The sequence below is a fragment of the Leptosomus discolor genome, chromosome 24 (genome assembly GCF_034619465.1).
Source record: "Leptosomus discolor isolate bLepDis1 chromosome 24, bLepDis1.hap2, whole genome shotgun sequence".
NCBI lineage: Eukaryota > Metazoa > Chordata > Aves > Leptosomiformes > Leptosomidae > Leptosomus > Leptosomus discolor.
In genome coordinates, this window is record NC_141414.1 from 6,702,285 (window position 1) to 6,754,086 (window position 51,802).

At 47.4% G+C, this 51,802-nt stretch overlaps 1 protein-coding gene across 1 annotated transcript; it reads left to right on the forward strand.

Annotated features, from left to right (window-relative positions):
- Positions 1–719: 719 nt before the first annotated feature.
- Positions 720–46,825, forward strand: ARHGEF18 (Rho/Rac guanine nucleotide exchange factor 18). Its single transcript, XM_086477390.1, has 31 exons — positions 720–795; positions 5,908–6,044; positions 6,527–7,026; positions 8,634–8,844; positions 9,711–9,825; positions 10,767–10,824; positions 11,039–11,083; positions 11,372–11,452; positions 11,852–11,957; positions 12,452–12,626; positions 23,865–23,932; positions 25,459–25,522; positions 28,628–28,772; positions 29,599–29,711; positions 29,873–30,013; positions 30,479–30,729; positions 31,547–31,672; positions 32,919–33,036; positions 33,454–33,702; positions 34,525–34,601; positions 36,868–37,046; positions 37,444–37,535; positions 37,841–38,029; positions 38,696–38,833; positions 39,837–39,958; positions 40,397–40,453; positions 41,111–41,158; positions 41,745–42,212; positions 42,956–43,283; positions 44,993–45,115; positions 45,219–46,825. The coding sequence occupies exons 1-31, from the start codon at positions 720–722 to the stop codon at positions 45,377–45,379; spliced, it is 4,761 nt and encodes a 1,586-aa protein (XP_086333516.1). The 3' UTR covers positions 45,380–46,825.
- Positions 46,826–51,802: the final 4,977 nt, after the last annotated feature.

A 51,802-nucleotide genomic window follows, 5' to 3' on the forward strand; every position in this document is an offset into this window, starting at 1 on the left:
GTGGGCAGTTTGGTCTCCTGGGGCGGTTTGGAGATCGCTGAGATAGCTCCCACCTGCCTCCCTGTGCGGGAGAGCTGGGAAGGGCTTGGAGAAAGGTCTTTGCTTGGGGACAGGGACCTGCTGTGAGCTGCGAGATGACACTGATGTTGCAGACGGACGGGGTCTCGCACCTTCGCTTGCAGCGGCTCTGCCATGGCACGTGAAAACGGTGCCAAAGGTGCAAACATCAAGCCTGTGGTCTTAACTCTTACCCTGCCTTGAAGGCGAAGGAGACTCTTACTCTGCCCCTGCAGAACTGCCTCGAAGGTGATGCTTTGCCAGGCTGACGGCTGATAGTCGTGAATGGAGCAGGAAGGTTTTGGCAAGGAGGGGAAGGGGGTTACGGTGTGTTAACAGCTTGTTTTCTGGTTCTGTCTGCAAGCCTGGGGGCAGCACTCGGGGGCTGGGTGTGCTCCGGGGCCACTAATCCCCGGGCCCAGCTGTAGGAAGTCACTGACCCATCACACAGGTGGGAACGCCAGAGACCAGGAATTTCTCTCTGGCTACAGCTTCCATCAGCTGATACTTCTGACAAAACACTTGGCTTCTCCACTCCCCCCTTGGCAGCCCCCGGGCTGCAGCCTGCAGTGCTGCCTTAGACCGCGCTGAGCTCTGCCGTGCTCTGTGCTGTGGTCTCCTGCTCGGGGTTGTACCTTGCAGAGGGCTCGGAGGGCTCCCAAATGTCAGACTCGCTGCTCAACCACTCCTGGCCATCGTTTTCAAAGTGCTGGAAGAAGAGATGGTCCTTTAAGCGAGGTAACGGCCTTGCGTGCGGGGAGAGCGGTCTGAGCTGTGTGTCGGGAGCTGGGCTGCTGCAGGGCGGTCGGGAGAGCCCGTCCCGGACGAGCAGGTAGCAAAGAGCACTGGGGTCCCCGGGCAGAGCTCGGTGTTGGGCACACCCTGCCCCTTTCTGCAAGGGACGCCGCGTAAGTGTTGGTTAACACTTTTCCTTCCGTTTCGTCTTTTTTTCAAGGCACATAGATGCTTTGAGGAGCTGGATAACGGGTTAAATATCAGCCTTCTGGTTTTGTAATAAATTTCTTTCACTGCTGCCAGTGAGCTGGAGGTCCTGGTGTTTGCAGACAGCTGTCTCCGCACGGCTGCCTGGCGAGGGCTGAGCCTTAGGTCGAGAGTTTGGTGTTTGAGCCGGGGAAAAGATTCCTGCAGTCTTTCAGAGTGGGCTGACAAGCAGAGACCCCGTGTTCGGAGCGCAGCCTGAGCTGTGGCGGTTTGTGTGGCACCGTCAGGGCTTCATGGTGTCCGACAGCAGGGATGGGAAATGCCAGCGACGGTGTGAACTGGCCTCGTTCCTGCGCGCAGTGCCGTGACTTGGAAAGAGGGAAGAGAGAGCCCCGGGAAGCGGGACGTTTGCAGTCCCGGAGGAGCTGGACCCTGCTGGCCTCGCCTGCAAACATGGCCTTCAGGCGGATGCTTTCGGGTACCTCTATCTGTGGCATTCGAGCTCTTGGTACTCTTTCTGCCCCATTATTGCCCCCCCTGCCACAGTTCTCTTCCGATGCGGATGTGCAGGAGACCAAGATCCAAACTGAACAGTCAAAGGCTGAGAGCGGGAGGCAGGGTCAGGCAGGCTCCGATCCGGGGTGAGCCCCGAGCAGCTCCTTCCGACCCCGGTTAGGACACCCCACGCCAGCATCCCCAGTGCCGCTTGCTGGGAAGGCTGCGGTGGGCCAGTTTCTATAACAAATAAATCAGCCTCACAGCACTCGCAAGCGCTGACTGCTTTGGGGAGTGTCTCGGTAGAGCCCTCTCCCCCCCACCAGCACGTGCCTGCGGAGCGGTTTGTCCTGCTGGGCTTGTGCCGTGGCCACGAAACACTCGGGGTCTCGCTCAGCTCCTCTCCTGGCGCCGGCTTTCTGCACTGTGGCACTCGCTGGTCCATGTGGGACCTTCCCTCGGTGCCCGGCGGAGTCACGGGAGGAAGGTGCACGGTGACTCTCAGCTCGTGACTTGGAGACTATCAGAGGGGCTGCAAATCCCTCGCGGCCCCGCCGAGCCCCTTCAGCTGAGAGCGAGCCGAGGGCTGCGCTGGCTCCCCGCTCCCCTGGCGCTTTGTGCCCAAACCCCAGGCCCCAAGCACAGCGATAAGACAGCAGCTCGCTGTACAGCGTGTTACAGTGTTGGACAGCTTATCTTCTCCCCTCCTCCAGCCCGGCCCGCATGAGCCAATCCCCACCGCTGCCAACGGCCGAGGATGTGGGGCCCAGACCAGGCGAAGGACTGCGCTTCATCCGATTTTGGCACGGCGAGTTTAGCACTCGCTTGACAGAGCTTTTCCCCTATAGCTCTGGCCATCCCGCAGGGTTGGAGCCGGGAGGAGACGGAATCATTTTTGTTTCTTGTCCGTGATGCTCGCCGTGGTTTCCCAACAGTCTCTACCCCGGACTGCTGGGAAACGCCAGGACGCTCTGGCCTTTCCTTCCTCCTGGGATTGTTTCACTTCCCCGGTGGAAATGCAGAGAGCGTTTGATGCTTGGAGGATGCGACTTGCCATGGTGAGAGCTCGCATCCGTGTTTCCTCGGGTGCTTCCCCACACCAGCACCAGCCTGGCTCCAGGGTCACTCGGGGACCTGCAGCATCCTGCGCCGAGCAGCGGGGCAGGCAGGTGAGGCTGGGCCAGGGCTGGCAGAGCTTGTTCCAGCGCTGCTCTGGTGCTGTCCCCTGCTGTGACACTTGCAGGCGCGTCTCCAGTGACCGGCCCATCCCAGGGAAATCGGCAGAGGCAGCTGCAGGAGGGAGGTTTTGACTGTAGCGCTAAAATCTTTGTTGGGCTCCCAGTGGCCTTGCACGCAGCTACAGCAGCATGGAGTTTTCTTCCTTGAGACAAACCAGTTCAGCTGGCTGAGCCCGCGGTCCCCACGGCATCAAAGCCCCCGAGACTGTCCCAGACTGTCCCATGCAGTGGATGCCTGTCGTTTCCTTCCTCCCCACGCAGAAGCCCAGAGTTTGCCTGCCAGGAACCTCTGGCAAAGCGCAGCAGAGCCCCCGCTCGTGTCCAGGGACCTGCCAGGCGCTTCCTCCCCGGCTCTGCCCTGGGAATTCCTCCTCCGAGGCTGCTCCCTGCAGCAATAACCTTTTATGGTTCCCAGCCAGAGGGGAATTAACGGCAATACCTAATCTGCTTCATGTTCTCCTGAAGCAAACAGCGTACGCTCTTGAAACTGTCACTTTGTCATCCCATCTCCAGCTGCGGCTGAGTACAGGTGAGCGCTGCCGTCTGCCAGTGTCTGGACAGCGAGGGTGCCCCGTCCCTTTGCCACCGCGCCGCAGCTAGACGGAGCATGGGTCCTTCCAAACGGGCTCAAGCGCAGAGTCCAGGAGACTCGAAGGGCTCCCGAGTTTGCCGCGCTTGCTGACACGTGGGTGACCACCTCGACTGTGGCCGTAGGGAAGTTTCACCACCCCCCAGACCTGTCTCACTCCTCCGCTTGCTCCACGCTGGCCTTTCCTTGCTCATCATCCCAGAACCTAATGCCCGAAAGGGTATTTTTTTCCCCCCGTGAGCCCCTCCAGCAGCCCCCCCCCGGCCCAAGAGGTCCGCACAGCTCAGCTCGACACGCGGTGCCAGCCCAGCATCAGCCGCCTGAGGCGTTAAGAGGTGGGGAGTCCCGAATCGCCGCGCCTGGCGCTCGCACATTGCCTAAAATGGTCTCCCCACCGCTGTCGCCCCGTGCAGGCTGCGTGCTGCTCCGAGTTCCCCGGAGGCTGGCTGCAAACCTGATTTATCACGCGTCCAACAGGAGCGTCTGAAGTCTCCGAGGAGGCTTTCCGTCGTTTGGTGGGCCTGGAGGGGGTCTGTTGACTGAAGCCTACGTCTTGGCCAAATCCTGAGCCCTGCAGGGCACAGGCAGAGCACAGGGGATATTTTCCAGGCCTCCGAGGAGCTGACTCTGTTCCAGGGATTCCCTTCAGAGCTGCAGGCTGGAGCCCGGTGCAGGCCCGGAGTAGCCTTGGCAGGACGGCCAGACCGTGTTTGGGAGGAAAAAAAAAAACCTCTTTGTCTTAGCGAAACCTGCGGGCCCGGGCTCTGCGCTCTGTCAGGCCGCAGCGCTTGTCAGCTCCTGCGGCTGCAGCCCCGCCGCCTCTCGGGGCTTTGCTGCTTTCTCTGCAGGTAGTTCACTGCTGCAAGGGATGGCGAGAGCAGGGAATCGCCTTTTTCTTCCTTCCTTGGACTTGTATGAGGGGAAGCACCATCTGTCCTGGTCCCCCCTGGGACCCTCCACACCACCTGGTTGCTCTCCTGGGGTCTGTTCTACCTTAGCCTTCATCCCAGAGTGTTTTGGGGGTTCAGCGGCTTTTACTGCCCACTGAGCTTCAGCTGGTGGTTCCTACAAGCTCACGCCAAAACCTGCCCTGGTTCAAATGTGTAGTCACCTCAAAATGCTCCGTTTTGATGGCAAAATGGAGAGAGGCAACCCAGGCGCATCTGAGGGAAGCAAAAGGTGATGCTCAATAGCTCACTAAACCTCTGCCGGTTTTACAGATAGAGCATTACAGATGTGGCTCAAGGACACCCTGTGCAGGAATTTGTCTGTTAATTAAAAATCTCTTCTGAAGCAAATTCTGCAACCTTGCTAGAAAGCCTGTTTCAAATGTTCCCTGCTCTTACAGTTAGAAAACCCTTAATTGAAACGGTGCCTTCACAGAGCGCTTTCTTTCCCTATTATTTATAGACCCTCACTTGAAATTACCACACGCATTTAAACACACCAAACACTCCTTAAAACAGAAAATCTGGCATCTGCCGTGTGCAGCGGGATCCCAGGAACAAACCTCCAAGCGCTCCCTCACGTTTGCTGCCTTTTTCTATTTGGCACCACGCAATTTCTGGCTGCGTTGCGTAGCCTGAAAACCCACAGCGGGATGCAAGGTTTCCAAGAGTGTGGGTTTTAGCAATATCTTCCTCATATTAATGTTTTTATACTTGGCTTTCCTGGAGTATGATGGGTTTCTAGCAGTTTCTTGCCATTTTTTCCCATTGGATAGATATGGCTGCTTACAGCCCGTTGCTATTGTCCTCTGCATCTTCAGAGATCCACCACAGCGCTTCAGCCAACCTCCTGGCTTTTTCCCATTGGCCTCAGCTGTACGTATCTCGAAGGAATAAAAGGCCTCCGTGAGTCATGCGACGGTTCAGAGATCGTGGCTAACGTTTACAGTGTGTCTCGTTGCATAGGAATGCGCTTCAGTCAGCTGGACGATCCATGGTACGATGAAGCAGGTCCAGACCTTGTTTTTGTTTCTCAATGAGTTATGGGATGGTGTACGCACGCTCAGGTTCACACTCGCTCAGCACTCCTGCGTGGAGAAAATCCACATGACAGAGACAGCCCCGGGAGAACTACACGCTTCTGTTGCTGCTCTGCACATCCAGTGTTGTCTGGAGTCGCTGATGTGCCTCCAATTTGGCCTCCCCGTGGCATCCTTTGTTCCTTACGGATGAAAATAAAATCGCTGTCGGTATTTTTATTTGCAGATTTCTGCTTTAAAGGTCCATAATGTCAATAACAGCTCTCAAAACGTGCTTAACTCTTCTGGTTTTCCGTGGAAACAGCCTGTGCAGCACAGGGCATCCTACGAGGGTCTGGCTGGCATGGCGCAAGCCTAGTCCCTGCCCTGCACGTGCCATGGCTCGAGAGATGAACTTTCTGCTGTCAGGGGATCCCTGCCCCAGGTTCCCACAGGATCCAGGCTGCCGAGGTCCAGAGATTGCCCGGCAGTGCCCGGCTGTGAGGGGCGAGGGGGCAGAGGGCTACGGGGAGCACTTCGGTGCTGCCCAATGTCATTTGTCCGTGCGTGGCTGGTTTTCCACCCCTCCTGGCTGCCCGGTCACCTTCTCTGTCTTGCAGGGTCCGACTGCAAGCCATGCTTACGGGAATTCACTGACCACAGCACTCCTGCTTTGGAGTTTCCCAACCCCAAAAGCCTCCTCCCATCCCTGACCGCTGAGGATGACACCTTCTGCACCAGTATGGCTGAAGAAAAGGCAAGTGTCCTCTTCCCTTCTGCTACCGCCATGCGAGGCAGGAGCCAGGGTCAGCAAACTGGGTGGCCAGCACTATATTCAGAGGGGTCTGTGGTGGAATAAGAATGGGGGAAAGAGGTACCAATCCAGACTATCAAGGAATAATCAAGGTTATATTGCTTCTGCTGCTGGGAAATATCATACCTGTGTGCTTTGTATCGGTGTTGGGGGGAACAAGGCACTGCTTGATCTCAGGGACTGGAGGAAGCCAAGCTGGTGGAGCTGGGGCAGGTCTGGCTGCGAGGTGCAGTAGGAGAGTGCCACTATTAGAGAGTCTGGCTTGAGGCATGCAGCTGCAGGCCAGGCCCTGCTACCTGCAAGCAGGCTGTTTGCCATGGGAAGGGAAAGAAAAGCAGCCCCAGCTCTGCCTCCCTTTGCAGGGTGGCTGCAAGGCTCCCAGGCGGGATTCGTGCACTCAGGCTAAGCTGTCGCTGCCTTTGCAGGAGGACTCGTCTTCCACAGAGCTGGATGTCCCAGCAGCGGACTTGCACAGCAGCACGGAGGATTTCCTCTCAGACTCTGCTCTCCATGGCACAGAGTATTACAGGGATCTGGGACTCCTGAGCCCGCCAATTGCCAAAACAGCACCAGAGACGGCAGCGCAGCCAGAACAAGCAACCCAGGCTGTGTCTGCCATTCGCTTATTGGAAGAGAGACCAGGGGCCCTGAGCAAAATGTCTGTGGATGTTGCTTTTTCCAATCCTGTTTCCTGCTCGGTACGTTACGGCGAGGCCGACTGCCGTTTTCTGAACAAGGGCCACGTTTGCTCCTGTGCGGCAGCGCCAGAAGACGGTACCAGCACTTCTGAGCGTCCTGCAGAGGCAGGCAAAGAGCTGGACCTGCAGGAGGCCAAGGAGTCCTTCCCCACGTTGGTGAGATCTATGTCTACCTCTCGGAGGCACAGCTGGGAGAGCCCTTTGTCACCTGTGGACTGCAAGCGCAGGTACAGCAGGACCGTGATATATTTGATAGATACCGTATAATGATGCTGCATGAGGCTGAAGCGACGGCGCTGCCCCGAGCTCTAGCTGCTGCTGGGTGGTCCCTCTCGCTTGTCAGCGTCTGCCAAAGCAGCTGGATGCTTACTGCTCCTGTTGGGGGGGATGTGGAGGAACAGATACTAGGGCAGCAAGAGGCTTTAATGTCTCCTTGGCAGTAGGAAGACCCTCTTTTCCCGGTCTTGGGGCTGGGAAGAGGATTTCTCATCTGGGGAGAGCTTATTTCTGTGTAGGAGAGAACCCTGAACAGCATCAGCTGCCCTGACAGCCTCCATCCTCTGGCTCAAAGGGAACTTGAGGGATTAAGAGCTCTGTCAAACCCTTTTCCTTCTAGCCCGTGACTCGGCTTGGTGGTGCCTGCGCCTGCAATCGCTGCAGAGTCCTCCAGCCCTTTGTCCTCCACGTGGCTGCAGAGGAGAGTGTGTTTTGTAACGCTGAGCTCTGGCTGGGAGCAGTTTCCAGGCCTGGCATTACTGCCATCCTGTGCTCCTGCCACACGAATGCCTCAGGCTCCACGTTCCTACATGCATGCTTTCCCTGCTGACAAATGTATTGATCTCCCAGATGACTGGGAGTTAGGTGCAAGACAGCAAGGACTATTTTTACCTCTCCTCCTTATAAGGTACCCTAAAATTATCTCAGCCTGAAATCTTGGCAGTTCTTTATCAAGCTCAGGCTTTGGTGCTCAGACCTATCGGTGTTCCATGTGCCGTGGATCATTCACAGTTTATGCTGTGTCACAGGCGCACGAGCAGCGGCGGCACAGAGCGGCTGCCAGTGTCCGGGACTTGTTCGGTCCCCTTGCTGGGTGATTAAGCATGTGTGAGTGCGAGGCCAGGGAAGGGGAATACGCCCCGCTGTCCCCTAAGCAAATGCTTCCTGAAGCCTGTCTCTGGCAGCAGGAATGAGGTGACAGTGATCTGCAGACAGAACCCATGCAGAGAGTAAGATTTTCCATTGAGCCCTCTCCATCGTTTTGCTCCTGTGTTGTTGGCACTGCGACAGCACGTGGTGTTCAGGAAACCTTGGGGTGCTGGGGGAGCTGGTTGACCCCTCATTTCCCAGAAAAGGATTTCTTTTTCCTTCCTCAAAGGTGGGGGCTGGTGGGAGCAGGATTTATGCCATGCTGATGATTCGATAAATGACAACATCTGCCATTTCTAAATGCCCAGAGGGACTTCCCTGGCATTGCAGCTAACAGGACAGCAGCTCTCATGCAGGGGAGGCAGGCGGCTGTCTGGGTGGCCGTACAGTCTCAGGGGGGTTGCTCAGAGATCAGCGAGAGCCATCCAGCACTAACCATCCTGGATGACCAAGGAGCTCGTGGACTGACTGATGGCAGCCTGTTTGGAACAGCCTCAGGACCTGGTGTCCAGGCTGACGCTTCTTGGCATGTCCTTTTCCACGTGCCTGCTGTGGTGACCATCCTTGTCCCAGCTGCAGGAACTCTTCAGGCCTGTCTACCCAAGGCTAGGACATGGCAGGGGCTGTGCCATGCCTGGCACAACAGGACGGGTCTGCTAAGCTGCCTTGTTCCTCTTCCTCGAATTAGGTTCAGCCTGGACACCACAGAGATGGGCAGCGACCCAGAGCAGGAGGATATAGAGAAGGGGAGCCATGCCTGCCCGCAGCCTCACGTGTCCCTTCAGCTGCCCAAAGGGGAACTGGAAACCTGGAGCAGCGGCGGGGGTGGCGTGGTGATCAAAGTGGAGATAGAGCCGTTGAGCCCGAACCTCACGGTCAGCCCTGGCTTGGAGGAGGCGGTGAGTGTGCGAGGGCTGCGTGCATGTTGGCAGCAGGGCAAGCTGGGGGTGCAGACGTCAAGACACGCAGGTGGCAGCTGCAGGCTGGACTTTGATGGCAGCGTCGAACCAGGTATGCCATGAGGTCTGAAGGAATCTCAGCAAGGACGGGTTTTCTCTGCTCTGGGACAAACTGCCACTCCTCGCAGGATAAAAGCCCTGGGAGCCGGCTGGTGCACAGCCCTCTTTTCCTGTAAATCTAGTTGGAATTTCCCTCGCTGCAACCTGTGCCTGTTGCCTCTTCTCCTGTCACTGTGCACCTCTAAGAAGAGTCTGGCTCTGTCCTTTCTATAATCCTTTGCTAGGTAGTTGAAGAGAGCAGCGTGACCTCCCCTTTCACACTGCTTTCCTCTGGGGGACATCTTTGGATTCAATTAATATTAAAAGGACAATTCTATCACAGTGCTATGTATCCTATAAAAGTGAGAAGTGCCTGAGAAGATTTCAGCCACAAGTGTCATTTGCTCCAGCCTCCCTGGAGCCCCCACCTGAAGCCAACAAACAGCTGGGCCTTACAGTGTCCTGTCATTGTAACCCTGACAAAACAAGTGAGGGAAGGGGTGAGGAGTCAGCCTGTTCTCGGTGATATCTGGGGTCTTGATCTAATCCGGCACTCTGATATACCACAGCTATCAAACCACGCAGCAAGGGGATCTGCTGTGGGGCTCCCAGGGTGGATATGCAGGGCAGGAGGCTGTGGGAAGGCAGGGATGACCACTGGCATTGGAGATTCCCGGCCTTACACCTTGACAGCCAAGCTGTGCCCCGATGGAGGCTCCCTTGGTGCACAAAGGACCAAAGATGTGCATGATTTTTTACTTCTCCAGAAGTGTGGCAGCAACGGGAAGAGACTGAGGTCAAAGTCTGTCCCATCAGCCTGTGAGACGGTTGCCTCCCCTCAGACACCTTGCAGTTTTGACGCTCCTCATCCAGCCGTGGAAGGTTGGTATAGAATATATATAATATGGCATTAAATGAGTTCAGGGTGTTTGTGATTAAGGTCAAAAGCTGGAGACATAGCTCTGCAAGGCTAGACATCCTCTGCCCTTCCCTTCTACATGGTCCCAGGAGCTCCTGAAATAACAAGTCAAGCTGACTTTGAGTCTGATCCCGGCTAACAGTGCAGTCTAAGCTCAGACACGCCCGTCCCCAGTGACACATTGCCACGCAACCTCTCTGCGGCTCGTGCATTGGTCACACAAGGCAAAGATGGTTTCCTAGGAACAAAAGGCACTGCTTCACCTGCTGGGGTTTAAACGTGCTCTTTCTCCTGTCCCCCAAAGGACGGGGCGAACATGGTCTGTGTGCAGGCCCCTTCTGACTGCCCTGCCCTTAACAACCCTCCGTGCACAGCTGGCGGGGGAGCAGGCTTCGGAACAAGGCTGCCAGGTTCTGGTTTCTGCACTGAAAGACAAAGAGCCTTGGAAAAACAGAGGCACCCTAGCTCCTGTGAACTTCATTTTGGCCTTTTCCGTGCTGCTGGGATCCATTAACCTCTCCCATCTGTGAGGACTGCCCCAGAGCAAAATGCAGAGAGTTGTTAAGAGCACAGCCTGGGAAGCTGGGGGGAAGCTGGTGGTCATGGGGGGAGGGTCTCTTGGGAGGTGTTGGCTCCTACCCTCTAGCTGCAAGCAGGTTCCTCAGAATTTTATGTAATACAGACAGGAGAAGGGAGAGATACACAGAAAAGCAATGTAGCCTTTGCCTCCCTCACAGAAATGCAGTGCAGCCTTTTCCTCCCTAACTGTTCCCGGCACTTCTCCTTCCCCGTTAAAGGCACAGTGGGAACCCAGCAAGATTAATGGGGTCCAATCGCACAGCTTGCAACATAGTGCCCTGCAAAGGCAAACCAGGATCCCTGCTGAGAGTGTTTTGTGTTCCAGGTGTCGAACCCCCTGCTCTAGAGATGCTGGAGAAGGACCACGTGTCCCCAGACCACGTGTAGGTATTGTCAGTCCTGGCTGTTTCGAGATGACGAAGATTCTTGAGTGTATCTGAGCTACTGGAGGTGCAATAGCAACGGAGATCCCACTCCATGCTGGGGCACAGCTGAGTAGTTGCTCGTAAACCAGTGCCAGATGCTTTGTGGGGTGCAGAATGTCTTTGCAAGGACATTTTCTAATCCCTCGCTTTTCTTTTGCCCCATCCCTGGTAGGTTAATTGTCCAGCAGGTACTTCAGGAGCTGAAACATTATCATGGGTAAGTGCGTCTGGGAGAGGGATGCGGGTGGGGAGGTCACGAGTCTGCTAGGAGCCAGCTGCCAAATGACACTTGGTCCCCTGAGGGGCAAATCCCCAGGGCACCAGAATCACTGTATTCTTCCAGTGAAACTAGGGCAGGATTGCAAGGAGGAGCAGCATTTCACACGCCTCTTCTGTAACTCTAAACGTGTTCCTGCCCCATCTCCAAAGATGAGCCCTTCCACTGACCCAAAAGTTCTGCTCTTGTGTTCTTCGCTGTGTGTCTGATGTCTTCTTCCCTGCACAGGGCAAAGCAGAGAGCTTGTGTGCAAGAAGGCAGCGATTCTTCCCAGCAGAACCTCACCTGGTTTGAGTTCCTGTCTAACGAGTAAGTGAGGCTGATGGTAACCCACAGGCTTTGTGTTCCCAGAGCAGACTGATTTCGAGCTCCCCTCCATCTAAGCTCCACTGCCCTGCTAACACTGTGGGCAGGACACTGGTGCCTGCAGTGGTTCAGCCAGGGTCAGGGCCTCGTTGTGCATGGCACTGAACAAACAGAGACGGCCAGAACTCGCACAAACAGTTTGAAAGTTCAGCTCCTTATTATTTGCAAGTGTCCCATTAATAAATGACACGACTGATGCTGAGCCAGATCCTCCAGGAGATGGAAAGCTCAGAGACGGGGTCCTAAAGTAATGCTTCAGATGAACTTCACCAGTGATCTCCTCGAACTGTGCTTGGCCAGTTAACTGCCCCTTAGTTCAGATGTTTTTTGGTCTTGTTTCAGAAATGAGGACAGTGGGAAAAGCGATAAAGCAGAGAAAGGCACGAAGGTGATGCGACGTCTGAGTTCCCTGCGGAGCCGAGTCACTGGGTCCTGGCAGAAGGATAAGGTGAGGGAGAGACGCTGAATTTGGGGAAGGAATTATTGAATTCTTCAAGCAGAAAAGGGGCTCTGACCCCAGGGACCAGTTAGCTGGATTGCTTTTCGATGGCTGAGGCCCTTATATGGGTCACTGTGACCCCTAACATAATGTAGCGGACAGTGATCCCCGACTTTCAGCCCACCTTGCTCCAGGGGATGTTGTGGCTGCTCTCAGGCCCTCTCAGCATGAGTTCTGCAGCCCAAGAGAGGAGTGCTTAGGGTGGGCGACCGCCTGGATCACCCACTGTGGCAAGGAGGAGAGCCTGCAGAGGCACAGACCTGTGCTGCAGCGCTGTGTCCTGCCCTTCATCACTCATGGACCTAGACTAGAGGGACTTAGGAAGACGTTTGGGAAAAGCACCACCGTCCCAAAGGTTCTCCATGCTTGTTTTTACCGGCAGGGAAAGGAATGTGCGGGCAGTGAGAGGCCTGTAACCGAGCTGTGTTTTTCTCTCCTTCCAGGGTAAGAACAAAGAGCAGCCAAAAGAGAAAGAGAAGGAGAAAGAGACAAAGGAGCCAAAAGAGAGGTGGAAAGAGATCAATAGGCACCAGCTTGTGCCAGGGGTTTTCTCCAGTTGCACCAGCTGCTCGCTGTGTGCCAAACCTCTTGTGAATAAAAGTGGTCTGCAGTGCCTGAGTGAGTATGGCTGTCACTGTCTGGCTCTGACCCAGCCTGGCTGCAACCCGCCCCCCCAGCTGCCCCTCCGGCCCAGGCCGGCCATTTCCCTGCTTAAATCAGCCCCATGGATTGCTTCGCTTTTCTGCCTGGCTTGGCTGCACCCCACCACCCTGCTTGGCCTGGCTTGGTTGTTTCTCCAGACAGTCTAAATGATCTCTAAATCCTGCCTGGCAATAGTTTCATCCTCATTTTCTTTGGCCATTTGACCATTTCCTGCCCCTTTCCCCCAAGGAGGGTTCTAGGTCAACTTTTCCTTCATTTTATTGGTTTTTTTTCTTTCACAAAGTTCTGCTTTGCCCAAGCACATAGCCCTGCTGTCTGGGTGAAGCTGGATCTTTCAGGCTGTTTTTCACAGCTGCAGTGATGTGTCAGCTCAGCATCTGCCCTGTGCACGGGCACAGGGATTTCTAGAGCATCCAAAACTTTATTAACTAACACAAAAGTCCAATGTTGCCTCCCAAGACCTGCATGGGTGAGATTGTTGATTTTTCAGGTGTCAGCAGTGCACAGGAACAGCAGCTGCTCCTTTGCCAGCGTGCGTGGGACTCTCTCCTCCCACTGCATTCACTGTGGCATTGCTGCATGGCTTTGGCTGATGGACAAACCCTGTCCCTCCTCTTTGGGGCAGGTACTCAGGGCACTGAAGAACATTTTAATTCCCAAGGGATTGTCTGTGGGCAGAGAAAATCTGGAAGGGAAAGAATTGCTCTCTTTCTCTACTCTGTGTCCTCAAGCAATGCTCACTCTCCGGTAAGGGTCTCTCAGAGGCTCTTAAGGTCAGTAAAACCTTCTTGGGGCATAAAAGAACTGGCTGCCCTTGGACATGTGCTGAGAAGCGTGTTTTCCCTTCAGAGCAGCTGGAGGGACATTGAAAAGCACCACAGGCCCGGCTGTCAGTGAACAGCAAAAAGTAGGGAAGTTCAGGGAGCTGAATAAGAGCAAGTGCTTTGTGGATATTTAGAGAGAACCTAAAAGTTACGGGAGGAGGCAGAGATACGCCTTGTCACTCTTGTCTGAGGAACCTCCTAGCAGAGGCTCTGTTTGCAGCCCTGCATGTTGCTTCACCAAAAATACCTGAACCTGAGAGGATCCAGACAGTCCTAGATGCCCAGTGCTCCAGGAGCTTGGAGCCCTGCTCTGTACGGTCTTGGGAACTCTGAGGCCGTTGCCGGTGTGAGTGATTCTTCTCTGGACAACCTCTACGGAGGTCTGTGATCTGGAGTGCAAGCAGTCGGAGCTGGCTGTTGAAATGGGAGTACGGCTTGGCGTATCGTCGTCCATCATAAATGCGCGGGGCTTGAACATGAGTTATAGAGACTTTCAGCTTGTTTCCCAGCCTTCCCATGAGGAATCTGTGTTCTTGAGTCTTGCTAATATTCAGGAGAAAAACTCCAAGGCTGCTGAGGAGCTGGTTTGTGTTTGGGACTCTGTGACATCTCTTTTGGCTTTCCGGGCTGCTCAGGGATACGCGGCCCAGGCTGACGTGGGCACCAGAGCTCATTTTTCTGCGTTCCCTTTGCGGTGACTGGAGCTGAGGCTGAACAATCGGGCAGGGTTCTGAGATGCTCATTGAAATTAATGGCCTGTCTGTGGTCAGATCTGGATTGGGACTTGTTGGGTGACAGCTGTTAGCTTGAGAGTGCCTGTATTTGGATTATCCTGGGTTGAAACCTTTGTGAGCTGCTTCTGGGTGGCGGAGCTGTTAGTCGATATCACTGTCTCCCATTTTTGCAGCTCAGAGCCGTGCGTGGTCTCCTGACAAGTCACCGATAGGGCTCTTGAAAAGCAACCTTCACGGCCACCGCGTAGCTGGAGCGGCAGGCCGACGTTTCAGAAGCGCGAGCTGCTCTGTCAGCGCTCAGTCTGAGCTGTAGTTGCTGTCAGGGTCTGAGGATATTTGGCTGCTCCTCTTGTTTTCTCCTGATGAACTCACATTTCCCCATCTATACGCTTTGGCCCTCGGCCAGCTCCCCCGTCCATCTCATGGTCAGGTGCTGCTGTTTGTGTTATTTATCTCCATGGTATTTTTAACTGCAGCACCACCACGTGGTAGAAGACAAAACAGGCTGATAGAAAGAAAAGACAAGAAAAGATGGTGGTTAAAGAAAGGGATGAGTTGAAGCCAGGGGGAGGAAGGATGGGGAAATGATTAGGAAGCCTGAAGTCTTTTCACTGTCCAGTAGACACAACAAGTCTGGTGGCTTCCATGGCTGTGATGAAATAGAGGTGTGAGAGCTCTTCTTATTAGAGAAGGTAACAGCAGGAGGAATTCTGCTTTTAATTCAGGAATCATCGTTCTGCTAGAAACGTGCCTGTGAGCTGTGCAGAAGGTAGGCAGCCTGGGTGGCCCTGCACACGGTCACTTGTTTCCCTCTCCCACCAGAGTCCTCCCATCTATCCTCACCACATGCAGCACAAAGTCTTCCGGGGAAGGGGGGGGAAGGAGGCTGTGGTGCGTGTCAAGGCTAGAGGTGCAGGAGAGTTTCTGCAGCTCCAGTTTCAGAGTCTCACAGACATGATGTTGGGAGCCTGGCAGGGATGAGAAACAAACAGGAAGGATTGCAGGCCCTGGGATCTCGACAACAGTGGCCACCCAAACTTCACTGTTATGTAAACTTTGAGCTGTGAGTCTCTAGGTTTATTGTTCACCTGGAAATGGAGAAAGCTCCTTTTGAGCCTTTACTGCCAAGGGTGGAGGAGGTTCTGTGCCTCAATTAATCCTCTCCTATAAACATGCTTCCAGAGTTTATGCAACAGGAGTTAGATGAGTCCCAGGAAAGCCCTGACAGGAGGAGAGCTCTCCAAGCAGGCTGTGCCGTGGAGGCGAGCCAAGGATATGCCATGGAATAGAGATGGCTGGAGGCTTCCCTCCTAGCGACTTGAGCTCGGACACTGGGGTAGCCGTGGGTCTTCGACATCTTCTTTAGTTGAGAGTCACATCTCCCTTACTTTATGGGAAAGATAAGAGCCCTGGCCCCCGTAGGGAGGTCAGATCGACCATCCTCTTCAAAAGGAAACTATAGCTGCAACCAAAGCGTTTGGCAGGCTTCAGACAAATGCCTCTTCTTTAAGAGAAGGTGCTCAGTTTAATGGATCTTCCTGAATAATACAGGCTGTGCAGGACTGTCCGTCTGTCCTAGGCTGCTGCAACATGGTGACAGTGATAAATGGGCTGGGAGTCCCGCTCGGAATAAATGATTACTGACAGGGGTCCAAATAAAACAGGCGAAACCAGAGCGACTGCGATGGGCTGTGGGGTTAGTGCGGTTATAAACCAGCAGTGCAGGATCTAAAGCAAATGTGAAAGTGGTCTGCAGTGCTGGTTTCAGAGGAAACTCTGACTGAGCTATGACTCTGCTGACATAGGGCTGGCTCTACCAAGCTATAGAGGTTTCAGAAAAGGAAGCTGAAGAATATCCTATTCTCGGTGCTTCTCCTTTTCTGATTTTCACTTTCTTTTCATATGCGGGCAGTATCGCCTTCCTCTGGAACATGTCCAGGGTGCTGCTCCTTGCATTCCCTGGTAAAACCTCAGGGTCTTGTACGCTTGGCGTAGGGCTGCATGACAGCAATCGACCTGCAACTCATTCAGTACGAAAACTCTTGTTATTATAGAATTACACAGGATTAGAAAGTTGGTGCTATTCTCTTCTTTGCGTTCCAAACATTAGCTCTAAGCTACGGAGTCTTTCAGCTGGTTGCTGTGCCAGATTTTGCGCTGATTTTGTGGAGATGCCCTGAGGCCAGCCGCACAAGCACAGCACGTTCTCTCTGTGACAGCTGTAGTTGGGCAATCTGCGCCGCTTTATTTTATATTACAGCGAGGCACAAAGTTTGAAGTGTCTAAGGATTAATCTGTCACCAAGTGACAGCCAGCTGTTTACCCTGAAACCGCTTTATTTAATGATTATTTCTCTGTAGTGCTGAGAGGCCCCAATAAACAACTGGGACCTTATTGTACTTAGTCCTGTACGGAAGCAGCACAAAAGGGAACATTTCTGAAAAGCTTGCAACTATAAGATGAGGAGAAAAACAAAATCGATTAAACAGGTCGCAGTGTGGAAACCAGAGACAATATTGGTCCCATGGTAGTCTAGGATTTCAGCTCATTTCCAGCCCAAACGGTGGCAGGTTCTTTCAAAGCAGCGCGGGAAAGCAGTAGGGTGGATTTTGAGAGGGAAGTTTGTTTTGTAACCGTGTACGTTGCATTTTCAAGTTTGATAGGCAACTTGGATGTGTGTGATTTAAAATATGACAAACTTGTGATGGAGACCAGTGCCGTAAATCCTCAGGGTGAATCATAGATCAGGAGGCAAGGTTAGGTCAGGAACTCTTCTGACTTTTCCTCCCTGCACAGATGACTTCAGCAGCCTGGTGCTAGGACTAGGTTGAACCTTACTGGTGTCACAGAAAACGTATTTTTTTCCAAGCGAGCAGTTTAGTTATTCAAGTCAGTGCAGGAATCTGCTGATAGTGAAGATCATTCCCCTTTGCTTTCGCCGTTTCTCGGCACAGGGGTCACTTGCGAAGGCCGGGGCAGGCACTCACAGTCGCGGGGTGGACAAGGAAACTGGCACCCCAACCTCGCCTTGGCTGGAGCGGTGCGAACACCTCACCATGTTTTGAATAGCAAACCCCACCAGGCTTTTAGTCACAGACTATATATTTAGATTAAGTCCCAGGCGCCGCGCAAACACATGAACTACCATGTTAAAGCTGTCACTGGGGATGCTACAGCCCATCCGTTAAGGGCCTGTTGAGCCTTTGTTCCCGCCGCAGCCAGGCGCTGATGGAAGGCAGCTCCCCTGGAGATCCCCCGCGGTGCGGGGCGGTTATTTACAGCCGCCGGCTGGGGCAGGGGAGAGGCCGGAGCGGTTCCCGGGCTCGGGGAGGGCGGCCTGGGACCCTCGTCAGGGAGAGGCCTGGTGGCTCTCGGCTCCGGCCGCCTCCCCCCCCCCGGCAACGGGCTGAGGGGACCGCGGGGTGCGGGTGACCGTGCCCGCCCTGAGGGGACCGCGGGGTGCGGGGACAACCGCTCCCTCCCTGAGGGGACCGGGACCTCCCGCCCTCGGCCGGGCCCTGGCGCGCAGGCGCGCAGCCTCGTCTCCCTTTTCCTTCCGGGACACGGGGGTGTTTCCTGTTGCTGTGGCGGCGGCTCCCGGGACCGAGAGTGCAACCGGCGGCTCCCCGGGGAGTCCGGTAAGAGACCGGGGTGTCAGCGCGCCCGCCGGCGCCCCGAGCCTCGGCCCCCGGCTCCCCGCGGCGCCTCCCCCTCCCGGCCTTAGCGAGCCCTCCCGGCACTGGGAGCGCCCCCCCGACACCTCCCCAGGGCCGTGGGAGGCCGCGGCCCGGTGACCGGCCGCCCCCGGTCCCCGGGGGGGGGGGGGGGGGGGAGCAGCGCTGCTCCTGGGGCTCCGCAGTGCCCGCGCTTGAGGGGGTTTTCTGCGGGGGGCAAGGGGGGGATGCTGCCCGCCGGCCGCTGCCGCCTCGCACCGTCCCGCAGCGGGACAAGGCCGGCCTCCTCCGGCAGCGGGGGAGATGCGGAGTGGGGCCAGGGCAGCGGGTTGGTCTTCCCTTTCGTGGCAAATCCTGCAGGGTTTACAGCCGTCCCAGCGTTAGCAGCTCAAGGCTTAATCTGGGGGACAGGGCGTAGCTTGTGGAGATGCAGGCTTTAAAGTAGAGACCTGTTTTGGGGGGGCTAAAGGAGGGGCTGAAGTATTACTGTGTGCGTTAGGGAGGCGAGCTGGTGTAGCCTGAGGTGAAAGTGGTTCAATTTGTGCCACAGCTCGTGTCTGAGCATCCTTACGCTTGTGGTAGTAAAATCCTGCACCTCGTCTTCTCGGTTCCCTACACGCGTAGCGCTAGTGCTGCAGGAGTGAGAAAAGTCCAGGATGTGCATAAAAAGCCCTTAAATGCCTTTAAAAAAATGGCGAAAACTTCTCCTTACCCGCAATTGTGATGACTGACCCATTTTAAATGTTCCACAGCCCTGGCATGTTAGAGAGAGAAGCGGGGGATAATATCAGATTGTAGGCTTAGCTTGTATGTGCTGGAAAGGAAACCCAGGTAGGAGCGGGGAGGATTTTGGAGGAGGAGGGGGGAAATGGGGTGATTCAAAGAAATAGCTTTCTGAATGCTTTTGGTACCGTATTTGGGTTTGCTGCTCTAATAAATAAGCAAAATTTCTGAGTACTGTGGTGGCTTTGTTACTGCAGTAGCTGTGTGTCTTCTGGGTAAACCAAGAGAAGAAATGGCTGCTTCTCACTCCCCTCTTAAGCGAGAGTTTTATAGGTAGCTTTTTTTATTTGGTGCTTCTTAGAAAATTTATAAAGCCATAAGGTAATTGTTTATCTTTGGTATGGTAAAAAAAATAAACCCATGAAATATGACTCTCGAACAGGAGCCATCAGACATTGTGCGTTGTAGTTCCACCTAATGTTTACCTATGAAATATTTTAAATACCTTTTATGATTGTCATAGTTGCTGCTTCAGTTCTGTAGCGTTCCTGTAGAATGGGGGAAGGGCTCAGCGTGAGAGAATTGACATGGTACTCGTATTTCCTGTAGGATAATATGCTAATTTTACTTTGCATTGTTTAAAAACCGGAAACATCGGCTCTTCGTTTGTTCAGTTGGGGTTTCAGTGCTTACAGAAAACCCCGAGGCCACCAGAACTGGCAGTGTTGGGAATGACACAACCCCCCCCACCCCCCGTCCATCTATCTGATATTTTGACAAGAAAACCAGATACAGGGAGAAAGTAATTATAGGTTGTTTGTGGAGACAAAGAGGAACGCTTTAACAGGGAAGCTGAAACTTGATAATTTAGTGTTGTTGCTCTCTCGTGGGGACTGTCTCTCCCTCAGAACGTGGAGTGTCTCATCACCCTGCACCCTTCCAGGTTTTGGCTTCTGTCGCTGCGTAATTAGGTGAATTAGCGAAACAAGTAAACACTGGTCACCGAAGCCACTAGGACAAACTGCTCTGAGTTCCTGAAGATACCTGACCTGGGTTTACCGAATACAGAAACTTCTTTATGTTCCACTGAAACCCCTCCTCTTCCCTGAGGGGATTTATCACAAAGTCACTCTGCTTTTTCTGGAATGCTGTAGTTCTTTGAAACGGTTCTCAGCTGTTGTGTATCTCAGTGTATAAATTCAGATTTTATGTTCTATGTTAAGCATTGGTATGCAAGTTGCTTCCTTTATCAGCTCAAGAGAGAGGAATTACCTCGTGTGGTGTAAGGCTGAGGAAAGGGGGAAGAGATTCTCTTTGATCCCTGAAGCATCAGGTGTTTGAAAACAGAAAAAAAAATTAATTTCACAAGAAGACTATGTTGTCCATAGCGTTCTTCTGCTGGTTGGATTTAATAGGTGGTGAATATATCCTTAGCATTAGAATATGCTGGAACTCTTTTTGTCTTTAGAATCACTGTTAAAAGGTGTCCCTGCCTGAACTTAGCTGTTTTAAAGGGGTTTTTTAGTCTGTCATTTAAAAAAAAATAAATAAATAAACCCCATATGCTTGAGGGGGGAAAAGAAAGTCAGTAGTTCAATTTTTAGATTAAGCACAGCATATCTCCCAGTTAGTTGTCGTTGTTAGCAAATGGCTTTTTAAGAGTTATTTTATTGGGCAGTACCATTCCAGACCAAAGGTCAGGGTCATAATACTCATAATATCTGGTGAGTCATAGATTTGTCCTGGAATCCAATTCTGGAAGACGTTTATAGGACATTGCCAGTGTCTGGTCACTGGAAGGTATTCCAGCTGGGGGAGAAAATGTATTCGCCTGCCCTTTTTCAGTGAGGTTCATTGTCCTCTTGCATACTGTGAGCCAGTGTTTGCTTTTGGGCACCGTAATGTGTCGTCCAACAAAACGCTCTTTAAGTTGTGAATTGGTTTCTGTGAGCTGTTGGGAAAGCATCTCATTAATAGGGGAAGGGTTTTTTTATTATACCACATATTAATTTCGTTGCCCTCAGTCATGAACAGGATCTTGTATGATGTTTATGAGAATCTTGGTCTTAAATATTTCTCTGCTGGATGAGGCCCCTGTTTCAGTCTATCAGTGAGCAGTGGGTCATCGCTGGCGCTAGAGCCCGGACACAGTGACAGTCCCTGTAGTAAGCAGATGTGGGATAATGTGGTGATCCCAGAATTCTCAATCTTACTTCCAAAACTGTTGATTTCAGCCCAGAAACAACCGTGGTGGGTTTGTTTAGTTTCCATGCTGTGTGCTGGATCGCTGTTGTACCTTTGGCTCTAGCAGCGGTGGTCCTGTCCCCATTCGGTCGAGGTAACACAAGTCCTTGGACCTCCTGAGGGCGTAGGCAGTTTAACTGCTCTGTGTACAAATGAAATCCTTTGGAGGATCTGTTTTTCCGGGCCAAATTAATCTTCTTGCCATTCCAATGAGAGATCGAGGGAGGAGAAGGTGGGGAAGAGGAAGGGAAGAGCCCGGGTGGAAGTCCTCAGTTCGTAGCTCTGTCTTTCTCAGGAATACTTTCTGTGCCTCTCCAGCTTGAGAAGAGCTTGCCGACATAACTGTCCGTTTCGGTTTTGTACCTTCCTAAGGTCTTGATCTGAATAAGACCAAACGCTGCCAGTTACTGATGGTACATGTCAAAGTATTTTTCCCTGTCAGTTTGGAGTTTACCCACGTTCCTTTTCTTTGGATGGCCGTCTGTGTTTTCTAAGGTTAGATATCTGTTATTTCTGTACGTCTATAACAACCCCTCGTGTGTATCTCTGCTCTTAAATATCAGTCTCAGTGTGTGCAGGTTCTTGTCCCTTCTCCTCTGTCCCTCATTCTTCTCTTTGCTGTTCTCTTGACCCCTGCGGTTCTCTAATACCCTGTTCAGAGAGGCTGTCCAGAAGAATAAAGAGTGCAAAGAGATCTTAGGTGCAGAAAAAGGAAATCGAATTCACTAGTATTCAAATGCTTGTTCTCATCCTTGGTCGGAGTGTGGTTGGTTCAGCGCTGCCTGAAAAAGGGTGTTGAATAGGGAAAGCTGGAGCATATTTTATGAAATGAAGTGTGCTTATAAAACAGGCTGATTCTCCTGTCAGTGTTCAAAATTCTCTTACGTGGGCAAAAATAATGCCACTTGGAAATCGTTACGTTAATTGCATGTCAAATAGTCTCGTAGAGATTCGAGTCCTTACGTTCAAGTGCAATTTTCTGAGGCTTTTCTGTAGCATTTTCCTGTTTTCTAGTATGTTCTTCCATTGTGTAAAGAATCTTTCAGCTGCATAGGGAACTAATACACAGCACTACTAGGTATGTCAGCTGATTAAGTGAAAAATACCTACTGAGAGCGATAGAAGCTGTTACCTTTAACAGAGCAAGCGCATGATTTTAAATTTGAAATAGATTTTTAAGTTGATATCCCTTTTACAGTTAGCTGAACGAGGGACCCAAGCTTCTGAAGTAGAATTGGTCCCACTAATCATTAATAAGAAGAGAATTATCGAATGTGGTCACTGAAGATACATAAATGTCAGGGAATATGAATGCCTGAAGTTTGATAAAACGTTTGTGGGTGAAGACATGACACAATTCCAGATGAATGGAGAGGATTTAAAGAGAAGAGGTGATGTCGCGGGGCTGCGCGGGAGGGCAGTGGCTGTGTGAACACTTCCCTCCATCGGTGTGCTCTGCCCTGAAGAGAACCCGCCTGGGAGCTGGACTCGGATCCAGCCCAGCTTGACGTCATGGAGAATTTTTTCTGTTTCCTTTTGTGTGGTGATTTTTGTCCTACAGTTTGCTCCTTTGTCTCGGGAGGAGAGGGGTTTCCATTGTCAACTAGTTGTTTGTGGTTGTGGCGTGTCTTTTAACAAGCTCTTCATTTTCTGAGGGTAGGTGGAGGCCATAGCAATGCTGAAATAGCGAATGTATTTGGTATTCTCTGCGTCGTTTTAGCAAGTGAATAATTTTGAGGCGTTTTTGTCATGCATTTGCAGAGGCACGTACATTTGAACTTAGATACAGTGCCTTTTGTTTTGTTGCACGGGGTGCGATATTGGTAGAAACATCACAAATAAGAGAGGAGTTGTGGGAGGTGATTGCTTTTGTGGCATTTTTTTGTGGCAGGCGCTCAAAGTGCAGTGTTCTGCTCTCCTTTCCCCCACTTGTGGAAGTTGCATAACACATAAGCGTCTTCTGGGTCTGTGCACTCAGTTTGTCTGTCTCTCTTGTATTTATATCTTTATTAATTTATTCATGTTTGAGGCCAAGTAAGCATTTTGCTCCTGTTCTCAGAGTTTTGCTGTAACTATGGAAAACACTTAGAAGTGAGCATTTCTCTGCGTTAGCCAGGAGCCTTCGTCTCGGCGCCAGGTGCGGGCGAGAGTTCTGTTTGGATGGAGAGACCTTAAATAGTTTTTCCTCTGTGCTTTAAACATAAACAGGCTTGTCTCTAGCAGATGTGTTCATCTTCCCAGTTTTGCTCTATTTCTCTTTTGACAGGCGTGCCTGAAATATATGGGAAGAAACAAATCCTGATTTCCTTTACTGTCTGAGTTGCTGGAGTCCTGCTTCTGCTTTTGATGAAGGATCTTATTTTGTAGATGGGGAGAAAGACTGCAGAAAATACTTGACACTACCAATTGTCAGCCTGTTTTCTCAAGCAGTAGTAAGGAAAAAAAGAGATTGGGTTTTACTGTACTACAAATGGTTTTATGCCTTTTGGGTGAGAGAAGGCTGCTTTAATTCCTTTATCTGGAAACAGTCCTTTTGTGAAGCTAGACAAGTGGTGGGGCTGTGGCGATCCTGTGCTGTGTTTTGAACTTTGCTGTAGTTCTATACCGAAAGGCAGCTGTTCCTGTGGAGCCACCCAAGTCGCTGCCTTCCTGAACGGTATCAATTTTGAATTGTGAGACGTGGAAATAACCTTTGCGAAGAGGAAAGCGGTGCTCTCGGCGAGCGGAGATGGGGCAGAATGCTGTTAGTGTCTCTTTGTGCTTGCATGTGTGAATTGCATCATCAACGGTTCTGAGCCGTATCGAAAAAGCTCGAGTATTTGGTGTAAAGTCAAGAACAGAACATGCCCAACAAGGACGCTCGCTGAAACACTGAGCTTACCCTGCATCTCTTCCAAAATTAAAAAATTCTGTGTCACTCTTCCTTTCCTTAGATGGGAATGACAAGAATAATTTAAGACCTTTTTTTTTTTTTTTTTTTTGTCTGTGTTTCAGATTGTGCAGTGAATGTCCATAAGAACTGCAAGAGTTTACTGGCTGAATGCAGCAGCGCCAGACCCAAGGTGGGGTTTAAAATTTGCAGTGCTTGACGTAGTCATTTTAATTTGGTGCGAGTGCTTCAGTTCACATCAGTACAGAATCTTGCCCTACATCTTCAAGACATCGAATAGTTATTAACTTGCCATTACAGTAATTTATGACCGTGTATTAGGGAAAATAAAGTGAAATGTTTTACTGCTGTACTGAAAATTACTTACCAGTGCTTGTGTCTGACTAACCCTTAAAAGAATGCTCAAACCCATCACTTTTTTGGGGAACATAATTGAATTATATGGTACCTCTGAATTTTATGTCACTGTATTTTAATAGGTTGTGCCATCTCAGAGCTGATGGAAGAGTGTGAGGGGTGGAGGGCAACTTGGTTATAACAATTGCGTATTATTTATAAGCTGAGCAATGCAGAATAAGTGATTTCATTTTGGAACCGTGCTGAACTTTATATCTTGCGAAGCTGGTCGGTTTTTATCTGTGTCACCGTGGTGCCTGTGATTGCATGCAAGGTCACAGGTCGGTCTCAGCTGTCTACCTGTCGTTTTTCTGTTCTGGTGTTGGCTTTGAAAATCACTTCCTCCTCCTTAGAACTGATTATACTTGGGGGAGTTTTAGTTTGTTTTAACCTGCAAGCGTTGATGATTTCAGAGACTGATAGCAGATTAGGGAGTACTGTGAGGGGGAGCAGAACAGCTCAAACCTGGGCGATTAGAGGTTAGAGGAAGTGCTTTCAGCAATTGAATGTAACTCTTTTGAGGGCAGAAATGTTCTTGTGGGGTTTTTGATTTATGCTTTTAAACTTCTCAAGGCATTGTGCATTTTCCTTTGAAACCGAAAAATTCACTTGCTGGGGTGCTTTCATTTCCACTCTTTACTGTATCCCAAACTTTCATGGTTGAATCAGCCCTGACAAACCACTCCTGAAGAGAGCGAAGAGGGCGCGGGTAGCACAGAGCGATGGGAGGAATGACGTCAGAAATGAGATCCTCAAAGTGAGGCAAAGACTCCCCAAAAGCCGTTTGTTACAGACTGTATTACTTAATTTCTTTGCATCTTCGATAAATTGAATCTCAACGAATTGTGATAGCCTCGTGTTGTAAGAACGAGAGAGTTGTACAAGTTGCCAAAGATGCAGTTTTAAATGGGCAGTCCACATTTTTGTTGAAATGGCTGCGTTAGTGTAGTTGATGTTGCTGTAAACGAAACAGCAACAAAGTGTAGGTGAAGATTGCCGACATAAAGGGCTTGAGTTCGTGTAGTAAATTATTTATTATCATAGCTTTAATTCAGCTATAACTTAATTTTTGGTTCTATTTCAGTCTGATTTGTGCTTGATGGGCTCTTTATACAAAGTGTTAATGTCTGTATGCCATTCTTCTGGAATGTGAAAAAATCAAAACTGTTACTGTGTCAAATCTGTTATATTTTCAGTTTACAGCTTCACTTACAATTAGTGCTGTATGACAGGAAAAATATGATTCATTTTGGACTGAAAGTTTGGTCTGTATGTGTAAGAATATTGTATTTTTTCCTATAGCAGAAAGATTTGCAGCACAGACCTTCTGGATCTCCACAAAGTTCGTCCCAGTGCATTTCCCCAGGTTTGTACTAAAGAATGATTTCTGTGCTCAAGGCTTATCTGTTCGATTGTATTTTTTTCTTTAATATGTTTTAAAGGCTATACACAGTGTGTTATTGAAGTATAGAAAAGGTCTCTTTTAATAAGATGGCTTCATTTTTTTTTCTATTGGGAATGGCTTAGAGGCTCCTAGCAATCTCCTGTGTGTTTTTATCTTTTTATCTTTTTATTTTTCTTTATACCTTCTTGCTGTGCAACCTCAAAATATCATGGTGAAAAGGGATCAATAAGCTAGTTTTTCATTGATTGTCTATTCTCTGGCCTCTGAAAAGACTAGAACTGTGAACTTTGTTTTACATCAGATTTTCATAATTGTCTATTTAAAACTTGCCTGCAGCTAGTGGTTGCTAGAAATCTCTAAGACAAGCTAGCACTAACGGTCTGAACATAAATCTTTGTTGAAACAAAGTGGGAAAAGGGATCTGGGAGGGGGAAAAAAAAAAAAAGCCAAGAAGAAAGAACAGCTCTATTGCAGCATAGGCTTTGAAACAGCTTTTTGCTACTGGAAGAGACCATCGCAGTCACAGGCGTATAATTTAAATGGCATTTTAATTTGTAGCCATTACAAGATCTGCATGAACAGAACAGGCTTCTTGGCGCTCAGGTGATTGACTGTAACTAGAGCAGAATTATCTTCTGCCTTGCAGTTGGGCTGTTTGGTTGCTTTGATGGCTGTAAGAAAGACGGCTGAGCGTTACTGCGTGCATTTCGTGTGTTTTCCTTGGGTATCATTTGACTTGCGTTGCAAGGTGTACTTACTTCTTTAAGAAGCGAGTCTTACCGAGAGGAAGCACAAAGGGAATAATTGTTACAGGAGGAGAAGCGGCTCTTTGCGTTATTGAGGATGGTTTTGTGCATTTAGGGGGAAAGTGCAGAGGCTAAAATGGAAAACCATAAGGAATAATGAGAAAATAGGAAAAGTCGGCTGTAGGGCTTGTCGTTGAAACAGCTCTGTGGTATACAGTCTGGTCTGGTGTGATAGGTTAACAGCGATCGATAGGGCCTCTCAGCAGTGTGCAGACAGTGCTAATTGAACTCAGAAAATGGCTTTTTGTTGGTGCAGACTCTGCCAGGCAGCCAGTACTTATTTTCCATAGTCAAAAGCAGAAGCTGGAAGTTAAAGGAGCGGCTGGTAGCGTGGGCACTGCACGGCTTTACCCACAGCATAACGCTGCAGGCTGCAGTGCCCAGCAAAAAAAAAAAAAGCCAAAGGAATTGTATCAATGTAAAAGAGAAATACGTTTTAAGAAAGGTATAAATGGTGTTGTTTGTGTTCCCCTCCCCATCCCCATGTTTTGCCTCTGGAGATTTTTAGATTTGGCCTACCATTGTGAAACAGAACTCTCTGTTCTTGGCTTGTGGAGCACAGAAAGAGAACTTGATGGCTGATGATTTCAATACTTCCCCAAAGGGAAAGGGGAGGACATTTATTCTTAAGCTTTTGTTTAAGAAATCCGCCTTTACAAATCTTGCTCGTATCTAATTAGTCTCCTCTCTCGGGACAGTGGACTTGGAGCTCATCACTTGGAGATGATGGAAGAGGACTCAGTTTACCCAGTTTGTAGACTGAGAACGTGCTGTGAGTGTAGCCAGGAGATTTCAAACCCAAACAGGTTTTGGGAAAGGTGTTTCCAGCAGGAAAAGATGTAGTGATGTCATTTCTATTAAATGTCATGGAAGAAACCTCCCCTGCAGCCCTAATATGATTCTAGTCAAGTGTTTCAAGGAAGATGACATGAGAGACAAGCAGATGTAGAGTATGGGATAGCAAGAAATGTGGAAAAACCTGTTTCATAAGGAGAAACATGAATACCTTCGTTTAGCTGTGCTTCATTGAGGAAGACAGAAGTGGAGGAAGAATTAATTGCTAGTGGAGGTACACGGAGGAGTGCAGGCTGAGAAAGGGGAACTCTTGGGGCTGGGTAGACACCGATGTTTTTACCAGAAAAGTTGTAACTTGGCGATGCACAAACCTTGGCTGGGAACTGGAGACCCTCTTGAACCGCCACCCCACCAGGTCCTGAAGCAGCCTCCCAGACACAGCACTGGAAGAGGGGTTCGCTCTGGGTGCAAGACCAAGCTTGCTTGCCACAGCAGGGTCCTGGGTTCAAGGATCCATGAGAGCTCTTCCACTCCCATGTCCTTAAAAGCACTTTGGCAAAAGGGCAGCTGCAGACCTTGTCAGTGATAAGTTTTAAAGACTGTCTGGCTGATTCTTCATCTTTGACTTCTCTGAAGTTCCTTTTTTAAAAGGCTGTATTTTGTCTCCGGTTCCTTATCATTCATTACAGACATTAGTGCTAAATAATTGTATGCATTTTTTATAAGTCTATTACAGGCTTCCTTGTATTGTGTAATAGTGATTAAAGTTTTAAATATCTTTCCAGTTCACAGTCTGTCTAGATTTAAAAAAGCATTAAAAAGCTGCAGTATTAAAATTAAATTTAGCTCTGGTATCTGTTCCGTTCAGCGTGTGTGCATGCAGATATAAATCACTGTGTAGCAGTAAGCACTGCAAAGAACTTGGGGGTTTTTATATGATCTCAGATTTTTCTTGTTTGCCGTGAAACGTTCTGTGCCCTTATACGGGAGGGTGTGAATAATTGTGTGTAGGTTCTAGTGTTTTACTAAAGGAGAAGATACTTTGCAATTTCCACACTAAATGGGCACAGTAGGGACCAATTTCCTGCACTTCAGACCTGCTGATTTAGCCAATACAGTAAGTTAAGTGGCAGCTTTACATTTCTAGAAGGATCACAGGTAGTATAAAAACAGTGCATCTCTGGGGCCACTTTACTGTGCCAAGGCTGAGGGCAGCTGGTGGTGAGCATGGGGAATACAAATTCAAAAAGCAGCGGCAGAAGCAATACCATTCCAGCTCACCCCGAGCTGTCTTTTTGTGGTTCCTTTTCCAGAAAATGGAATGAGAATGTTTTTTTGGACAATGAGCTCTTGACATCCAAAATCCTGTCTGTTCTCCGTCCGCATTCAGAGAGAGGTTTGAGAGCAGGCGACCTGCAGTGTACGCCTCACTTTCTGAGCACCAATTCAATTTTTGCCTCTCTAGCCGCTTCTTTGAAGGAGCAGCCCCGAAGTCTTCTCCTGGGACCGGATGGCACCCCAGTACTATCGCGGAATCTCGGTATGACTATCGCCCAGAGAGGAAATTCTCAGTCTTCATTGAATACTGCTGGAGCTGTTAATAAATTTGGGTAAGTAAGCTGCTTCTCTGCTAATTCACTACCTTCTGCTGCCCCCACACCCCCCCCAATGTGAAAAGAATTACAGAACCAAAGCAAGAACTCGCGTTGGCTTCCTAGCTCAAAAGAGATTTATTGAGCCTTTAGTGCTGAAATTCATTTCCCTGAACAGTAAGCTTTTTTTGTTGTTGTTTAAATCACCTCGTCTTTAGTCCCTCTGTACCATGTCACGAGAGGGATCATATAAAATAGAGCAGGATTTGAGTACCTCTGTCTAGATTATGGTTTTCATGGGTATGTATATTTGTCTTCAGACTTGTTGAAATTCAGTAGTGTCTTCTGAGTTCAGTTATTCTGGGTTGTGCTGGTTCTGACTAGTGTAGGAGACAGCAGTGTTTTAAACTGCAGGATACCTTGATTAAAATAGTAGACAAATTCAAAGCGATCTGCTGTTGTTAGTAGTTGTTTACTTTTTATGTGCCACAGTTCTGCTCCCTTCTCAGTGAAAGTGCCCTTTGTACTCTGAACTGGCTAGGGCTTGTCACCAGGTGATGTGTTTTTAAAATGTCATACCACAAGTCGCATACTTGCTCATGCTGCTCTCATTAAAACTGTAATTTTTTCAGTGCTGAGGTTGCTAAATTGATTTGACTGTTTAAAGCTGGAGTGCAACGATAGCTTTTATATATTTATTTCAAGTTAATTGCACTATAGTTTAGGAAAGTGCTTGTTAAAGTAGTTGGATTTTTTAATTTCTTTTTTCTTTTTATGTCAAGCAACTTAAAAAAATGTTAATGTTCTGGTTTGGACCCTTGGTCTAATTTCTTTGGCCGTTTAGACTCATTTCAGGAGACATGGATGAAGGGGAATCAGGCTTTATAAAATTTAAGCAGACTTCAGATGATGTTGTCTCGCTTGCACCTTCAACAGCAGACTCCATTTTTCTGGAAGGTATGGGATTTCTGTGCTTTTCCGGATTTTTATGCAATTTCTTACATGGTCTTAAAGCAGCACTGAGATGTTTTTACTCTTGTTGTTGTTAATGATGGTAATCAGGGATATGGTGGGAAACAAGTTAATAATCATTCAAATTGAATGTGCTTTTGGTCTAGATGCATATTCTGTGTCCCTGCGAAGTGAAATAGAAACAGACGCTCATGAGTTTGAGGCAGAGTCTTGGAGTGTTGCAGTGGAACAGTCTTATGCAAAAAGGCAAAAGAAAGATGTTATAAAAAGGCAAGATGTCATTTATGGTAAGAGTATTTGTTGTTCTTATAGCTTTCTCTGTTTCATAGTGGCACAGTTTTGAACCAAAGCAGAAATAATTTTTATTTGGTCCAATTTGTGCTTGAAAACTAAAATTGAGTGAAGATTTTCAAGTCTGTTTCCTGTCTTAGCGTGCATAAGTCCTCCTGTTAATGATTTTAAGCAACCCATAGTTTTCAGTATGCCTGTGTAAGCAACAAAGCCCAGCTGTACAATTAGGGAATGGCTCATCTGCAACTGGGAGATGTTGTTAAATAAGTAGGGTCAGTCACTGCTTGGCTGGGAGATTAACAGGGCAAATTTAAGAGCTTCACATCAGTGATGCAAAGGTTGTGGTGAAGAAGGAGGTGGTGCAAAAGATGGTGGCTTTCAGAGCCTCCTCTTCTGTCTCTCACTAGTCACTGCACAGCATATAAATTACTTTTGATTTTTTTTTATTTCTCCTTGCCCAGAACTGATGCAGACTGAAATGCACCATGTTAGGACACTGAAAATAATGCTGAAGGTATACTCCAAAGCCATGAGAGAGGAACTGCAGTTCCCAAATGCAGTCATCAACAAGCTCTTCCCCTGTGTGGATGAGCTGCTGGAGATGCACGGGAAGTTTCTGCTGCAATTAAAGGAGCGACGAAAGGAATCCTTGGAAGAAGGAAGTGACCGAAATTATATAATCCAGAACATTGGAGACCTCTTGGTAAAACAGGTGTGAATTCAATTCTGCCAGTGTTGTGGACACTACTGAGTTTCTAAAAAGCTAGCTGTAAGGTTAAAGTTATGGGATGTAAAGATTGATTTAATCGTTATCTGAAGATGCCGTTCTAGATGCAGATCCGGATCAGTTTCACCTCATCAGAGGGTCAAGAGCAGTGTTTGGTTTCAAGTCTTAATCATGGGTTTAAGATCATCTTCCCCAGTGTGATGTGCAGGCGTGACTCCCAGGAATGTACCTGGTCACAAATAATATGGAGTGTTCATTGAGTGTTCTTGGGGTGGGTGCGTACACACGCTGTGGGGTGTGTGACTGCAGGTGGTTTGGTTCTGCCTTTCATCTGTTCCAAAAGTCAAGTAGCACGTTCCCACTGCCCATCCTAAACACGGCTCTCCTGCATTTAGCGCCAAACTTCTTGATTCTGACCTTTTAGAAATGCAGTAAAGATCCTTTAAACTCATTGCACCTTAAGCACCCATGCTGGTCTGGAGTGGGTGCAGCAATTTCTTTTGTGTATCGTGACAATTCTTTGCCCTTCACCTTTTACAGGCCTCAGGCTTTTTGAGTGCCGAGGCCCAGAAATCCTTTTAAAAATTCTCATGATGACAACCATCATTTAACATTTGGTTACCTTGTGGTATTCCAAGCTCTCGGATGTCACACTGCATAAATCTCTCATTGCTGGTACAGAAGAAATATAAAAGAAATGTCTCAGAAATCAGTTACCATAAAACCACGTTAAACCTGGGTCTTGCAGTGGAGGTAGGGTTACTCTTTGATTCATGTCTTTCATTTTTATATTTCCAATTAGTTTTCAGGTGAAAATGGAGAAAGAATGAAAGAAAAATACGGTGTGTTCTGTTGTGGACACAATGAAGCTGTTAGTCACTATAAGGACCTGCTCCAAAGCAATAAGAAGTTCCAAAACTTAATAAAGGTAAACCACAACCAGAAGTCTCCCATTCTGACTGTGCAAGCTATTCTTGACCCCTTTAGCTTTTATTTTGTGCTTGAAGAGCTCTTAAATTTGAATGAGCAAGGTTAGAGGCATATTCTTGTTATTTGATGGGTCGTTAGCTGCTTCTGGTTTAGATCTTTTGAGCTGTTTGGGCACAGAGCCACAACTAGCAAGTGTTAAATTTGAGGCAGGCTCTTGAGAGCGCATAGGACTGGGGGACAGAGTATTTGTTCTGTTGATGCCTCTATCGCTGGCTGCCCTGCTGTTGGCCATCTTTGTCAATTGGCTTGGTAATAAATTAGATGAATGAGAACTGCTGTTCGTGACCTACTGTAGAAAAAGCTGGTGCTCTTAGTCAGGTTTTGCCCACTACATCATCTTTCCAAAACCAGAAGACTGGCTCCGGGCTGGTTTGTTTATCTGCTGTACCCTGTGATGTGCAATTAACAGGGAGGGCTGAAGAGAGATGGCCGAAGGGGAAGCCTGTAACCTGAATCTCAGATGGCCTTGCACAGGCCTCAGTATTCTCATTTTCCAGTCACCAGTCAGTGATACTGTGTGAACTTCCCAACAATGCTCTGTCCTTACAGCTCTTCTTGACTAGGTGTCGTTAAAAGTGAGAACCTTTTACTTTCAAGGAACTGAGTGACCAGAGTTTTAAAATCTATAGCCTCAGTCTTTGTAAAGAAAGGTCTTGGTACTAGACCTTGTGCTCTCAGGATTGTGCTGTACCTGCAGTCAGACTCACGAGTGGGATTCTGGTGCTTTACAGTCTTCCCTTTCTAAACAGAAATGTGTTTCTGCAGATCAGCCTACTGGTGAACACACAGTGGTAAAATAAACACTTAGTTGATTCATTATTGACCTAATTTGCTTGTTAGGTAGTTGGGTGTAGTACTTTTCTATGTATTTAGGGACTGATCCTATTATAAAAAGCAGTCAGTTAGCAAATAGGCAGTTAAACAGTTCGGATTTGGAACTTTCTCTGCTTGGCTCCAGATTTAGTTAACAGTAGTTGAAAATACCTAAAATATTTTCCGGTAATAAAAGCAATTTTTTTAATGTTCTCAGGAGTTTTGCTTTAGTAACAGAGTGCAGGTAATTTTGTGGTGCAATGCCTAATTGTACCAAAATGTTTTGAGACAGACAACGGGCGAACGGGGAGGTGAGGGAGTTAGAAGAGCAATGTATACAACGGGTGTGACGAGCCTGTCGTGTTTTCTAGAAAATCGGCAACTGTTCCATTGTGAGGAGACTTGGTGTTCAGGAGTGTATCCTTCTAGTTACGCAGCGCATCACCAAATACCCAGTCTTGGTGGAACGTATTATTCAGAATACAGAAGGTAGGGGTTTCATCTTTTTCCTAGAAGCCTCACAGTTGTCTGCTGATCCTTTTTTCTCCCATGTTTTGCGTGTTCTTTCCTCAGACAAGCAGACTGGTACTGCTTTATACCTGCTTTCTCACTTCTTTGTTGTCTGAAGATGCCATTCTAGATGCAGATCCAGATCAGTTTCACCTCATCAGAGGGTCAAGAGCAGCGTTTGGTTTCAAGTCTGCAAGCGCAAAACCGCAGTAGTTAAGCCTGTCGGTTCGTTAGAGATTTAGAGCTTTGGGATATTTTATTTTATTTTATTTTTAAACTTAAGGTTGTAGGAAATACTGTTCAGTATGGAGCCTTCATGTTAAAACGTGTTTAGGTGGCTCCTGTCTTGCATCCCAGGGTTGAAAATGTGACTGACCGCTCCTCTTTTCTTCTTAGCTGGAACTAGAGATTATGAAGAGCTGACCCAGGCCCTTGGTTTAATTAAGGACACAATCACTCATGTAGATGCCATGGTAAATGAGTGTGAGAAGGGGCAGCGCCTGAAAGAGATTATGCATAAAATGGAGCTAAAATCATCTGGGAAATGCAAGAATGGGCTTTTCTTCCGGAAGGATGACATGGGACAGAGGCGGCTTCTGCTGGACGGGATGCTGTACTGGAAAGCTGCGTCAGGGCGACTCAAAGGTAAAGGACCAGGAGTGGGAAAGGTACAACTAGGAGACGAGGGGGTTTTTTTATTTTTTTAGTATCAATCGATTGAGTATAAAATTAGATGACAATAACCTGCTTGTTTAATAGGATATTGGAGGAAATAGCACTTGTTCTATTCTTGGCTTGTCCAATAAGCATAATGGTGCACGCTAAGTTCCTTATGCTGTTTGCTTATTATCTGTCTGAGCTGCTTTCCAATTCAAGAGGGAGGTCTTTAGACGGATGACAAAGCTTTGAGTCATACTGGCTTCGTCTCCTGTGGAAAGGCAGTATCTTGTGCGAGCTCTGGTTCACACTTCGAAAAACGGTGTCGTGTCAACCCCATGACGCCTTCACGCTGCGTAATGTCTGTTTTGCCAGAAAATCAAAGCAGTGTCCATCAGTGGGTATTTGAACAGCTTCATTGCTCAGGTGTTCAAGGAGAAGCTTCAGTGGCACAGCCAGGAGTAGGTGACACAGAGAATGTCTGCAGTTCCAGAAGAATCTGCTGTTGAGGGAGACCAGTTCCCTCGTGAGCGTTTGAGTCGATGTGTAGGATGCCTGTGTAGGTGTTCTCAAGCTTTAAATCATCTCTGTTTGTATTGTGCTGGTTGTGCATGACCACAAGTGTCTGTGGACAACCCAAGTGGAAGGCAGCAGCACACCCAATATTGCAAATGTTGACATGCTGGTCCCTGACCCACAGGAAATTTAACTCAAGTGATTTCTTTTTTTTTTTTTCCTAGTCTGGACCAGTCTTTCTGCTTTAATATCTTCTTGGTTTTCTTTTTTTTTTTTTCTTTGTTGTTACTGTAGATATTCTGGCAGTGCTGTTAACTGATGTACTGTTACTCTTACAAGAAAAGGACCAAAAATACACATTTGCATCAGTGGTAGGTATTGTTCTCCTTATTTAATACATTCACTCGGGGTATTTATGAAAGTGACAGTCACTACAGAAGAGATACAGTTAGAGATGTTAGATACTTGTTATGGCAGCTGCAGAAGGAAAATCAAGTTGACAAGCCAGCCAGCTACTATAGAATCACTCTTTCTGAAGCAGTTCTGGTACTTGTTGAATCCCTCCTGCTATCTTTTAGTGCAAACCAGTGTTCCCTTGCACCAGCCAGTTCAAGCTGCCACATCTCCTGTGGTTTTCTGGTGCCCTGCGAATGTTCTGAGCTTCACTGCCGCTCCTTTCTTGTGCTGTGACTTTCCCTTTCACTGAACTTTGTTAGGCTGCTGTTTTGTACGAGTCATACATGTCAAACATGCTCGAATCGTGCTTCAAAAGGAGCTTGCGAGTGAGGTCTGCTTCTGTTGGCTAATGTGAAGGGAAAGAATCTTCCATTTTGGTTAGGGACGTGGTAACCGTGGTCGTAGTAGCCTCGGTTTTATTTGGGGCAGAGAACTTTCCTGAAGTAAATGTAACAAGCACTAAATGCAAGTGTAATTACTGCAGCACTCTAGAACACTCAGTGGATTTGCTTGCTTTTCTAGGGCATTTCCACAGGTATCTTCAGAGCAGTTAATTGCGTACGTTTTGTCCTGATCCAGTTCAGTTATGGCTGTAAGAGAACCAGGAGCAGAGAAACTGTTTTATGTAATTGTTTTCTTGGGTGTATTTTTTTTCAAGACATTAACGTTAGAGCTGAATTCTAATGGCAAAAGCTATTTTGGTGACCTCAGAGCTGTAAAAGCAACTGCTTTTCAAATTACCCTTCTTCTAATGCGCGGAATGGGGATACTTTCACAAATCAGGATGGCTGGAAGCTGTTTCCTCTTGAACAGCATTAGGTGACTCTTTGAACAATAGTTCGTTTTATGACGTTGACTCTGGTAGACTAATTCTGCCCTGTTTCCCAAAACACACCTGAGCTACGAGCAGAAGAGTGAGTTCAGAGGGGGAAAACGTGCTGTTAACGTGCGGCGTCTCGACTCTTGCGGCAGTTTTCCATACGGCTGCTGTTGCTTTGAGATAAGTGTGAGCAGCTTACACTGAGGCTAAAGCATTGTTCCCAAGAAATAAGAGCATGCACACGTGTTCTTAGTCAGTGTAGCTGTTCCACTGCGAGGTCATGCCTTGGATTATATGTCCCCTAGTAACTTTTCTGTGAGCACGTATCTTACAGCTGCTGATGACAGTCCCCGAAAGCTGATCTCTGCTACATGGTGGGGTTTTTCCCTCCAGTAACATGCTCTGCAGTTACAGACGGATCAATTTTTTGGATCTTTGTATGTATACAGTTTATTTGAAGTTGAGATACCACTTCTCCATAGATAAATCAAGCGAGAGAGAGGAGCAAATGGATCTGCTCAGTGATTCTGTTTTTCCAGTGACCTCTGTTTGTGGCTTGGATTGCAGTACAGCTGCTCAGAGAAGTTGGCAAAACCTCGAGTTCCTGATGTCTGTCGTACAGTTCAGTTTTGTTGTCATCGCTCTAGATTGTACTGTGAAGGTTCGGCAGTTACAAAGAGCTGTTTTCTTCTGGGGAGGATCTTTCTAGGATACACGTATTGGACTTAAGCTGTGTGAAGCATAGATAGGTTTTTAATAACTAATAATCCTCCTGTAAATTTGTTTTCATTGCAAAGACTGACAGCTAATCCAGTTAATCCTCAGTTATACAATATGCTATCTGTCACCTTGTTTTATTATTCACAGGGCCTGATGGCACGCTGTAACACCTCTGTGTTATGTTTTTATTTCTTTTGTAGCTAACTCGCCAACTTAGAACTTCTAACGCTTCCTTTTATTCTCTTCTTTCGCTTCGTATGTGTCACTAAGGTTTTTGTTTTCTTTTTCAAATTTTGTTTTTGCCTCTTCTTGAGCAAAATTTTTGGGCCTGTTCTTGACTTCTGGGACTGGGTGGGAATCCTCGGGTGTTTCAGCTGATACATGCTTTTATATTCAATCGGGTACCGACACCTCTTGTTTTTGAAATGTACGTTCTTCATTCCATGTTTTCGTCTATGGTTGAGGAGTAAAAAATGACAATGTCCAAAGTGTCATGTGAAGAGGCCGTAGCAATAAAGTTTATAGTGTTGTGATGTTATGGCTCATGGTGGCCCTGTATGAGTAGGAAGACAGGGGGAGCTAGGATCAAACCCTAAAGAACGTATATAATGTAGTGCGATAAATTATATTTTGTTTTACAGGACTCTAAACCACCAGTTATTTCATTGCAAAAGTTGATTGTAAGAGAGGTAGCTAATGAGGAAAAGGCAATGTTCTTAATTAGCGCTTCCTTAAAAGGACCAGAAATGTATGAAATTCACACAAGCTCGAAAGAGGAGAGGAATTCCTGGATGGCACACATCCGCAGAGCTGTAGAAAGGTAAATTATGAGGGAAAGCTGGAGGGCTTGATTTCTTGCTCGTCCGTCTTCTCTTCACAGGACTCACAGGTCTAAATTCACTGTAAGAATACATTTGACTACCCCTAAACTTCCTCTGTAAGGCTGAAGCGTGCGATTCTGCTTGTGTTCGTTGGGAAGGTGCCACTCATAAAGATGCAGTAAAAACCAGCAAAAGACTTTATTCTGCTTTTCTTAAAAATAAACAAAAAAAAAGTTGGTTCACTGATGTCAAATGCAACAGGGCTTTGGATAAGGGAGGAAGATTGACACATAAGATAAACCACATCCTAGACAAAAGCTTCAGGTTGAATCCTGAGATGGTTGTAAGTTATCTCATGTGCAAATCAAACATATACCTGTCTCTCCCTTCGTACAGCTGTCCTGATGAAGAAGGAGGAACATTTAATGAACCTGAAACAGAGAGGAGGCTGGCTGAAGCAAGAGCTGCGAAGTTAAAAGATTTTCAAGGTAATGGCTTAGTTATATATTCCACGAATTGCTCCTCAGCATCATTTGTGATTTATGACTGTCTTATTCTTTGATCACGTAGTGTGATCAAATTTCTCCTTCGTAAGTCTTTCAAGGTAGTGCAAGGTTATACAGAAATAGTTAAGTCTAATAAGCTTTGTATGCTCCGTGAGGTTTCCCCTTAACTGTTAATTATATCTCTGCATTTGATGCTCTGACCGTAAAATGAATAATAGGCTCCCAAATTGAACGTTGTGCTCTGACAGTGATTAGGAGGGTGGAACTGAGTTTGTTTCTTCCTTTAGAGCGTTTGAACATGAAAGATGACCTGATTATTCAAAGTCTAACTGAGAAGCAACAGATTTATCTAGAATTGTCTGAAATGAATGGGTTTGAAGACCATTCCCAAGGATCCCGATCTAGGCTACTTCTTCGGGGAGATATCTCGGAAAATCTGCAAGGAGAGGTGATTTTGAAGTCGGCAGTGACAGAAGGTAAATGCAGTGTGGGAGCGTGTATGCACTCACACAGATGCAGGGGTGGGGATAAGCACGTAGGATCTAAGTACAGGACCTGAAAACCATCCTGTAATAACATAATACTTTTATGTAACACTGGTGAGGCTTCCTTCTTCTCAGAACCAGTCTGCAAGAGAGGTAAAGTGCACCCGTGTCTTTAGGTAGAGGGGCCTCCTCACAGCTTGGGGTTTTTTATTTTTAAGGATCAACCAGTGGAGTCTTAGGATGACTCTATTCAGATGGGTGACAGTGCTCTAATAATAACACCAGTCCTGAAATATAATATTATGTGTGGGTTATGTATTAAAATAGCCTATCTAAAGAAGTATGTTCAGAAAGAAAATAAGCACAAACATAATTTTTATTTTGGGGGGGAAAAAAAAAGAAGACAACCCAAACACTGAAGGCTTGATAATCTAACTTGCAATCAAGGAAGAGGTCATCTTTGTATGTGGAACACAAAGAGCCTGTTGTAAAGAGCTAGTCACAAAGGAAAACTCATCTGTACTGCAGGAAATCTCTCAAACTGCCTGATCTTGTAATGTACTTGATGGTTGATTTTTTTTTAAACTTGTTAGCTCGATGCAGTTGTCTCATGGCATAGACATGGCTGTTCACATGACATGTTCTCCTCTTTCCTAGCTGAAAACCTCCAGAACCTTATCTTCACTCACTTAGGCAATGGATCCTGTCAGCCTGAAGATGGTTCTGGGTCGGGACTCCCCAGGAGAGCAGAGACCTTTGGAGGCTATGACAGCAGTCCCTCAATTTCAAATAAAAGTAAGAAAGGGACCGTTCGGATACTTCTGAGCTCCTGAGCTCTTGACTGTGTTTCTCTGTGCAGAGAGTGAGATAAGAACAATTAATTAAGTGATGCTCTGATGTGAGAAAGCTTCACCAGGCTCCAAAAAAGGATAAGGGCAAATCTCTAGCATGTGCTATTAGCATTTTCTATCTCTTGCTTCCAATACCAACACTAGAGAGCAGAGTAGGGCTCTCAGTGTTATGCTAAGGCATTACCTTAACCCATACTTTCTAATTACCACAATTCCACACAGAATTTTTTTTTAAGCTTGACCTGAAAACCTAGGAAACTTGAGTCATGAAAACTTTTTCCACCTTCTTTCGTATCTCCAGTCACTAAAGGTTTGCTGACGCCTTAGCTAATATGAACTCTCCTTTTGGCACAGAGGATTTATCACTTAATTAACGAAATGAGTGGAAATACTAGATACTACTTATCTCCTTTTTTGCTTCATGCATTTATTGAAAAATAGAATGCTCTTTATTTCACTGGTTGTTAAGCTCTAGAGTATTTTCTGTTGTCTCTGAAAGGCTGTATGTGTCTGTCATGACATAGGTGCTTTATACAGTATGGTTTTGCTCTCCCCCTACCTCCTTCCATGCTTGCAGTGATGCTGCTTTGAACAGAATTTTTCTACTAACAAGTATTCCATGTTATAAGCTTGCAATTCTGGTGGCCACAGACGATCATTTTCATGTATACATTGTGGTTGCTTCACTTAAAATAGCATCACGTCATTTGAACTTGCTCTCCCTATTTATCTTAACTCGCTCTCCTCAAGTTTTTATACTTTTTTTTGAGCAGTCCTGCTTGTCGCCGTTGTCTGCTCGTCCGCTTGGAATCAGCACGGATAAGTCAATGAGTTGCCTCTTGGTTCTGACTTCAAAGTCACCGTTTTTTAATGCTTGTTCTATTACGCAGTGAGTTTTCACGGGCCCTGTGCTGGTGTGAGCTACTCGTACTCCACTCTTCTTTCAGGTGGTAGTGTTAGGAAGAACAGTGGTGGTGACCACAGACAGTGGGACTGGAGAGGCCCTGCAGTGAGTTCAGATGTGCAGCTCCATGACCTCCCGTCCGATGCGGAAGAAGGATCTCAAACCGTATGTTGGGCTTATGCACGATTTAACGCGTTTCCTCGTGTTCCTCTTTCATAATAGCGCTGCAGAGCGAATCTCACAACGTTAAAAGCTGTAATAGCTGGTGGAGCTAGACTGCAACAGAGTTCTGTCTCTCGGGTTACTGGACTCTATTAAGGATGTTTTGTGGGGCAGTTGATGGCTTACCACTCGGGACCCAGATCATTTGGTTTTACATTTGTTCATTTGGTGCCATACCATTAACACGAGCTTTAATCACCATCCATCCGCTTCAGCCTGGCCTCTGATCTCTTTTTGATACGTGTCCTTCCATGCATGGGAGCAATCTCTGCTCCAGCAGTAAACGCTGTTCCCTCGTGAGAGGAACCCTTCCAGCTTGCTCTGGCGGCACCACCAATGCCCAACAAGTTTCTCTAGTGCAAATGTTCCTTTGTTTTACAGAGTGATGTAACGAGGCTGGATGACAGCAGTGGTTTGCAGCCCACCATAGAGTCTCAGGTATGTTACCTCTGCTGTTAGGAAATAGCCATATAATCCAACAACAGCATGCGAAAACAAAACACACACACAAAAAAACCACCGAAAAACTCGGTATTTTTAATGTCTGTGGAACCACAAGCACATGAACAGCCTGTACCTTATGACTCTGTTATGAATGCCAGGATAGAAGTTCCGTTAGGAAACAAAGATGGGTTCTGGGTATCTAGACACGCGTTTCCAAGAGCTGGCCAACTACTTTTCCTGCATCCTTGGTGGGATTGCATGTTCTCAGCTCACTGACAAACCTTGCCTCTCGGTCTCCCATGAGTGCCATACCTGTGTGGTGCTTCAGTGCTGGAGCATGGGTGGAAGTGATCGTGTTATATAGCTCGTGTGAAGAAAACTGATGGTGAAGTAACCAGGAAGGTTTGCTGGGCACTGATTTACATCAGTGCAAGGACTAATACACTGAAATTCGTTGTGCCTGCGTATTGCTCTCTTGGCTGCTACTGTGCTGGAGTACTCTTGTAGCCATGCTTCCATTGTGTGTGTTTCTGTACAGATACTGCTGATTATGTTCACTGTTTAAAAGGAAAAAAAAAAAAAGTTAAATGCATCAAAACAGAGCTCTGTTCCACTGTCTAATGTCTCTTTTTTTCCTCCCCTCCTCTTCAGCTTGTCCAAAGGATACAAACGCTGTTACAGTTGCTCTTCAGTCTTCAGGTAAACTACGATTTACTGTCAAAGAGGTTTGTTGGGCATTAAATGTAATAAAATTTATGCAGGTGTGGAGAGGAGCTACCTTGAAAATATCCCCTAAAGCTAGAGTGAAGTACAGAATTTAAGACCTGAGACTCAGGGAAACAAACACTGTCTGGCATTTTGAAGGGATTGTTAGATCTGTTGTCTTAAGTAATTGCTTCCTTTTTCCTGCTCACTTGAATGCAATCCTTTTGCTACTTTGAGCTCCATCTGCTCTCTGTGCTCATTTCCACTTAAAATTGTTGTTTGATATACCCGTGTGTGTATGTACTAGTTGTTTTTACTGTAACCTTGTAATCAGCAACACTTTGATTGCATTCAGAGTAATAATTCGAGGTGCAAGAAATGTTAATTTTGACGTACATAAGCGTAACTTATCTGCTTGGCCATCTTACCGCGTCAGCCACGCCGGGCTGACCAAGCTGGGAGTTAGATCTGCTCTCGCAGACAGAAGCCTCTAACCTGGAGGATGCTGTTGTCTTTTCTTCAGCTGTGCATGTGTTTTGAACCCGTGTGCCTTACGCTGAACTTCTTATTTCCCCTCCAGGCAGTGATATCTCAGCAGGACAGCTACATCGAGATGCAGCGAGCCACCATGGTGGACCGGGAGAAGCAATACCGCCTGCAGTCGACGCGAGGCAACCTGCTGCTAGAGCAGGAGAAACAGCGGAACTTTGAAAAACAGAGAGAAGAACTGATGAACGTACAGAAACTTCAGAGCCAGCTGAAGCTGGAGCAGCAACGCCTGGAACGGGAAAGGAGTCGGCAGCAGAGGGAATTTGAAAGCACAGAAGCTCGGCTGCAGGAGCGTGAAGAGGAGACTCGGCAGCTGAGAGAGAAGTTGAATCAGGAGAGGGAAGAACTCGAGAGGCAGCGAGAGGCCTATCAGCATGACCTAGAGAGACTGCGGGAAGCTCAGAGAGCAGTCGAGAAGGAGAAGGAGCGTCTAGACCAGCTAAGGAAGCTGAAGAAGCAGAACACAGTGTCAGGCACATTCTCCCCAGAAATGGGACAGGTGAGGGGTTCGGGTTTTTGGAGTTTGGGTTCTGTTAACCTGCTTGCCTCTGAGTGAAGGCTGCCCTTTTTACAGAACTAACCCATGTTTGCTTTTCACTGGGCTCCTTAAACCATCATCTGAAGTAGCTGGTGATGGCTACTGCCAGAGAGAGCAGAGCTAGGCAGTTCCCCAGTGTCTGTGAGACTCCACACAGACATTTGATAATGAGAACATTATTTTTTTTTTAAAGATAGGAACAGAGCATAAGTGCTCTTTGAATGTGGCTGACTGAGGATTTTTTAAATACAGGCCCTGCCCCATTGCAGGCAGGTGATTGCAGAAGGTGTGCTACGTTGGTAGAGTTTTGTACAGTTGGTTTCTAAAAACATTTCTTAACGTTTCCAAATGTGAAGGTTGGGGTCTGATTAAATTGGCTCCTTTGTTAGTGTCCTCATTTGTAACTGTCTTCTTAAAGTCCTGCTTACTGTCCATCCTGTCACCACCTAGTGCTGTATACTTTTGTGTTCCTTTGCTAGGGGCAACATTAAGCAGTCTGGAGCTGCTGAGGTTCTTTTCGGTGTGCAAGCACTTACATTCTGGCTCTTCCTTCTGTTTGCCAGCGCGCTTTGGGCTTCCTCTAACCTGGTGCATTTTTCACTAGAAAGTGCTTTATGTTTTCAGAGCTGAGGGTGGTCTCTCCTGATTGTATCCGAGGGGGTGAAAATACCCGTCTGACTTAGAATGCCTTTTTCCTCACGCAGAACCAGATGCTCGGTCATTCTGTTAGCTTCAATGGAGAAGGGGTGGAACCATCTCTACCCGCCTTGAAAACCTCTGTGAGAGTGAGCGTCCCCGGGATGGAGTACCTGGAACGGCCAGACTTGGTTCGTAGGGACAGCACCACCCTGGAGAATCGTCCGGTCCTTGCGTTGAAGAACGAAGTGCCCATACATCTCCTGAGTGCAACGAATCAGATACAGAAGCCAGCTGCAGTCCAGCAGCAGATTCCTACTAAGCTGGCTGCTTTTACGAAAGGAAGCAAAGAGAAAGGTGGGAAGAACAAAGCATCTCATAGGACAGACAGTTCAGGTAAGTGTAGTTAAATGCATTTCTGATCTCTGCCAGCATCGCAGGGAGACAGAACCCTGCAGTTTAACCCTCTAGCTACCCGTGAGGAACCCAGACGTTAATCTGCTACAAATGGTTATGTGCTTACTGCGGTTAGTAGGCTCTTGAAATCCTTCAGTTAGGAAAGTGTATACTATTTAAATTGGAAATATAGCCCAAAGGGATGATAATGTTGAAAATGGAGTTCTGTAATCCAGCAGGACAGAATGATGGTTGTAAACCTGGATGTAAAATCTTCTTGCCCAACTGTAGTGTTGAAGGGGGAAAAAATAAAATTAAAAAAATAAAGCTTGTTCTGTGTGAGTGAAATGTTTCGAGACTGGCTTAACCTTTTCCCACTCTCTGTCCGGAGTTGTAAGGACATTGAATGCGTTGCCTTTCTTAGCGCCAGTCAGTCATTAACTACAGCTTTGCAGGGCAGAATTAAGGTGCTGTGTGTGTTGTAGAGCTGGAAGGGGCTAATTTCGTCACAAATAGAAGCAAGTAAAAACACAGTCACCCTGTCACGGTGTAATTTCTGCTGCTAACTGCTGGGTACTGAAGGAGTGAACTTTGCCAATGACAGACGCAGTAAAAACCACTTTTTCTCTACTGCTTAAAATAGCCTTACTGCCAGCTTAGGAGTGTGACCTATAATTTTAAGTTACAAAATTATCTTTTTAGCATCGTGTAGGATTCAGACTTGGCCAGCTTGCCCGTCGCTTGGGCCTGCACTGCTACAGCAGACTCAGGGCCAAACCTGTCTAGGGAGGGGGAAAGTCTCTTGCACATTGTAGAAAGGTCTGTCGTGCCTAAAGGTTAGTACGGCTGCAAACTTGCTTATGTTTTTTTCACGTAAATGAAGCCTTAATATCCTCTTACCCTGAATACCAAATGCTGGTAAATGGGAAAATAAAGTTCTAATACCGCATCTCCCTGAGTTTATTTTTAATAGTTCTTGCATAATGATCTCTGCAGTGGAAATGTACTTAATGGTGTTTTTCTGCAATTTATGCAAAAGATCTAAAACACAAATATATTGGTCTCTGTTCTCCCCTGAGCATTACTGGGATGCCTGCTTGTTGTGCCCATATGTAGATCTTAGAATGAAATGGAACAAGACTTTCTGTACCAGAGGCAAAATACTGTGTATTGAATGTGGTTTTTGTGACACGTCAGGAATGTGTACTGAGAGGAGCCCTTTGGATCCAGAGTAACCGTTTCATGAATCGCTTTTATTGTTGAAATTCAGAAGCTGACAGGCCGTAACACCAGAATCCATGGAGTCTGCTGCCGAGCAGCTGTGAGACAGATGGAGAGCAGAGACAAAAGTTCATCAGTACTGCGTGTTAGAAGTAGCACAAATAGCCATGGCTATTTGAATGCTAGGGACAAAGATGATTTTTTTTGTCTGCTGTGCTTTATAGTACTTAAGTTTTAAATCTGTGGTTGTCAGGGGCTGCTAGTAACTGAATTAGAAGCCCTCAAGGAAGGGGAGAAAGGAAAGTATTCGTGGTCCAAACAGCTGAAGAGAAAATTTAAGTAACTTGCAATAGAAGCACCAGCTCTTCGTAGTATAGCAGCTTCCTTGGATATGCAAAGGTGTCAGTACAGTGGGCCCCAGCATGAAACAGTGACATTTGTGAAGTACTGCTAGCCTCAAATACTAATTTACAAACTATTTTCTTTAGCATCTGTTGATCAGAAGCAGCTGCTTCCCCCCAGGCTTGTTGGGCGAGAGGAGGGTGTCCTGAGGGGCAGACGATCAGCAAGCCCAGTCCTCCCAAGCAGCCAGACCGCTGCATTCCAGCCAGGTATGGCTTGACCAACTTGCACGTCCATGGAAGTGCACCAGGCTCTCTGTGCAGTGTCGTGAATCTGTCTTCTGGTTGTGTTTTTTTTTTTTTATTTCTGTAGAATTGTACGGCCCTACGGATGCTCAGCCAGAAGCACTTTCGTCTGCCTCAGTGAACCTGTTCAAGCCCAGTAACGTTCACGTTCAGACCCTGGTGACCTCTCAGCCGAGTGTGTTAAACGTGCAAGATGATACCAGCAAAGAAGATGTGATTTTCTTTTAATTGTTTCCATTTAAAGATTAATCTTCTGACACACTGCTGCAAGAACTCAGGCCCCAGCGTTCAACGTGACAGAGACCCGACATGGATATTTCTTCATCTCTGCGCCGCTACTACTAGCAAGGACCAGACCAGGATCCCTGTTCTCCTTTGTTGGCTTCTCTGCCAGCAGCTCAGAATGAGGGCACAGTAGTAACAATTTCCTTTTAAATTCTCCAGACGTGGAAATGCATTGACACAGGGCATGGGTATATAAATTCAGAGCACATTAAAGTGCTGCCGTTTGTTAGAACGTGCCCTTTCCGGAGAAGGTTCGCTCTTTGCGGGCACCATCTTGTAAATTGTTATAGCGGGGTTGAACCGCCCAGATTTTTATGTAGAAGGTTTTAGTAGTAGGCCCCAAAATGGCTGCGAATTTTTAAGTCTGCTTTCACAGGTACACGGTCAGCCATGGGTTATGCTAACGGTGCGTTGGTAACTAGCTGACTAGCCAGCCAGTCTCCGCACAGTTGTGCTGCCTGCTCAGAGGAGCCACGCTGGCGCCTCTCTTTCCTTAGGGAATTCAGTGGAGCACGTGCTCAGTGGCCAGGTACGGTGGAAGAGAGGAGGTAAGCTGCTTAAGAGTCCTCAAGGGTCAGGAGCTCCACCTGCTCGTGGATGAGAAGGATTGGACATGTGAGAATACACAACGGTAATGAAGAGTGGGACTAGATGCGCATTTCATTGGCCCCCAGCTTGCAGTGGGATACCTGTCCCCTTGGAGACCCTGGGTGGCTCTCCATGTTGGTGGGAGCAGTGCAGGTTCCCAAGCGAAACTCGTGAGTTGGTTCAGAATGAACTTAGAGACTTGGGTTTTGTTCTTTGCTGAAGGCACGTGTAAGGAGCATTTGAATGCAGTAATTTATTGTCTTGTTTAATCCTGAGTTTTCTGCATCTTTTGTTTGTCTGTTAACTTGTTGGGACTTTACTCCAAGTACCAGAAGATATCAAAGCTGCTGTTACTGCAGAGACTTCTCTGCAGAACTGTGTTAGGAATGAAGGGAATAAGAACTGCTTGGTTTTAAAATTTAAAAAAAAAAAATACTCTTGGCTAAACCTGTGTTGGTTTAGCTGCTTACGGCTAAACCAGCTTTGATACCTCTTGTTAAATGGGTCAGTTCTTAATCGTGGACTGGTGATGACATAAGTGTTCTGCTCAAAAGGCATTATTTCCCTTTGTAGTAATTTGCACAGTCATTTTGTTGTATTGTCTTCGCTCTGTATCTCAGTTCTTCATTACGCACCTCGCCTGAGGACGTGTGTTCCAGTATATGTTGAATGTGACCGGTCAGCTGTATTGTGCAGAGGGGAGGTTGTTTAGAGGGTATTATTACAGAATTAAACAAATCAGTATCTCAGAGCTTAAAATCTTGGGTTAATACCTTTCAGAACATGATTGATAGTCGGGTTTTTTTTCATCGTTAACTCTGGTTTAAAGTGATTTCTGGCACCAGCGGATGGGTTGCCTGGTCAGTTCTCCATCCAGTCACATGCATGGCAGTGGCATCGAATGGCAGTTTGTCCATCTCCTCAGATCTTTGATGCTGTCTCGGTGGTTAGGCCCTGTGTGATGTTAGTGATGTTCTTTAAGGCCGCAACTTCACTCTGCTTGGAAGTTTTAAAATTGTTTCAGTAGTTGCAGTGCAAGAAACATTAGACGCTTTCAGCGGAAAATACAGTTTATTTTCAAGTGTTGATAACGTGGGTTATCGTCTTCAGACAAGAAATTGAAAAATCCAGATTTACTGGTTGGTGTGAGAGGGGAAAGGTAAGCCACAAAATACTGGTCTTACGGAGCGAGCGCTCCCTGTTGTGACGCTGCTTGGATTTAAGGGTCTCTTTCTTTGCGAAGTGATCCTGGTACAAACGTGAAGCAATGGCCCGGAGCTCAGTGAGAGGAAACCCCAAACCATCTGGCTTGTTACCAAGCTGGTGATACTCCCCCACCCCCCACCGAATTATTACTATGAGGCGGTGTTCGGTATTACCTCCCCTGTAGCACCAAAGCACTGCTTGGTGACTCATCAGCACGGCAGAATTTTCGCAGGTGGTCAGCAGCCAGATTTGCAGAGGTCTGGATGGGGGACGTAGTGATTTTTGCATCGTTGTGCTACACTGTTGGTGATGGTTAGAACATAGTTCTACCCTGAATTCATTTTGTGCATTCCTAAAAGCTAGGTTGGAACGGAGGGGAATTCTTCTTAAAAGTAGTGTAAACTTCTGATCAAGCCAGCACGTGGGATCCGACAGCTCTGTAGGACTGATTTTTCAATCGTCTGATGTGGAGACTCCAATGATACCTGTGTAATTTCCCTTGTAAACACACGGTGAAGCAGCAGGAATGCACAGTATGTTCTCTCCTTCGTGCTGTGGTTTTGGGCCACTCCTAGTGAAAACTCTATGCCCCCATTGCCTTAAATTACCAGGATTTTAGGAGGTTTAGCCTAAAGTGAAGTTGCATCAGTGGAATAAACCACCCCAACCAAAGAGGGATGTCTCTCGGTATTTGAAAACAATTTTTGGAAACATATATTTAGTTTAATTTTGTGCCTGTCCTGAAGTATGGGAGAGAGTCTTCTATGGACTGAAGGGGTTTATTTGGCTATTTTTTTCTTCTTCTGTGCAATGAACGAACTCAGCTACAGAACAGTGATAGCAGGACTATAAAGTCTGCAGTGAGATCTCATTTCTTTTCATGTTTTAACTTAAACATAACTGTTTTAATACTCATTGCCAGCAGTGCTTTGAATAAGTCACGGCTGTGGGCAAACAGACCCGGGACCGTGACGGGCTAGGCTGTTGGTTCAACACCCCAAAAGCTCCTTGGAATATGGGTCTTCAGTCTGTAACTGAGAAATTACCTTAAAAGTCATTATCTGTCCTCAGTACCCATGGCTAGCCGCAGCTGGCTGATAAAGACAGTTTTCACCCTGAATAAAGACTGCACCTCCTTTCGCTTGGGTCAAAATCGCTGAAGTGCCATACCAGGTAGTCACGTGGCTTCCTGTTCAGTACCATACCCAGCGTGGAGAAGGCTGTAGAATTAGCAGATGCTGGGATACCTCATGGCTAGTGGCGACTTTACCATACCAGAGTGTGGTAAAATTATTTGCGGGAGGCCGAGGGGAGCAAGTGAAAGATTTTCTTCGAGTGGATAATGGGTCATCTCTTCACTTCTGCAAAACTGAACGTGTGAAATTGTTACCAAGTCACTCCAGTTGAGTGAACTGGAGCTTTGGATTCTTTACTCAAATCTTGTTCCTAAGAAAAATAACTCTTTGGGGCAAATTAGTTTGTAAAATACTGCTGTGTCCTGGGCTAAGTGATCTGCTATTGATTCTGAGTCATATCCTTTCCATTGAACTTTTTAATTACTTCAGATAAAAGTTTCCTTTTCAGTGATATCTGAGGATTAGACAGTTCAAAATTCTGTGCCTCCCAGGTGCCTTTTTGGCTTCTTTCTGAGCTGGGGTGTGGAGGAAACGACAGCACGAGCTTTGAACTGCCTTCTTTGCTTCGTGTCACAGCCTTAAAATGATTGTCACGTTTGTCCTTTAATATTGTGATGTTGCTGTAGAGGCTGTTTCTGTGGTTCTGATTTTCAATTTTAACTCTGGCGTAACGGAGGCTTCCTCTTTCCCTTCCCGTCTGGAATACGGTCCCTTTGGATTTCAGACCGAGGATCCCTCCATGGTCACTGGTACCGAGCACATCTGCCCTGTGTGTGGTGTAAACGCTTTCCTAGTTTTTAACTGTGCTGTCTGTGGGTTGTGGTTGTGGCATGTCCCACAAATTGAGATCGCTAATCGTTCCCCAGCGTGAGGCAGAAGAATTGGTATTTCTAGAGACGCTTGCTCACCGAGGTAGTAGCATTCCCGCGGAGGTAGGAGCAATTCTAAATAATTTGCGGACAGTTTTGTCTTTGAGTAATCGTTAGATGATCCTGCGTCCACGGAACTTGGTGTTTGTCGTTTGCATTTACAACGCGAGTTGACACTTAAACTAGGAAAGGGTTAAAAATCCAGATTTCCTTTCACTTCTGCTTTCAACTCTGCAGAATAGGAGCCCAGGCTCCCCGGTGCTGCTCAGTGGAGTCCCTGTGTGTCGTGCCCCTGTGCAAGGGAATTTGGAGCGTTTTGGTGTCTTCCCCAGCAGTTCTCATAATTACAAGGAAAAAAAAAAACAACCCAACCCCCTCTTGACAGCAGGTTGTGCGTGTGCTATCCTTGCCTGACCTTCTTGCTGAATAAGTAAAAGCCTTTCCCCTTTCGAGGCCAGACCCCAACACCTTTGTAACCACTGGCGGCTCTTTTATCACTCACCATCAGCATGTTACTCATCAGATACCATTTGTGAGAGCTCTGGTTCGTACCGTTTGTGCCATGTTTATAAATCAGTTTTTTATATTTTTGTACTGAAAGCAGTTGGAGCACTTTAGAAAAGTTTCTGTGAAATTCCATTTCTGTTTGTACCTGGAAGGAAATCTCTCATGAAAGTAGATCCCGTTGGCGTAACTGCGTGCGTCTCGCTCAGAGCTGTGAACTCTTGATGCTCTTTAGTCTTAGGTCTGGTTTCTAGGCCCACCTTGCACTGTAAAGATTTAGTAAATAATCATGGTCCGTGGTTAAATTGACCATTTTGTTGGGGAAGTGTTTGGTTTTGGTTTTTGTTAAGGTGTAAACATTGTAAATAACTCCTTTACTGTTGATACTGCAGTAGCAACATCTTTGTAGTCTTTATTTTATTTGTAAAGTTGATGGTTAAATGTTAATATTCTGTTGAATTGTGCACTCTTGATTAATTGTAAACTTGATCTTAGCACACCAAATGATGATTTTTACAATGATCGCAATGTTTCTCCACTGAAGGATTTCAGAGCTGCAATAGGTCTGAAACCAACTTCTAGCAATAAAAAAAAAAAAAAAAAAACAACAAAAAAAACACATTTAAAACCTGACTGCCTCTATATATATGTATAATTATTTACTGTTTTCTATTTGAACTGAAGATCAAAGCAGCAGACGCTTCTCACGTGCTTCTCATTTTCTGCCTGGATAGAAAGAACCTGCCAGATGAACAAAACTCTGACGGTTTTCCAAAGGAGAGGACAGAGCACAGGAGGTGTTAAGTGGAGGGTGCTGATAGCTGCAGACCTTGCCAGTGAGGTGAGCACCCTAGGAAGAAATCAGCTGGTCTCAAAATGCCTAAACTCAGCGTACTAGTGAGAGAGAACTTAATGAAGCTGCTTACATTAACGTGTAGGTACTTCGCATGCTGCCAGCCCGAGACATGCCTGGCTCTGTCCCAGACAGTATCTGTTCCCATTTGGAACAAGTAAAACAAAAATAGAAACTTTCTCCCTAGTACTCGTGCCAGTTTGGCAGCCCTCGCTCCCAGCACCATCCCATAGCCTCTGGCTGGTGCAGCGCTGCCCGGCTCCGCAGTCAGCAAGTTGCGTTTCCTGGTGAAATCCCCGCTGGTGGCGCACTGGCAAGCCAGCCCCAAAGCCGTAACCTCCTCGAGCAGATGCAAAACTGGGGAGAAAGGAGGAGAACTGGGACTTGGCTCAAGTTCCAAGAGGTGTGACTTTTATCATCGGGATCCTGCGCTGCAGCCAGCGCGCAGGAAGACCCTCGGTGGGTTTTGGATGTGCCGGCGGTGCAGCCTGCAAATCGCTTTGCCCAGCGATAAGTGTGTCTGGCAGAGCGTCTTCGGAGGAGCCAGGTTCTCTCCGTGCAGCAGGCTGTAGAATAGAGGCTGCGATTTTCATCTCTGAAGTGCAATTGACATCTCGGTTGTGGCACAAAGTGGAACTCGGTTGGAAAACCACAAATTTTTCTACTTTTCCAACAGAGATAAATCACCAAAAAACTTCTGGGCGCACCAGTGGTTAAAATACGACTCGCTCTTTATGGGGAGTAACAGACTGGTGGGTTAGCAAGTGGAGCTGTAAAGCGCACGTGTGTGTGGAAGCTTTTCCTTGTGCTTCTTTCAAAAGAGTATTTCTTACACCTACTTCTGCCCAGCTTCCAGGGAGCTGAGCCGCGGTGGCCGCTGGAGGTCACTGCCTCTGTGCGACTGTCTGTCGCTAGAGCCAGGCGAGTGCCTTCCTCTCCTTTTCTCAATATTTTTCAGCAGCCAGCAGTGGAATCGAAGTGATTTCACAGGGGACAGCTGAGAGGGACAGCCTAGGACAGGAGTTGTGAGGAGCCGCTTCCAACGCCGTGGCTTTCAGTTTTATTTTCCCCTGGCGCTGTGCTCTCCCGCAGCCACAGGCGTGTGTCAGACCAGGAGGAATTGTTTCTAGAAAGCCAGAAGAGCCCAGACCGGGGAGATCCAGGGTTAACGTGGCCAAAAGGGATCCCTGCAGCCCAGCTTCCCCCTGGG

Bases quoted from the DNA above. Each gene is read 5' to 3' on its own strand.
- ARHGEF18 (XM_086477390.1), top strand. From the start codon at position 720: ATGTCAGACTCGCTGCTCAACCACTCCTGGCCATCGTTTTCAAAGTGC. The intron at 38,834-39,836 runs GTAAGAAAGGGA...CTCTTCTTTCAG, and splicing joins TCCCTCAATTTCAAATAAAA to GTGGTAGTGTTAGGAAGAAC. The intron at 40,454-41,110 runs GTATGTTACCTC...CCTCCTCTTCAG, and splicing joins AGCCCACCATAGAGTCTCAG to CTTGTCCAAAGGATACAAAC.